The sequence below is a fragment of the Camellia sinensis genome, chromosome 2 (assembly GCF_055761805.1).
Source record: "Camellia sinensis isolate YWXY chromosome 2, ASM5576180v1, whole genome shotgun sequence".
In the NCBI taxonomy this organism is placed as follows: Eukaryota; Viridiplantae; Streptophyta; class Magnoliopsida; order Ericales; family Theaceae; genus Camellia; species Camellia sinensis.
This window is the reverse complement of record NC_138962.1, coordinates 182198478-182270566: the sequence shown is the minus strand read 5'-3', so window position 1 is coordinate 182270566 and position 72089 is coordinate 182198478. Positions and strand designations below refer to the sequence as shown.

Below are 72089 nucleotides of genomic sequence, written 5' to 3'. Positions count from 1 at the left end.
ACAAAATTAGCTTACAAAACTAATTAACCATTTTATTATTTATATCCCCAACAGAAAATATGAAAACAACAAAATTATGAAATGAAAAAAGGAAAAACCAACCATGGACTTAATAAATTTGAGACTAACTTTATTGTTTATAATTTGCAAAAGATGAAGATAGTCTAACTGGACATGTATGCAACTACCTGAATTGAGATTTAGATGGTTATATTTAGGTATTAACTATGTGTATCCAACTCAAAATTGATTGGGCATGAAGGGAGAGACCTTTACATTATTAACTAAATTTATATGGCATAGATTCTTAATTTGAGATTATGTCTAACACTCCACTCGGTAGCACACGGAAGTGACTGAGAGGTTTGGTTAAGAGATGGACTATTGTATACAAGAGGTGAGAGATCATTCAAGACCCAGCTTTTATACCATGCTAAAGGTATCTGATTCAAAATTAATTGATAATAAATGAAGAGACACTTATATTATATTAATCAAATTTGAGTAACTTTTAACAATATAAGATTAAGACTAGGGGTGGGCGTCGTGTCATGTTAGTTCGTGCTCGTGTCATGTCGGTCTCGGGTTCGTGTCATAATTACTTCAACACTAATCCGGTACATTTATTATTTCTTATTATCTTGTCATGTCATTTTCGGTCTGTATCCGGTTCATGTCGTGTTAATGTTTCATGTCAACAAAAATTACTATTAATTAAAAATAACATTGTATAACAAAATTTAAAAATTTCTTCACAAGTTAAATTTAATGAAACTAATCTCTATTAAATGAAATTATTTATAAAAATATTTGATTTCAACTTTAATTTTCTTTTCTTAATTTATAAAAATTATATTTTATTATTATTACATTTTTTACTATATTAACTCAAATAATAGACAAAAATAATAATTAAAAGCAAAAACAAAACCTATATTAAATTTAGAATCGTATTTTACTTTTTAATAAATTAGATGTAATTACATAAGAGATTAAAAAAATATCATGATACTCTTTAGTGAAAATAATATTAAAATGTGTGACTAATTCTTCATTATGCGGGTTCTCCATGTCAGTTTCGTATTATACAAATTTGACACTAACCTAACTTATTTAATATTCGTGTTATCGGATTGTGTTCCATACGTGTTCGTGTTAGACAATGATCAACCATAACCCACTGACTTCGTGTAGGGTTCAAGTGTAGTATCGTGTTGTGTTGCAAATTCTCACTCTTAATAAAGACTACGAACATCTCCAATGAGCCCTTCGTGTAGGGTTCAAGTGTAGTATCGTGTTGTGTTGCAAATTCTCACTCTTAATAAAGACTACGAACATCTCCAATGAGCTCTTTAAAAGGGCCTATTGGCTATTATAGCTGATGAGCTCTTTAAAAGGGCCTATTGGCTATTATAGCTAATCTTGTCCTATTTTACTTCCTCCAAGGGAATATCAACTACACTAGCTATTTTAACAATTTTTTTTTCCAAACTAGTTACATTTGGAGAATATTGGGAGGCTCTTTAAACAATTTGTATGGATAGATAGATAAAATAAAGAGTAGTATTGGAGCACATAGATATAAAAAAAAAAGAAGTTATCTAAAATAAAAAGTTTTCCTTTTTATAATTTAGCTAGCAAAAAATAAAGAGTTGTCTTGGAGTTGCTCTAACACTTGGAATAGGATATTGCCAATGTTCGTTGTTACTCACTTTGAGTCCTTCAACACAATTTGAGTCGTTCAACTTATATAACATATTAAATAGATTCTTCATAAAGTTAGATTGATAGGAGACTAATAACCATAAAATCGAATTACATATGACTTGGATAAATCGAATGACAATATAATTATGAAGATAGACTTTTAAATTAAAATGATTTGATTATGTAACTAACAATATCATATCACCTTTATTTTTGTAAATGAATGAACTACTCAATAGATCTTAAAAGATTAACCTTTTTAAATCATCTCAGTGGATCCGATGCAGGCCTACCTAAACTCACAGCTATATATTGGTCTGGGAAGCGTTATTCGGACTAAAATAATTAATAAAGATAAAATATAATAAAATAGTTAATAAAATAAAATACTATATTCAACTCATAATTATTATTATTTTTTTCTTATTACTATCAAATTAATTACGAAAAAAATCAACAATCTATCAGAAATAACTTTTTTAACTAGACTAAAATAAACAAATAAATAAATAAATAAACTAAAATAACTAACTTCCTAGACGAAACCATTGTTGTCCATTGGGCACATTAGGCACCCCAAACTCATATTTCTTAGGATAGCATATGACAAGTAATTGTATCAGCGAGATTTATAGTTAATACAGCTAGTTTAGTTATTATTTTTTATAATGGATGATTTTTTAAAAATCACCGTCTCTACACTTGATTTTTCGATACACATCATTTAATATTATCAATACTGGTACACGACTAATACCGACTCATTTATTTAAAATATTGTTATAATTAATCAAGGGTGGTGGTGATTTTGCAAGATGGAAATTTTATATATAATATACTATCCATTTTATATCAACAAATCTTTTACTTTTGTCAACTCACTACTGTTGATTACTAATTGTATAGTTATTAAACTCTAAAATATTATTTCATTTTTAAAATTTATTTATTGTGCCAAACTATCATGATCAAACCTTGACGTGAATTCTCAACGAGATAGAGAGAGAGAGAGTCATGGAGGCAGCTCAACCGACTAAGGAAGTTAATGTCAAATGAGAACATGTATAGCCTCGCAGTCACCGCCGGTTTTGTGTAAGCTATGTTTGAATATTGTGATGTATTGTATAATAAACTGTTGAAAAAACAATTACTTAGAAATGGTTTATTTCTTTCAACTTTAAATTTAAAATTGTTAAGGGCCTTGCTGTGAGGTTGATTATACGTGGTATTTTGATCATTTGAATTGTTCATTTTGTAAAATATTTTGTGTATATTATTGATAAAAAATGTATATTAAATTGATCTGATAATTGTAACATTTTTATTTTGTCGTATTTGTGTCTGAAAAAATGAACGACAAGTGTACTTTTCAAAAAATATCATCCATTTTTTTTAAGATATATTTTCTCCAATCCATAAAGTAAATTGGACTGTGTTGTCTGGGTTCGCAGGGCCTATCATAGGTTCCATCTTAATGATTCAAATCGTTTATTTTTTAGACGACAATATATAAATTAACTATGTAAGAAATCAAGTTGATGTGATAATCAGAATCATGGGCTAGGCTTTTCTCCAATTTGTAATCGGACTGGATCGTGTTGTTAGGCTCGTGTGGGCCCACAGTGGGTTCCATTTCGATAATTCAAACCATTGAATATATAAAAATTGTCGATTACTTTATCCTTATAAAAAATCATGTTGATCAGATACAGCTAACTACTTGATCCGATCAAATTTCTGTCAATGGTAAATATAATTTTCAAAATAAATTTTTGACAAAAATCTGATCCGATCAAGTAGCTATCGATATTTAATCAACATAATTTTTTATAAAGGTAAAGTACTCGACGAGTTCTACACATTGAACGGTTCAGATTATCGAAACAAGATCTGTGATAGACTCCATGGGTCCAACAATGCTGTCTAATCCACTTTGTGAACTGGAGACGAGCTGCCCCATAATCATATAGTTTAAGACATTTATTTGTAAAAAAATAAATGATAAATATTATTTGAAATTTAGACCATTTATTTTTGTGAAAAGCAAATGCAATAAACTAACATGACTATAGTTATCGATCAACTAATTTTTTTCATAAATAATTTACGTATTGTAGTCTAAAAATGAATTATTCAAGTCATCAGGCGGGACCGTGGTGGGCCATATAATCCTAAACAGCATGATCCAGTAAGAATTGAATAGAACCTGATTTCCTTTTTTAAAGACAATAAAATAGAAAGTTAAAATTTTTCGATTAACTTAAAAAAAAATTATTAAATAATATGTGAAATTTTTTATAAATTAAATAATTGAGATCGTGAAAAAGAAGATATATAATAGACTTCAAATTCAAATTTAAATTTTTGACAAACCCAGCCCTTAAAAAACGTATAACATCAAAGCTCTATGTTTGAATAGTATGCATAAAAACTGTTGAAATCAATACTTTAATTATAAGTTTAAATACGAATTTGAAGTCTTATCTATCAGATATCTAAAAGTCAACCCCTCAAACGGTACGCCACATTTTAAGGTTATATAAAGTTTTCCCAAGGTTTGGGTTATTTATACAATGTCCCTAACTAAATACATATTTTTGATGTTTCAACCCTAAATTGCTTCAAGAGTGGGCTTGGATATTTGTTAAAGGCATTGATTTGTATAGGTAATTGTGTAAATAATGTGAGAATAGTGTCATTCTGATGAGAAGTTTTTGGTTGCATGTCGTGACGTGTGCTCACCTTAAATGTAACTAATTTATACAGTAGAATCTATTATTTTTGTATTTACATTTTACTTATATCACATTGAAATAACAATTCAGGGGATGATTATGGTTCCATAATAAAACTTTGGTCTTAATTTATAAGTTATGGGTTTAAATTTTGGGACAATTATTTTGTGCACGTCAAATGTTAAATGTATATATATATAAATATTATTCTTCCAAACACATATTAACGTGTATTATTTATAATTTTTTTTTTTTCATTTTTCATGAATGAAAAACGATTCCCATTACACTATTTGGGGGAATTATTTTGTAGTTTTAGAATATTATGTTATATTATTTATGTTGCACTCCAAAGGAATGACCCAGTGAAAATTGAGTAAAGGGTTGTTTGTGATGATCTAAATAAGTGTATTTTTTGATTTTTTATGAAATATGGGTTGGGTATAAGTTGAGTTTGAAGTGATGTGGTAGAGAAATGATGCAACTTAAATAAAATGATGTGACCTAAATAAGATAGTGACTTTTTGAATTTTTTAGTTTATGCCAAACTAGGCCTAAATTATACTTTTGCCTCTAAAGTATGACCCATTTTATTACTTTGGTCTTTAAATTTTTTTTTCTCATTTTAGTCCCTATACTATTATATTGTTTACACTTTTATCCAAATTCTAATGACCACTATATTTTTATAACAAAAATATAATAAATTACACTTTGTCCCTAACACTATGTTTGGGAACTGTCACGACCCAAACCCGCCCATATAGGTTTAGTATCGTAACCAGCCAGTAATCCTTGAATTACCGAAGGCCTTCCTGTATAATCAAAATAAGTGGGGCTTGCGGAAGTAATAAACAAAACACCAATAATCCAACGAGCTATGCATCTATATGAACAAATAATCACATGTAAAATCATTAATTTACCCACTTACATTACATAACATATAGCACAATATCTTATACAAAAAAATAGATGTACGGGTCAAAAATGTACAACATAACCGAAAGCTTGCTAACGGCCTTTCAGGCCTAGCCCCAACTCGGAGGCACCCAAAACATTTGGTAGTGTGGGGATATATTTTCTGAATACCAACACGTGGCATGGTGACGCCGACGTGTCAGCCGAGGTGCCATGTGTCGTGGTAGTTAAGCCGAGATGATCTCGGAGTTGCCGAGGTTATCCCCAAAGATAACGGAATCCGAGATAAGCAGATAAGGGACAAGAGTCCTAGGACAAAGAGGGGACTTAACCTAGATAAAATTCGTAAGGGAGTTTATCTTTATCTCTTAAAGAGTCCAGAGTAAGCAGTAAATTGGAGTTCACAGAAGTCATACTTCTAGTAGGACTTGGATTGAGTATATTATAAAAGAGAGGCACCGCCGTGGGTCTAAGGTATGAAATTTATGTTTTAAGTGTTAAGTTTTGCACTTGATTATCTTGGAGAAATATACTTACTTGATCGTCGGAGTGCCCCCGGGTGGAAGAACCACCGCCGGAGCCTTTTCTTTCTATTTCAGGTTGCTAAAGCCATCTATTCTGCCTATGCTCTCCAGTTGATCACTAAGCAAGCAGTGTGGTCAGATTTTTACTCACACAATTTGGCGCCGTCTGTGGGAACGAAGGAAGAATAGATGGCCAGTAACGGACAGCAGGAAAATATTGGGGATGACACTCCCGTTGGGAGTGGCAGACCAATTGACCATGACATTGAAGGAGACAACCACAATACAGAAGCCCGCGACCAGGGTCACAGAGAGAACGACGTCATCCCGGAAGGCGACACGTCAAAAAGGACAAACCAAGGAAAGTACTACAATGAAGATAACCTCCAGGTATGGAGGGACAGGTGCCTACGGAGGGATGAGGAAGTGAAAGAATTGGCGAACAAGTTGACAGACCTTCAGTCAGTCGTCAACTTCATGATGCAGAATAACATTATGCAGCCACCATACCCGCTGCAAGATACACCAGTGCCAGCAACCAACACCCAGAAGAGTGGAAGAAAACCAATCCCCGAGATCCCTCAGCATACCAAGAGCGGAAGGCATTTTCACCGGCCTTCCAGGGAAGTCGGACGAGAAAAACCGAGGCAAGAAGAGTCCCGAAGGACGCACCACATGAAGAATCCAGAGCCCAAAGAACATCGACATGTTCAGGGGCAAGTACTCTACTTTGACACAACCCATGAAGAAAGATCCAAACGGACCCACCATGAGGCCGAAAGCAGTGTACCAAAAAGACTAAAATCCAAAGACAGTTGAGCTCCAGGGAGGAGCAAAGAAGACCTGAGGGACTACCTCAAAAGGAGGCAGCAGAATGCTGAAGCCGAGGTAAACTCCCCAGTAAAATCGAAGACAGCTTTCTCGGTGGAACTGGACAAATTCGAACCACCAAAGAGATTCAGCATGCCGAGGTTCCAAATTTATGATGGCAAGTCAGATCCAAACTTTCATGTTGGACTATACTTGAATTCAATGGCGTTATATAGCGGGAACGAGCCGTTGCTCTGCAAAGTATTCCCCTCATCCTTTGGGGAAATTGCATCTGATTGGTTCCATAAATTACCAAAGGGAAGCATAAAGACATGGGAAGGCCTGGCCGAGATGTTTGTGGCCAGGTTCGTGACCAACAAGCTGCAACCCCTGAGGGTTGATGCTTTGATGGCTCTAAGAATCACCAAAGAAGAAGGCCTTAGGGCCTATGCGAAGAGGTACTACGAGGTGTTCAACCGAATACCCGAATGCAACCAAGAGGTAGCTGTCGTGTCTTTCAAGAACGGCCTGAAAGATGACTGCCCGCTACAGAAGTCTTTGGCAAAACCATTGCCAAAAAGCATGGAAGAACTCATGGCAAGAATCGAGAAGTATGCCAGAGCCGAAGAAGATACATCGGGAAACAAAGAGATAAAACAAGAAAAGGGAAACGGCTCGCCGAAGCGAAGCCGAGGCAACAATGGACCGACCAAACAAGAAACAGAGTTGAGAAATAAACAGGCGGTAACAACAATATTCCGGATCCCAATCCATAAAGTCTTAGATCAGATTCGAAATCAACCCTATTTCAGGGCTCCGGCAAGAGCACCAGGGGAATTCATAGGAAGGAACGTTGGTAGACGTTGTGCCTACCACAATGAAGAAGGGCACCCAACTCAAGGTTGCAGAGCCTTGAAAGCACACTTGGAGGACCTGGTAAGACAAGGCCTTCTGAGGGACCTGGTCGATGAGGCCAGGACCAGGGAAGAACAGGCAAGGTTGCCTCAAGCACCAGCAGCACCGCCTCCCCCAGCACAATTACCACCAGCAGGAGGACCGAGAGTAGTTAATGTGATCCACTCTAGGGTCAACGAAAACGAGGTCAGAGGAGAGACCCAGAGGGTAAGACATTTACAGCATATCTACCAAGTCGGGGAGAAGAGACATCGGTCAGAAGAATGCCAAGGGCCGATGATAGCCTTTACTGAAGCCGACCTGGAATTGGTCCAACATCCACATAATGATGCCTTGGTAGTATCCCTCCAGGTTGGGGAGTGCCAAGTAAAACGCATCCTAATAGATCAAGGCAGCTCCTGTGACATCATGTATGTCAGATGTTACAAGGAGCTAGGCCTTCACCCTGATGACTTAGAACAATCCAGCGGCCCGATGGTCGGCTTTAAAGGAACGCCGACATGGCCACTGGGTGCAACAAGCTTGGAGGTACAAGCCGGCACTAAGAAGATCCTAACGGAATTCCTGGTAATTGACACGCCCTCACCATACAACATCATCTTGGGAAGGCCGTGGTTGCATGCAATGGGGGCAGTTCCCTCAACGTTGCATCAACTACTACGGTTCCCAACAGAGCATGGGATTGAAGAAGTCAGAGGGGATCAACTACAAGCAAAAAATTGCTCCATAACAGCAATGAAATCCACCTGTAGTATACGGGAGCCAACGAACGCAGAAGTTGAAGATGAGGACATGGAGGTCCTAGAAGACGTCGGGAAGGAACCAGCCGAAAAGAGCGAAGAGGCGCTGAAAAAAGTTTTCGTCCTCAGGCTTAGCCAGAGAAGAAGAGAAAGAACTGGAAGATTTCTTAAGGGCAAACATAGAGGTGTTCGCCTGGACACCTTATGAAATGCCACGCATTGACCCCGAGGTCACTTGCCACAAACTGAATGTCGACAGATTGGCAAAACCTGTGATTCAACGAGCCAGAAGACCGACGTTGATGCACGTCGAAGCAGTAGAAGAAGAGGTAGACAGACTCCTGGAGGCCAGGGCCATCCGAGAAGTTCAATACCCAACATGGCTGTCCAACACAGTAGTAGTAAAAAAGAAGAATGGCAAATGGAGGGTTTGTGTAGACTTTACCAGCCTCAACAAAGCTTGCCCCAAAGACAGCTTTTCTCTGCCCAAAATCAACCAACTGGTAGACGCCACTTCAGGATATGAAAGGATGAGTTTTTTGGATGCATACAGAGGGTACCACCAGATTGCCATGTACCCTCCAGACGAGGAGAAAACTGCGTTCATCACCCCTAAAGGCCTGTATTGTTACAAGGTAATGCCTTTTGGGTTGAAAAACGCAGGAGCAATCTATCAGAGGTTAGTAACAAAGATGTTTAAGCACCTGATTGGCAAAACAGTAGAAGTCTACATCGACGATATGGTCGTAAAGACAAAGGAATCAAAGGGTCATCTTGCCGACCTAAAAGAGGTCTTTCACATACTCAAAAGATATCGGCTCCGACTCAACGCCTCAAAATGCGCCTTTGGAGTTGGATCAGGTAAATTTTTAGGATATCTGGTAACAAGAAAGGGCATTGAGGCCAGCCCAGACCAAATCAAGGCCATCCTAGACTTACAGAGCCCGACATCGGCAAAGCAAGTTCAAGTGCTTACTAGAAGGGCCGCAGCCCTAAACAGATTCATCAGCAGAAGCTCAGATAAGTGCAGACCCTTTTTCAACCTGGTGAAAAAAGCCACGGACTTCCTATGGACAGAGGAATGTGAAGCCGCTTTAACCGACCTAAAAAAGTACTTGACCACAACTCCGGTTCTTTCCAACCCAGTACCAGGGGAGGAACTGTTTTTGTACTTAGCAGTCTCAGAACACGCAGTCAGTGCAGTACTAATCCGAGAGGAAAAAGGAGAACAAAATGCTGTTTATTATGTAAGTAAAACTTTGGCCGACGCAGAAACAAGATACCTACCACTGGAAAAATTAATGCTAGCCTTAGTAATGGCTTCAAAGAAATTGAGTCATTACTTTCAGGCACACAAAATTGTGGTCCTAACAGAGCACCCACTGAAATCCTTGTTGCAACAAGGAGATTTAACAGGAAGGATAGCAAAATGGGCAGTAACACTGGGCCAGTTTGACCTGGAGTTTAGGCTGAGAACAGCAATAAAGGGCCAAGTTTTGGCCGACTTCATCGCAGAACTCACACCTGAGGCCATCACACATCGGGCTCCGTCGAGCCAAGATGAGCATTGTCCCAACAAGCAAAAAGAATCCCAGCCAAAGACAAAAAAGCAAGAGAAAGAGAAGCTCAGACCCTGCAGCATCTACATCGGCGATTCATTCAGACTATTCATCGATGGAAGTTCAAACCGCCAGGGAGCAGGGGCAGGAGTACTGCTGATATCTCCAGATGGAGAAATAGTAGAACAGTCCATCCGTCTGGGGTTCAAAGCCTCCAACAATGAAGCAGAATATGAAGCATTAATTGCAGGGCTAAAGCTAGCAGCAGCAGCAGAGGCTGACGAGGTAATTGTTTTTTGTGATTCACAACTCATTGTTAACCAGTCAACGGGAGAATTTACAGCCAGAGATGAAAGAATGTCGGCATATGCGAAGGAAGTCATTCGACTGGCAGCCCTATTTCAGAATTGCAGATTACTCCAAGTTAGCCGAGATGACAACACCCACGCCGACGCGTTGGCTAACCTGGCCAGTTCAATTCAAACTGGAAGAACAATGACAATTATGATCGATTGCATGTCGGCCCCGAGCATAGATAAGTAGAGCACCGAACAAGAAGCAATGTGCGTAGACTTAGGACCAAGCTGGATGGATGCAATCATTGCATTCCTAAAAGAGGGAAAACTGCCAGAAAACCATAAGGAAGCACATAAAATCAGACTGAAGTCGGCCAGATTCAGCCTAACAGCAGAAGGCCATCTCTACAGAAGGTCCTTCACTTGACCGCTTTTAAGGTGCGTACACCCTTTGCAGGTTGAAGATTTTCTCTACGAAATCCATGAAGGAATTTGTGGAAGCCATGCTGGGGGCAGATCATTAGCCCATAGGGCCATTACCCAGGGATATTGGTGGCCCTACATGCAAAAGGATGCCGAAGCCTATGTGAAGAAGTGCGAACAATGCCAAAGGTTTGCACCTTTGATACATCAGCCAGCTGCTGACCTAAACCCAGTATCCAGCCCTTGGCCGTTTGCCCAATGGGGCATGGATCTGGTTGGACAATTGCCCCAGGCAACTGGACAGAGAAAATACTTGCTGGTAGCAACAGACTACTTTACAAAATGGATAGAGGCAGAACCTCTTGCCAAAATCCGAGATGTGGACGTCAAGAATTTTATATGGAAAAACATTATCACCAGATTTGGGATTCCAAGAGCAATAGTTGCCGACAACGGAACACAGTTTGACAGCAAACTCATCAAGAACTTTTGTGCAAAATTCAAGATCAAGAATTATTTCTCAACACCAAGTTTTCCCCAAAGCAATGGGCAAGCAGAGGCATCCAACAAAGTAATTCTGGATGGAATAAAGAAAAGGCTGCAGGCAGCAAAAGGAAAATGGGTAGACGAATTGCCCAATGTACTTTGGGCATATCGGACTACGCCGAGAAGATCAACAGGAGAATCCCCCTTTGCCATGGCTTATGGCACAGAAGCAGTCATCCCATTGGAGATCGGCATCCCAGGGATCAGAACCCAGGGAGTAGAGAATGGCACCAATGACGTACTCTTAGCCCGAGATCTGGATTTATTGGAAAAACGAAGAGAGAAAGCTGCCATTCAGCTTGCAGTATACCAGCAACAGATTGCTAGAGCCTACAACAAGAAGGTCAATCCAAGAGATTTTCAAGTCAGCGACCTAGTCCTGAGAAAAGTCGTCGGAAACAAGAAGGACCCCAGGGAAGGCAAGCTTGGCCCAAACTGGGAAGGACCCTACAGAATTACTTCAATATTAGGCAATGGAGCATATCGGCTTGAGGACAATGAGGGCAAAGCACTGCCCAGACCTTGGAATACTTGTAATTTGAAATTTTTCTATCATTAGATGTACATCATATTTTGGCCGATATCATCAATAAAGTCCTTTCAGAATTCTTTCAACACACAAGATTAAGAAAGTTATGCATTGATATTTATTGAAGACATAATTAATGTGAACCCAAGTCAAACTCAGGTTCACATTGGGGGCAAAGAAAAAGCCGAGATTATTCCTTAATTCACTTGTTGAAATTTGTAGCAATTTACAAGTTGGAATTAAGCTGATTCCTTATCTTCGCTTGTTGAAATTTGTAGCAATTCACAAGTTGAAGTTAAGCCGAGATTATTCCTTAATTCACTTGTTGAAATTTGTAGCAATTTACAAGTTGGAATTAAGCTGATTCCTTATCTTCGCTTGTTGAAATTTGTAGCAATTTACAAGTTGAAGTTAAGCCGAGGTTATTCCTTAATTCACTTGTTGAAATTTGTAGCAATTTACAAGTTGGAATTAAGCTGATTCCTTATCTTCACTTGTTGAAATTTGTAGCAATTTACAAGTTGAAGTTAAGCCGAGATTATTCCTTAATTCACTTGTTGAAATTTGTAGCAATTTACAAGTTGGAATTAAGTTGATTCCTTATCTTCACTTGTTGAAATTTGTAACAATTTACAAGTTGAAGTTAAGCCGAGGTTATTCCTTAATTCACTTGTTGAAATTTGTAGCAATTTACAAGTTGGAATTAAGCTGATTCCTTATCTTCACTTGTTGAAATTTGTAGCAATTTACAAGTTGAAGTTAAGCCAAGGTTATTCCTTAATTCACTTGTTGAAATTTGTAGCAATTTACAAGTTAGAATTAAGCTAATTCCTTATCTTCACTTGTTGAAATTTGTAGCAATTTACAAGTTGAAGTTAAGCCGAGGTTATTGCTTAAGTTCTCATAGCAATATGTGGGTTGTTTAAACCCTAAGGAAGATGCTTAACACTTGTTGAAATTTTAGCAATTTACAAGTTTATGTTAAGCCGACATATGGTCACCAGCCGAGGTATACAGAAACTTACAAGCTGAAGTAAAGGCTAAGTATATCGTTTAAACACTTGTTGAAATTTATTTAAACACTTAGAAAAGTCTACAGTATATGTTAACACTTGTTGAAATTTGTAGCAATTTACAAGATTGCAGGTCAGTATTTTTCCGAAGTAAAAGTTTTGTAGTTATACCCGAGGTATGTAACCCCGACAAGATTGCATAAAGGATGCAACATGAAGAAGCATACAAAAATTTCTAAGTATAGAACTATGCAGAAGCAATCAACAGAACATCACAAGATTAAAAAAAAAAAAAAAAAAAAAACATCTATAGAAAGAGCAGTTGCAGTTACATATTGAAAAGGCTACGTCGGCCATAAGAAGGAGTTTTTCATTGTCTAGAAATTAAAAGAAAGTACAAAGTACAAAGTGCAGAAAAAGAAGAAAAAAGTACAAAAGACGTTATCAAGACTCTTCAGTACTAGCAGCTGCAGGGGTTGAGACCTCGGACGACTCTGGAAGAACCTCCTCGGCCACTTTTTCCGCTTGTATCTCGGCATCAATCTCTACGATTGTTGTCTCAACACTTCTTTCTATCAAGAGAAGATCGGACGATAGCTGCCCAGTGACAATTTCCTTAGTGACAATTTCCTTGGTTGCCCCCTCAACCTCATCACCCTCCTCATCCAAGGTTAAGTCCATAACCTGCTCAGCAGGAGGAGGGGACTTGGCTTCGACGGCATCCTTGGGTTTTCTCACCAAGGCTTCTTCATTGGTTTCCTTATCTTCATCCTCGGCATCAGCCTCAGACTCTGATTCGCCTTCAGGTGGAGGTGGAGGAAATGGTAAAGGAATAGCGTCGGCTTGGCGCAATGGCGAGTCAGCAGGAAAATCAAGCTTCTTTATCAGGGACATCCAACCAAGGGAAAATCCCCTGTTGCATGCATGCCTGACTTGAAGTTTGTAGTCCTCTGCGACGTCGGCCATGCCCTGGGCATAGGCCTTTTCGTCGGCCTCTTTGACTTCGGCCTCTTTGGTGGCCAGAGCTTGCTGAAGTTCTTTCTCTGCCTGGGCCTTCTTAGCCTCAGCATCTCTTTTCTCGGCCTCAGCAACTTTTTTCACGGCCTCAGCGGATTCGGCCTTCTCAAGAGCTAAAGTTTGGGCCTTAGTAGCCGCCTCGGCCTGATCTTCCAATTTTTTTCATCCTTGATTCAAGAGATCTGATCTCCTTCTTCATGGAAGATGCTTCCTTCTTCATATCAACCAATCTTTGTCGGTTTTCAAAAGATTGCATTGAAAATGAATGGGCGTGCTGAATGGCCTAAGGAAAAACAGAAGTGTTAGAAAATATTCTCAGTAGGAAACAGAAGGAAAAATCGCAAGTGCAAACAGGAACACTTACTTGAACGGAGTGTTGGAGCATAAGAGCGTAATTCTCATACTCGCTAAGCTTAGCATTTCGCTCCAAATCATTTGGAAGGAGAAGAGCAGTGCTGAGGGCGACACCAACGTTAATATCGTCGGCACTTTCACTGGCCATGATAGGCCTATCCTCCAGAGTTAGTTCAGGAGCCCATGGAACGTCGGGCTTCTTTGACGCCGAGGTCGTTGCGGACGATGACCTTGGCCTCTTAGATTGTGTAGACCTTGAGGGTTGGCCCTCAGCAGACCTCTTGGTGGCAGCAGAGGTTGATTTTTTGCTTTCTGCCAGTTTAGAAATAGGCAAAGCATCCTCAGCCTCGGCATCTGTAGCCTTGGCCTTGGGCTGAGCCTTTTTAACTCTCTTTGGCTTTGGTGGGAGCATTGATTGCGTTGGTACAGCTTCGGCGTCAGTTGGAAGGTCGGCAAGAAGATCTTGAACGACGGGCCTTGGACGAACCATCTCGGCAGTCTTTACAAGTCTTCGTCGACGTTTACGTTCTGGAATTGGTATTAAGTAGGGGGCCGAAGTTGATGGAAGATCGGCTGGGTCAGAGGTGGATCCTTGATCTGTTCAGGATGAAGAAGCGGTTACAGTTGTAGCGGTAGGTGGAGAGAGACTCTTTTTCTTCCTTTTTGGGATATCGGGCAAAGTGGATTTATATGTGGGGATGAAGTTTAGTAACAGTGGGGCTTTTCGTTTGTGGACTGGAAGGTCAAGGAGTTTTTTCAGATCTGTTCCTGGGATGAAGGATTGGCGGAAGTTTTTCGGTGGCTGATGAAGATCTGCAGGACAAAGAAACAGATGTCAGAAACAGAAAGTATTAAAGACTTAAATAAAAACAACTAAGTGTTGGCTCAGGGCTCTTACCCTTGCCCTCTGAAATTGTTCGAGGAAGAGGGTAGAGGTGGACATCTTCATCTGGGCCAAATTCCCAATTTCCCGACGCAATAACAAAGTCATCTCCAGCCCCCTTGTTGGAGTCTGGAAGGTCGGCTACAATTTTAAACTGGGTGGATCTCGGCTTAAGGTAATAAACGAAGCCCCTATCCTTCAGGTTGAAGGGACACATGGTATAGCAGTACTGAAGGTCGGCCAGGGTGATTCTAAGATTCTCCTGCCTAGCTAAAGCTATAATGCCGTTAATCACTCTATATGAGTTGATAGTAAGTTGCATGGGGTTCAGCCTGTAGAAATAAAGAACTTTACGAAAAAGGGGATGAAGTGGAAGCCGAAGTCCACATTCGGTAAAAGCTACTATAGGAAAAGGCATTGTATGATCTGTGGGCATGATGGTATCATTATCCCCAGCTAGCTTAAGGTGAACATCGGCTGGGATAGAGAATTCCTGCCTAAAGTATTCAAGTTTTGTTGGGGTATTTACCCTATGCCTCCACATACCCATTATGTCAGCTTAAAATATGTTTCAAAAGATGGGCGCTTTTTAAGAAGGGTTACAAGAACCTCGGCAAAGACCTAGGAAAGGGCTGATAAGGCTTGTTTCAGTTTTTCCTAAATTTGAAGGTTCTACGCACAAATCCCAAACCTAAGAACTATAAAGATCAAGATCGAAGGCACAGATCTGGGACAGATACAAAAAAGAGAAAACAAAGACGAAGTTTCAGATTCAAAAACAAAGATGGACTATCAGAAACACGAAGAATACAAAGGGATAAAGATCAAGAATTATGGCAAGAAAAATATTGAAACAGTACAAATGTTCAAAATATGGGAGAAATCGAGCAACAAAGCAGTAATGATAAAAGCGCATAAAGAGAATTAAGAATAAAAGGAAAGGATCTTACCAGAACAAATGAAGCCGGGGCAATGTTCGCCGAGCTCAGAAATCGGTTGCAACAGCAAAGAAAGCTTCACAAGAATGGGAGATTAAGGACAGTTCCAGAAGAGAGATAGAAGCAATGGCAGATTCGAAGAAGAAAGAGCTTTCGGAGAGAGAAAGAGCAAGGAATCAGAATGAAAAAGTGAAGGAAAAATAGAGGCAAAAAAAGAGTTTTGTCAAAAATTTGAAACGGCGGCAAAATTAGGGCAATTATTACGCCTGGAGCAACGCAGGCATCAGGCGGCGCAGACAAATGATAGACAGCTTTCAGGCGCGTCACAGACACGCTCCAATAAAGGCAAAACACGTGGAAAGGAACTGTTAGATATGCATGACAGCTCATGCGCGTGGGAAAGTACGATCGAAACCTTGTTCTCCGAAGAGAACACGTCAGCTGGAAGAGGATTATCTCGGCTAAACAGTTTTTGAGCCATTACTCAGAAAAGAAATGTTGAAATGTCGGTATAGGTTCCATCACCTCAGAATGCCGAGGTAATAGAACCTAGGGGGCAGTTGTGGGGATATATTTTCTGAATACCAACACGTGGCATGGTGACGCCGACGTGTCAGCCGAGGTGCCATGTGTCGTGGTAGTTAAGCCGAGATGATCTCGGAGTTGCCGAGGTTATCCCCAAAGATAACGGAATCCGAGATAAGCAGATAAGGGACAAGAGTCCTAGGACAAAGAGGGACTTAACCTAGATAAAATTCTTAAGGGAGTTTATTTTTATCTCTTAAAGAGTCCAGAGTAAGCAGTAAATTGGAGTTCACAGAAGTCATACTTCTAGTAGGACTTGGATTGAGTATATTATAAAAGAGAGGCACCCCCGTGGGTCTAAGGTATGAAATTTATGTTTTAAGTGTTAAGTTTTGCACTTGATTATCTTGGAGAAATATACTTACTTGATCGTCGGAGTGCCCCCGGGTGGAAGAACCACCGCCGGAGCCTTTTCTTTCTATTTCAGGTTGCTAAAGCCATCTATTCTGCCTGTGCTCTCCAGTTGATCACTAAGCAAGCAGTGTGGTCAGATTTTTACTCACACAGGTAGGCTTCAAAACAGTGGCTCGGTAAAAACCCTCCTACACTTGCCCTCCAGAACGCTTACCTATAAATATATATATATATATATATAAAAACAGTGAGTTAGAGCCCAGTGAATAACATTAAAGTAAAAGGGTTAGTGAACGAATACTAAATATATCATATCCGTAAAACAAATCATGACACAATCATTCATATCAGTCTCATATCAGAACATAACATAATGGTACATCTCATAGAACATATTACATATCGTCTTCCGACTAAAGTAATCGGTTCCGGATACCGATTAAACACATATCACCACAATGAAGTGGCTAACAAGATCTCATATTCACATTTATGTCATGGACCCGCATATACATGTTGTCCCCCATGACTTGGGACTATCTATGGATGTCATAATAGATTTCAAACATGGGATATTCGTTCACGTAAACAATATCATTTCAGAAATCATAACATATCATAACTCGTTTGGAACATAATTCATATCAACATATCTTTACAAAAATGTTACTCACAGTGGACTTCCAAAAACGGTTGGTCAGTCTTTGAGTCTTGACCTACAAACATAAATGTACATAGCACAAAACATGTCTCATTATTACTCATTTATGTGGCCATACATGGCTTAGCTTTCTCACTTTAATTTCACATTCATTCCATGCAACATAACTTGTTCATATTGCCCATATACTCAGATTCAACACATATTTTCTAATTCACTTACTTATGTTGTTTCTTAGCTTTTTAATCTTTAACGGCTCATAAATCATGCCTAAGAATGCCCATAAAGAGATGGGAGTGAAGATATGTACTTAAAACATCTTTTGAAAACATGTTGAAAATAAGTTGGTGGCTAGAGCCAGCTTTTCTTGGCTAGAGCCAGCAGAAAGCAAAAACATACATACAAGCCACTTTCTTGCTCAAAACCCATCTTCATTTCAAATTCCATTAGATGATTCAATAATTTTCTGAATACATAATGCATGGAGGAATAGCTACAGAAATTAGACATAGAATCCTTACCCGAAGCTTTAATTTCATAAATGTGAGTTGAATCTCCCTAGTTTTCTTCTTCTTCTTCAAACTTTGAGCACTCTCTCTCTTTCTCTCTACACAAAGGGCCACATGAGCAAAGGAATGATACAACACTCCCTCACTCAGCTAAATAAACACAACACACACCTCACTTTGAGCACAATACACGTGCACACACATGCAAAATTCCAACACACACACAAGGGTTTTAATCCCCTACACTCAACACCACAAAATGTCTTAGCACATCATACACTTAATCACATCTTGGATCATTAATAGGATTAGATTAGGTACCAATCATGCATCATTTAAATCAAACACAAGCAACCTTAATTAGTCAAGGTTAGCACAAAATTCAATTATTCAAAAATAGTTCCAATTAAGGCTTAATTCAATCACATGCGATTTTACTAAACTGAATCAGTTTTTTTACAAAACTTCTTAAATGGTTTTAAAAATTCTAATTAGTCAATCCATGTGCTCAATTTCAGTTTCTGAAACCATTTAGGCTATCAAATTCATATCAAAGCATAAATCATTTCATATCAAAGCATAAATCATGATAGATATTACTACAAGTAGCAGGTTGAAGGCCCAAACAACATACAAAATACATAATAAACACATAACTTTTTTAACCACTTAATTAACATCATTAATTACGGATTAGTAGTTAATTACGGACCGGGGTTGTTACAGGAACTTAGGAAATAAAAGAAAAAAAATGATTACTTAAGTTATGAGAGAAAAGAAAAGAAAAAAAATTGATTGTGATTTCTCTCATTTTTATATAGATAAGTAAAAAATAAAAGAAAGAAATGATTGTAATTTCTCTCCTTTTTGTTTGGTTAGATTTCATAAGAGAAAATAAAATAAATATTTTTATGTTATATTACCAAAATAACCTTTTGCTGGATATGAAAAGTCCTTGAGGACATGGGTATCAATCATTTTATTTATTTTATTTTTACAGGAACAAAATTGATATTATGAAAACATAAGAATCTGTTGTTTTCTTTTTTCTCCCAATCTCTCCACTTTTGGAAAGATTAAAAATGAGGGTTATAAGATACATGGGTTCTCTTAGTTTTTCTCCATTTCTCACTATTTCTCTTCATTTAAGTTATCCAAACAAAAAAGAAAAATACATATCTCTCCATTTCTTTTCTTTTCTCTCCAAATCACTCAATCCAAACATAGTGTTAAAGTATGGGCCTTTTTCCAATTTGGTTCTTAAAGAAGAAGATATTCCCACTTAACTCCCCAAAAAAATTAGCTAAATATATATATTTCTCCCAATCATGTCATATTATTTAGAATAAATTACACCAGTGGTCTCTACTTCTCATGTCATTTTGATCCCTACACTTTCAATTGATTCAAATTTGACCATTAATTTAAGATTTTTTTGTCAATTTGATCCAATTAATAATGTCGATAGTGTTTTTTATGAAAAATTATTACTGAATTGGTTAAGATTAACTCACTGAGTTGAGTAAGTTTTAATTTTGCTGCTAAAAATATGACACATGCCACTTATTTATATGCGTATTTTTCATACAAAATTGTTAAGAGTTGTAATCAATTGGATCGAATTGAGACAAAATCATAAATTCAATATTAAAATTGAACCAATTGAAATTATAAAGACTAGCATGACACAAAAACCAAAATACAAAAACTACCATCATAATTTACCCTATTATTTACTAAAATGTTGTCTGACAACATTTGAACTTTCAGTCCCTCTTTATTTTCCCTCTCTCTCCCATTATCTTCTCTCTTTTAAGTACCCTTTTTACTGCTTTTTCACAAATGATCACCTCATTTTCCTCACAACTAACCACTTTCTTTCTCCCAACCCACTATGTGATCTGCTTCAGTAGCATTTAGACTTTGATTAGCGAACTATTTCTTTTTCAAATGACGTATATAATTTTTAATTTTTTTGAATAAGTGGAGATGATTTTGAGTTTAGGTTGGGTTTGGACTCATGGCAAAAGTGGACAAAACTTAAGTTATTTAAGAACTAAAGTGAGAAAATAAATATTTTTTATGGATAAAATTGATAAACTTAATTATTAAAGTTTTTAAATTGCTGCTAAACAGTCGCATAAATTGATAATTAGATTAAATTACGCAATGAGTAAGAGTTTAGGGACCAACGTGAGATAACCCTTTATTAACCAAAGTGAGAAATGACACAAACTTTATGAGATAAAACTATAATTTACCTAGATAAATTTCACAAAAGTGATATTTGTTAGGTAATTGTGAGATAAATCATTACTTATTTAATATGTACTGTAATTTTTAATTTGCCGAGAATAATATCAAAATAATGCCACATGAACACTTGGACATTATCTAACATGGTAAATGGTGTATATGAAAACTTACATAAAACCATGGGTTAAAAAAAGATATAGTACATAACATGGGGGCAACAAAAGTATTTTGAATATAAAACCGTTAAAATCAAAGACATTCAAGAGTTCCAATGATCATCCAAGTTGCTTTCATGTTTACACACACAGCTTGCAAAAGCATCTAATCAGTTTTGACTTTGAATTTTTCCATCTTTAGACTTTCACACATTTCTTTATACATTACATACACAATATAAATTTGTTTACCCAACTCCCCACCATCTTCATCTACAATGGAGAAGAAGGAAAAGAACAACCCACATCAAACCATGGATTTCCCTCAAGATTTCAGGTGCCCCATTTCAATGGAGATCATGAAAGAACCTGTGACAATCTCAACAGGCTTCACATATGAGAGAAAGAACATTGAAAAATGGTTCTTTACCTACAAGAAGACGACATGCCCAACCACAATGCAAGTCATTCATAATTTTGATACCACACCAAACCATACTCTCAAGAGGCTCATCCTAGCATGGCAAAATAGCCTCTCTCAATCTTCTTCTTCACCACTACCATCGCCCAAGCACGACGAGCTAGTATCTCTCCTCAACACTATCGAAGCGACACCATTCAAGGTGAGTTCTCTCAAGAAACTCCGATCCATCGTTGAAACTGACGATGAAATGCATGATCATGTTAAGAAATCAGGTGGGGTTGAATTGCTTGTTAGGATTGTAATTCAAATTCTATCAGAAACCTCGGATTTTATCGCTTTTAGAGCTTCTGAGGAAGCTCTAGGTGTTTTGCATCATTTCTTATTATCAGAAGAAGATGAAACAAAGACAATTCAGATGTTGTCAAAGCCGGAATCAGTGAAATCAATGGCCCTCATGCTTCAGAGAGGAAGTGCAGAGGCTAGGTTTTACGCCATTTCGATATTCCAAAATATGGCAAAAACCGATTATAATTGGAGCTTTGTTTTGAAAGATCAAGGCATGGATTTGTTTAAATCCATGTTAGAGCTTGCTTCAGATGAGATATGCACAAAAGCAAGTTCATGTTCTTTACAAGTTCTTATAGAGATTCTGAGTTCATCCAAAAAAAGCAGACTAAAAGCAATCGAAGCCGGTGCCATATGTGTTCTCATTGATCTTCTTCCTGATTCCAACCGATCCAAATGTGAGAAAATTATGCAGTTAATCAAATTACTTTGTGAATGTGCTGAAGGGAGATTGGCTTTTATTGAGCACGGTCTAGGCATCGCTGCGGTGTCAAAAAAAATGTTACACGTGTCAGATGTCGCGACAAAGATTGGAGTGAAGATCTTGTGGTTGATCTGTAGTTTTCATCACACAGAGAGGGTTGTGGAGGAAATGTTGATGTTTGGTGCTGTGAAAAAGCTGGTGGCATTGTTGCATATCGGTGGGCGGTCGTCGACAAAGAACAAGGTGGTGAAGATCTTGAAGTTAAATGTGAATTCATGGAGGCGTTACCCTTGTTTTCCTAGTGAGTTGAAGAAGTATTTGGGTTTAATGAATGATTCTTGCTAAACAAAAGAAAAGAAAGGAAAAAAGTATAAAGGTGTGTGCATATAGTTTCTTAAGAAAATATGAAACTAGTAAAATGGTTATTCGTGTTATTCATTTTCTTTGCTTTCTTAATTGGGTATTCGGCTTTTGAACTTGATATACATTGTTGAATCTATTTCTTAGCGATTTAAGTTTTTGAGGATTCAACATGGTATTGGTTCAATACTTTGTTTTGTTTGTCTTTTGTATATTTCATTCTCTCAGTCTGTTTGCCTCACACATGTAAGATGAACTCGCACGTGAGAGGTTATTAGCTTAACCTACATTGTTGAGCTAATTTTTTTAACAGTTTAAGCTCTTTGATTTGCCACAATTGTTGATTCAATAGTTTGATTTACTATCACCATCATCATCAGTATTTTATTTTTCCTTTTATTTCCTGCATTTTCTAGGAGTTTTTATTTACATTTTTTATTTTAATGCATTTGTATGAGTAATATGAGTAATTACATCAATATCTTTTTTTTCCCTCATGTTAAACATGTTTTTAATTTGTTATTAAATGAGAGTGATTCGCTTAATAATCAGATGCTAATTCTAAGAAATGAGAGTCAATTGTGGCTACCTTTTGATAGGTTGATGATCATGTGATGCAATTTCTGACCAATCTCATCAACCACTGAAATAATTAGAAAATATGATACTGGTGTTTCTTACTCTTATTAGGATTGACTATATTTTTTTATATTATATTTTATGTATTATGTGATGTGTTGTATTGATAAGAAACATGATTTATGAAATCTATTAAACTAATGACAAATTAGAATGTATACAAATTATAATAAGATAATATGATAGTTCATATTTTTTTGGTGAGTTGAAATGTGAGCTCTGTTCAAAATAAATACAATGTTGTAAACACAACATTCTAGATATTTTTAAAAAAAAAAAAAAAACTCCTGGTTTTGTATTTTTTTTTTTTTTTTTCTTTTCAATTTTGTAAATCAGAAATTGAAACAAATGAGGAGAATGAAAGAGATAATATAAAAATAATGATGAGTTCCTTTTTGTATCCAATGAGAAATTGTTTTACTCGATTTCTGATTTGATAGAGATTTTAAGATAATTGAGAGTTCCTTTGTAGTTTGCATTGTTCCTGTTATTATATAAAAGTTAAAAAAAAAAAAAACAAACAAACAAACAAACTATAGTAAAAAAAGCTATGAATTAATTTTTTTTGTTTCCTTTGTTTTAGCCAATAAGCTAGTTTTTTTAAACAAAACCCAATGCCTACCCCTTCAATGACAATTGACACACTTAGCATTCGTTTGTATTTATCAATTTAAATGCATGAATTTGATATTATTTAACGGAAATGATGAAGAAGAACCTAGTTCAGATTTGATAATTTACTTAAGTATTTGAAGATTATATTAAAGAGTTTTTATTAGGATGCATTTAAAATACTTATATAAAAGTGGACAATTGAAATCCACCTAAAAAAAGTAAATCTCTCCTAATTTTTCTATGCACCTACAATAGGGGCTCAATATTTTTATAAAATTCAACCTCAAATTTCTTGATCTGAAATTTGCATTCATCCAACCAAAGCCTTAGTATATTTTGTAATTCTTTATTTATTGGGTAAATTATGTAAATAGTCTCTGTACTTTACACAATGTGTCAATTTGGTTCCTGTAGTTTCAATTTGCTCGATTTTGCTCCTTAATATAACGGATTGTGTCATTTTAGTCTAATAAATAACGGTTGTTAAATTAATTTAATAGAAGGTCAAATAATGTGTCAATTTGGTCCCTGTACTTTACACGACATGTGAATTTGGTCCATGTAGTTTTAATTTTCTCGATTTTGATAGGGATTAAATTGACACATTGTGAAAAATACAAAGACCAAATTGACACATTATTTGACTTTCCGTTAAATTAAGGGACAAAATCGAGCAAATTTAAACTATAGAGACCAAATTGACACATCGTGTAAAATACATGGACTATTTACATAATTTTCCCTTATTTATTCATAGCATGCATAAGTTATATTACATATTTGGCCAAAAAAAAAAAAAAAAAGTTATAGGCTTTCGGTTCAGTTGCAAATTTAGATAGGAGGGTATTATTCAAGCCCATGAAACTCAGCACGAGTCCCATTTCGATAATATGAATAGTTTATTTTGTAAGATTTTATATATATATCATTCACATACAAAAATTAGATCGTTCTGATAATTGTAACATGTTCAATTTATAGCATGTCACAAAATTATATATAAATATAGTATTTTCAAAAATACACCTACCGTCTATTTTTTTTTTTTATAACAAACGTAATAAATTAAATATGTTACGATTATTGAGTAAAACTAATTTTCTATGTATGAATAATATACAAGAAACTTCCTCCAAACAAAATAGTTCGGATTATCAAACAAGAAAAACAAGCCTCCAATCCAAATTTGGAACTAAAAAAAAAAAAATCTATTTATAAAAAAAATAGTAGAAATTTTTTTCGGGGGTTGAAAAACGAGAATTCCTGGACTTGTATGGAGAATGGTTTAATTAAGGCAATCGTTTATACAATGGAGTTGGAGTCATTGCTATGCCGCTTGCATAGCAATGACTATTATATGACTCGTAACAATTATTTTAGACTTTATTTTTATTATTTAAATTGTTCAATTTTTAAAAAATATTGAGTAGAACATATTTATAAAAAATCAAGTTGATCAGATATTGATAGATCCCTCATCAACTCACATTTGTATTTAGTTTAAAATATATTTATTTTTTTATATATACAAATTTGAGTTGATGAAAGTTCTATTGATATCCGATTAATTTGATTTTTTACAAATATGTTCTACTCAATGTTCTTTAAAAATTGAATGGTTCGAATAATAAAAATAAAATTCAAAATAATTCTCATTAACTACACAACAATCAGTACTGTACAAACCGCACAATAGTGACTCCAACTCCTTATACAAGAGTGGTTTGTTGTTGGCAAGTAGAAGAACAAAGCAAAGGAAGCACTCTTTATTTCCTCTATAGAAAATTGAACACAACATAATTGTACATTTTCTGAGGTAGGATAGAATTTTAAGAATTTTTATGTTTTTATTTTAATATTTTTGATATATTATTTATTTATTTTATTATTTTGGAATTAAATTTTGATTAGGATTTTAAATAGTTTAGAATTTTAATTTCCTATTCTCTTAGATTTCCTTATGTTGATTTAAGTTTCCTAATTTATTTAGAATTACTTTTCCTACAAGTATTAGGTTTAGTTTATTATAAATTAGCTTACAAGCATATGTAATGGATGTATTCAATCAATAATATTTGTAGATTCAATATTCTATTTTTCTCATAAACTTAAAAGTCTCATTCATCTACTAGAACGATATCTAATCCCCGTATATTGCGCTACGTCATTTTTTCATAAAAATAAGTAGTTGAGGAATTCATAATTATTTAAGACTTTGCCAACCAATGATCTAAGCACCCTAGTTGACAAAATCCATTTTTAAAATGGGTAATTTTTAAAGCATCTTGAATGCGTAAACCTCAGACCAAATAAATAAATAGGAGGAAAAAAAAAATCCAAAGTTTCAACTTTATAACAAAATGAACCTGAATTTTTATTTTTATTAATTTAAATCCTAATTTTTAGATTTGTTTTTATTTTAAATAATTTGTCTATTTTTGTTAAGCAAAATGTATGAAAAAAGAGTATTTTAGTCATTAAATTCAATACAAAAAAGGGTAAACTGCCAATAGGTCCTAATAGTTGGACTTAATTCCCATAAAGAAGCCCTATAAAAAGTAAGTCCTAGTAAAATCTACCTCAAAACTCCCTCTCTAAAAAAAAAAAAACTCCATATCGGGCCTCACCGTTGGCCAGTCGGCCGCCGCCTTTGGCCATGGCGGTTGGCTAGCCTAGTTTCCTCTCTTTGTGTTGTTGTTTTCTCTCTTAATAATCTTGAGCCCCCATTTGTATTCCGCTTTCCTCCTTTTTCGGATCTAATCTCTAGATTTGTTAAGGGTTTATCACTTCATTTTTGTCTTGGTTGCTTGTGTTCGCAGGTTTTCTTTGGGGCTTTTAGCTGATTATTCCTTGGGTTTTGGTGTTTTGGAAGCTTTGTTGGTTGGTTTTGGTGGGTTCTTTTCTCGATTGAAGCGGTTCGGTGGTAGTGCTTCGGCCATGGGTTTCAGTTTCGGCCATGGGTGGGTTGGTTCAGGATCTTCATTCGGGCACTTCGCTGCGAAGAGGGAGTTTGAGGGGTGGAGGTTCCAGAGTAGTTTAGGATCTTCATTCGAGCGCTCCGTGCGAGTGAGAGTTTGAGGGGTGATTTCCGTTCAATCCTATGGTGGTCGATGTTTGTGTTCGGTCAAGCTTGAAGAGGAGAGTGAAGCAAGAAGAGGCTGTCGATGTTCAGAGGCAAAGCAAAGTAGTTTTGGTCTCGGGTGGTTCTCGATGGTGAAGCAAGAAGAGGCTGCCGATGGTGCTCGGTGCCTGCAGTGGAGCGTGTTGTTCGGGTCACGGAGAAGAGGTGAAGGAAGCAAGAAGAGGTGAGTGATTGGTGCAAGAAGAGGCTGTCAAGTATGGAGGTGAAGCAAAGGAGGTTCGGCCACGGGTGGTCCTCGACGGGAATGGCGTCTGAGTGTCCGGCAAGTATGGAGGTTGGGTGTATCAAGCGTGTATCAGTGTATCAAGTGTGTATCAGGCGTGGGGCTCAAGAGGCGTGGGGTGTTCCAAGAGTCAGGTGCAGAGAGGAGCGTGCAGCAAGTTGGTGATAAGTTTTAGCAGCAGTAGCAGGTGGCCGTTGGGCGGTGGGTATTGTCAGGCGTAGGGGAGTGTTTCAGGTGGGTTAGCAGCTTAGGTGTAAAGATTCAGTTTCAAAGTTAGCAGCAGGGGAGCTGCAGTGGGTGTGTGTAAGAAGAAGAGCTTGGGTTTTAGCAGATGGGTAGCGTGGGCTAGCAGTGTAGGTGGTGTGGGCTGTAGCAGATGGGTAGCGTGGGCTGGCAGTGTGGGTGTTTAGGTGGGGGCTCAAGTGTGGTTTTTATTTTTTAGTTGTATTTTAAAATATAAATTCGTGAGGCTTAGGGGTTTGTTGTAAAAACGCGAGTAGCAGTAATAGGAGAGTGAGTTTTTACTCTTCGAATCTCTCTCAATACGTTTTATTTTCTTGTACCTATAATGTCTTATTTTTAATGAAATTTTTCTTTGCCGATCAAAAAAAAAAAAAAAAAAAAAAAGTCCCAGTAAAATCGTCGCTCAAAATAATTTTTTGCTACAATTTTTTGTATATGTCGCTAAAAATTGACAATTAGTGACTTTTTGTTACCATTATTATAAATTGTTGTTAAAATTTACAATTAGTGACTTTTTTATGTGACAAATTTTCTAAATTATTGTTGAAAGTTGAAAAATAGTAAGTAGCTTTTTTTATGACGATTTTTTTAAATTATCGCTAACAAGTATAATTAATGACTTTTTTTGTGACAAAATTTTCAAACTATCATTGAAAATTAACAATTAGTGACTTTTTTAATAGTGTTTAATGAAAAATGTCGTTCATTATCACAGGATATATTGAATAATAAGTCCATCTACTAAGACCTACACTTAAGTCCCCCTAAAAAAATGATATTTTAGACATTTTTCACATACTTGTATTGAGTATGACAAACTATTTTTTCGCCAATTTTAATCAATAGAAATAGACAAATGATTTAAATTAAAATCAAATTAAAAGATTATAGTTTAAATTAATGAAATAAAAGTTTAGGATTTATTTTGTTATAGGACTTAAACACCAAGTTTTTTTTTTTTTCCAAATAAATAAAAGAATATGTTAATTGATCGTGCAAGGGTGTAATAGCAGGATAACACTTTTTCTCATTGTTTATGAAGTTTTTAACATTTATTATGCAATTTCAAACCAATATTTTGACATGTCAGAATCTTCAAAAGCATAATGATATATTTTTGAATTTTGACATGGCATAATCCTCAATGTTTTGAATTTTTCGAGGACTAGTTCCAAGTTCTAATCTTTTCAAGTTTTAAGAACAAAAAATAATTAAAAATATCATATAACCCCTATCTATTTGTCAATCTGTTCGCATGTTATATATCTGTTCATTTAATATTATTACCACCACCACCACCCCCATCTTCAGCAACTTTTATACTTCAATAGGACAAAAGTTAACTACTCCTCTATTTCCTTAAATGCCAAATGAGTTCCATCCGTCATGAAATAGGTAGAGAAAAACTAGTACTAAATTTGACATTACTAAATTATAGCAACCCCTTTTGTCATGCCGTTGGAGAGTTTTTTTTCCTTCATATTTTTTCATCTTGAAATCACATCAAATTTTGAAAACAGCCTCTTTATATGTGGTTGGAGAAGTCCTAAGAAAGCAAGTTCACTTATAATGTTGTGTTTGGTTAGAAAATTTGAAGATGGATTTAGAAAGAGAAATGAAAATAATAAGTAAAATGTAAATAAAATATATCAACATTTCATCTAGTTTCACACACATTTTTTCCTTTTCATTTCTAAATCTCTTCCCAAATCTTCCAACCAAACACAGTATAAAGAGGTAACCACTTTATAAGATCATCAATCATGCTCATAAGATATGCACCCGCATGATAATACCCACCCATCATTTGTTTAATTTGAAGCAAGCTAGCTAGCTACCTTTGACCATCTACTTAGAGGGTGCACATTAAATTCTCTACCAAACCACCTTTGATTTTCAAAGACGAGTTGTTATGCTTTCATTGACAATATCAACAACAGCCATTTTGTCTTGTGTAGAGCTTAGGAACCGCCTGCAGTTTTGGCATTCCTTAATGTCCTCAAATGAATCAGCTTTTGCCATCTTCATTCAAAATTTATCTAAAAGATTGTGTACTTTTATTAGTCAATTGACCCAACGCGTTGTTGGAGATTTATTCCACATTCCACCAACGCAAACGGAAGGCAACACACACACCGAAGAGAAAAATCAATAATAACACAGAGATTTATATGGTTCGGCGCAAACCTGCCTACATCACGGGAGAGAGATTTTTCACTAAACAAATAAAATAGACTATGTGGCCACCATATTTTTTCTACTCACTCATTGCATCTCTATTTTTTCTTAGTGCTTACTCACCAAAACTTATAGCCTCCTGTTTGTACCCTTTTTAGCAAAATTGTCACGGGACAATTCCCTCAATTATTGATGCCACGTGGCAATGGAAGATGGAGAATCAATGATTTTATGGGACCCACAACCAAGATCAAGAAAATAGAAGCTGGAATTAGTTTATTTTAACTGATTAAATTAGGTTAAATAGTTAGTTAATTTAGATTTGTTCGGATTTGATAGGATATGTCTTAACTGTTCCAAAGATTGAGGGGGATGTCGAGGCCTTATCTTCTATTTTAGTGCCTTATCGTTTAGTTGGTTTGTTAAAGAGATTACAAATTGAGGGGGATGTCGAGGCCTTATCTTCTATTTTAGTGCCTTATCGTTTAGTTGGTTTGTTAAAGAGATTACAAATGATGACGCTTACACAAGATTTGAAGATCTTACATGCCAACAAGAAGGTTACAATAGTGGAATCATTTTTTCCAAATTCAAGGCAAGCGAGTTTTTGATAGACATGTGACAATTAGCGAAGATACAAAGGATCAACAAACTGTTACAACCAAACAATTATTTTCCCAAATAAAGCAAGATTGGGTTTTTGAATTTCTTAAGGATAAGCACGCACAACAAAAGAAGATGCTTGGAGGATCAACATAAGTGAGCCTCAATTACATAAATCATACGGAATAAATTCAAACTTGATTCTTGCGGCACGTGACAACTTTCTAGAGCTTGGTGGACCAAGTCAAAGCTACAAGGATTGGCCTTAGCCGTTGGAGGTCAAAACCGTTTCCTAGTCTTGGGAGATTAAGTTAAGGATCAAGAACAGATGTCACCAGGAAGGACTGCCACGTTTCTAGCAGTTGAGCAAAATTAAGGGTTTTCTCAACACTATATAAAGGGCTCCAATAGCAACATTTGAAAAGGTCCAACACCAATCAACTCGACCACGAGTCTTTCAATTTATCTTAGCTTCATAGCTTAATTATCTTAGCTTAACTTCATAGCTTCTTTATCATAGCTTCATAGCTTAGTTCCTCTAGTTTCATAACTTAATTATCTTAGATTATCACTTGTACTTCATTCTCAATCAATGCAAGTCAGAATTTTAGTCTAATTTATCTTTGGCATCTATAAATTTGTTAAAAGTCCCTTTTATTGGGATAAGATTCGAACCAATGACAATTTCTTTTAGCAACACAAAGTCATATCTCTATATTAGAAGTCATAAATTTTCAACAAATCCTACACAACTAGGTTCACAAGTTCTAGCACGCCCGCATTTAATCAACCAACTTTTGTGTTCACACTCGCAGGACTTCTTGAGTGACAATAGAAATTTTTGAGGAGTGCAAACACCCTCATGGCTATTTATAATAGTATATCCATAAAAATCTAATTTTACAATTAAGTAACCAAATCTTACATATATTAAGCTTTCAATAGATTCTAGACTTTACCATCTTAATCCAAATACAAGCGGTGTTTGGGAAGGAAATTTTTTGATTTTTTTTTCACTAAAAGACAAATTGGTTACAAAATCAAAAAAAATAAATCCAAACAAAATATCACATCAAACCCCATAATCATTTCACTTTTCCTCTCACAAACATCACATCCAACCACAAAAAAACCTAACTATTTTTCCAAACATAAAAAAAAAAAAAAATCTCTAATAATATCCTACAACTAAAAAAACCTACAAAAAAATCAACTTTCCAAACACCCACACATATATAAACTAACCTAATAACTATATGAAACCACATATATCACATGTATGAACTGATGCTAACTAGCCTTTAGGCATTTGCCACCATCTCTCTCTCTCTCTCTCTCTCTCTCTCTCTCTCTCTCTCTCTCTCTCTCTCTCTCTCCATATATATGTATATATATAGGGATGTAAAATTGGCCTGCGGGCCTGTGGACCGACGGAAGCTCGCTCACGGTCCCAGCCCAGCTCGGGACCCTAGACTTGGGCCTAAGCCATCTATTTTACAATACGGCCAGCCCAAGTCCCAATGTCATTTTTGGCCCAAAAAAATAAAATTTTGGTGAAAAAAATTTTAAAAAATGGTCAAGCCCGAGCCCATGGCCAGGCCCGGCCCGCTAGCCCGCCCACTTGAGGCCCAAATACCCTCTGGGGTTGGGCTAGGTTTTCTAGCACATGGGCCAACCTAACCTAGCCTAAAATTTAACGAGAGCTTGCACAGCCCGACATGGGTCCGCCAGAGCCCGAGCCCAGGTCGGTCAAGTCAGGCCGAGTTTACACCCCTATATAGGAGAAACTGACTGAAAGAAGGGTCCTGGCCAATCCATATCAGTAAAACTAATATTTAAGATCCCATCTTTTCACTTTCTTGAGGAAGTAGGTTCCAACAAAGTAGGAATGCGGCATGACTTTCAGCCTGTTTGATGTAACTTGTTGTAAGTTAAAAGCTGATAATCAGAAAGTAAAAGGTAAAAGCACTCTTCTCGTAACTTCTAGATAATTAGTTAATTTAAGCTATTTTTGCCTAATAATCTATAAGCTACCAAATATGCATAAACTCCCAAAATATAATATATATATATATATAGTGGGTGTTTAGGAAGTTGCTATTTTAGTTTTTGACTATTTTAGTAGGATAAAATTTTTGTGTTTAGAAAGATAGTTGAATTTTTTCATAGTTAAATGTGATGTTTGTGAGAGAAAAAATGAAATGATTATAGGTTTAACGTGACATTTTCTCTTATTAGCTATTTTAGTCTATTTTGTTTTTTTGTGAATTTTGGCCCAAAAAGTCAAAAAAGCCTTTGCCAAACACCCCCATAAATAACTCATATAAACTACACCAAACGCCCTATGTTGATCGGGAAACAAAACTTATACAGTAATCTAGAAGCACAAAATAATTATTCAATCATTAGCACCATGGATCTACATTACTAGCACCTACTCTATGAAGCACGGATACTCTGACCTCGTTTGGCAAATGACTTTTTTAGTCAAAAAGTCATTAAAAAAACTAAAAAGCCAACAATCTATACAAAAAAGTCAAAGATTCCATTTTCTCTCTACTTTTTGCATATCTTTTCGTAAAAAATCAAAAAATCATTCCAAACATACTAGTTTTTTTACATCACATTTTAGCCTAAAAGCCAAAAAGTTACTAAAAAAACCTGTTCCCAAACGAGGCCCAAAATGGCCCCCCTACGCATATCGAATACATATCGGATACAGATACGCGTCCAATACACCGAGATACGTATCAGATACGGTAAAGAAGTATTCTAATTTTTCTTTAAAAATTTGAATTTCAAATACGTTTGGGATACGCGGAGATACTTTAAAGATACACTTGGGATACTTTCGGAATACGGCAAGGCAAAAAAATAATTTTAAAAACTTGTAATGAGAGAACAAAAGAGAAATTAATAGATTTGAACTCAAGACATTAACAGGAAGGTTTCGTATCGAAGATCGGAAGCGAATCGCAAGCGTTTAGAACCACATATCTGAACCCAAGAAAGGGTGAATTTTGAACCACATATCTCTGAATTGAAAATTGAAAGCAAATTGCTCAACAACGATCTAACTTGATCTCTCGTCTTCGCCTTCTTTTTCCTCTCTCTTGTCTCCCTTGTTTTCTCTCTCCCTCTCTCTCCCTCTCTCTCTTGCTTTGTTTTCTTTTCTTTACCCAGCAGATGAGTAAGGATCCTCTAAAGTTTTTTTTTCCCTAAAGTTTTCTAGAGTGGTATGTTATATGGTTGAAATTTAATGACAAGTCACATCAATTTTTTAGCATTAAATCTCATCCATACAACACACCACTTTAGGAAACTTTAGAAAAAAAAAAACTCTAGAGGATCCTTGGTGTTAATAATACATTCACCTTCTGTTTCTTTCTAGGGCATTGATTTAGACCCCCTTAAAACACCCACCCCCACAACCCCTCACACACATGGAGGTTGGGGATTGGGTGAGAAGAAAAAAAAAAAAAGTTGACCAATCAAAACTAAAGGGGGTCAAGGGGGTCTCAACCTTTATTCTTCTTTCTATCATAATATCATATACATAATATTATAATATTAAAATACTCTACACGAATAAAAAAATTATATTGTATTTATTAATTTTATTATTATTATAATTTTATAAAATTTGATATTTGATTATTCAATGTTAATTTTATCATTTTTAATATTTTTAAAAGTTAAATCAAACCAAACTATTCATATTTTATATTTTTAAAAGTAAAGTCAAATGGAACCAAATTAATTACATTTTTTATTTTTAAAAATCAAACCAAATTAATTTTATTTTTTATTTTTAAAAATCAAAAAAATATTTGAAAAGTTATTTATAAATTATAAAAATAATATTTTTTACGAATGTATCCTCGCCGTACCCATATCCTAATTTTTCAAATTTTGTCATATCGCCGTATCCGTATCATATCGTACCTGTATCTCGTATCTGTGTTCGTGCTTCCTAGCACCTATTAGTTCCAGCAGCATTGTGCATACACATGAACAAAGAGACAATAAAATTTCCACTGTAATGCATTGGGCATGATGCTACTTTATTTGGTATCAATTTATTCTACAAATTTAGTACATCTAAATACTCATCCCCATACCATATGGGAATATGAACATCTTGCAGATCAACTATCCCCGTAAATGATATCATGATATGAGGTATCCCAAAAGAAAAGATTTAACATTCTAAAGTTGTGATTTTGCAAATTCCAACTCAGTTTAGAATGTTGCTTACAGCTTTGCGATGGCATGTCCAGGCAAGTTTGATCTCACAGGGAGCTTTAGATCCTCCCAATCTTTGTCATCCACCTTAGAGAAGTAACGATCAACCATTTCATCACTCACTAGCACCAATTTAGAAGGTTCCCACTGAAAGAAAAAAAAAGAAGCATGAAAATACAAGTGAATTTTCGGTTGCAGAAGAAACTACACAATGATTCCGTACTCATGGAGGAATAATATATAATGTGTTGAGATATAAAGAAACAGAATTTCAATCAACCTTTGGGTTCTTATCTTTATCCAACAGTATAGCCCTGCAACCCTGCATTTGAATTTGGCATTTAGAAAAGAAAAAAAAAATCTAGGTAACATGAAAATTTACCAAGAATTTTATCATCAAAATGAAGTGTAGGGTGTTGTGGCTGCCATATGCAAAATGAATCTTGTCCACATTTTCCAAATCTGGTTTAAATTGAGGGTATGCTGCACAACTGCATTTAGAGAATCACTTAGAATATAGATAGGGGCAAAGTATGAGTTTAACTATTACCTCAAAGAAATCCTTGCTGACTTGTCCATCCATGATGTTACAAACTATTCTGTACTCACGAACAAGGCATTGACCCACACCTTGGACCCTCCCTTCTCGTATCTGAATTGCATTTACAGAAGAAAGTTTTTGTCTATAAACCTTTGAACAAGCCTTTCATCATACAATTTCTACATTTTTGTCTATATTGAAAGAGGGAACAGAATTTCTAGTTTCAGCCTTTTGTAGATGTCCACAAGCAGTAGAAAATCTCCTTTCTTGTAATGTTTGTTCCCCTTCCTCTTTCCAAACACAATTAGTGTTAAAGTGCATTTAATAGATTTTTAAGCTTCTGATTCTTCATTTTCTTAAAGTTAAATTATTGTTTATTAACATGCATAATTATGGAATAAAGCATCATAGAATCTGAGTGGCAAAATAATGCATATCTTGTGTGCTACTAATAGCAATACTGGAGAGTTTTTGGTTTTTATTTATTATTATTTTTTTCGGTGGTTAGGAGGGCTACACATTGTGATTAGCACAATGTCTATGTGAAACACTGTTTTGAATAAAGAGTTGAGGAGTTGAAGTCACACTCAACCATTAGTTAGACTTAATTCAAAATACAAAAAATAATTATTACACCATGCAACAGTCTAGGTAAATATAGAAAGCATCCACATTGATTCAAAACCCTACCTTTGGGAAACATGTGTAATTGATATGGCAATGCATTCCACAGGCACGTAAATTCAGTAATCATATTTTATTAAATAGCAGAAATGGACAAAAAAGTGAGCAGGGTTCAAAATATCGGCCGTTAGTTATTATATCGGCTGGTATGTAACAAAATTTTGGTCTATCGATTCAGAGGCAATGGTTGTATCAGAAAGAAATAAAATCACAAGTACTGGCTGATACTGCCGATACGATTTCATATGTCATATCAGTCGATTTGGCTAATATTTTCTTCGTTAAACCATACATCTCCTTCAAAACGCGATGAGTTCCCATTTTCCTCTCATTTTCTTTATAATCTTAGATCTAAGCTCGGTTTTGGCTTACACAGTTGTTATTCTTCATGGCGTATGGGTGCCGGTTGGTTAAATCTTAAGATCTAGCTGTGACAATCACAATAAGAGATTATTTTCTCAGTTTTTATGATTTTGTTTTGTTTGCATTGATTGTGGCTGTGGTTGTTCTTCTTAATATGTGGAGGTGTGGTGTTTACAGATAGTGAGCTATGTAGTGTAGTGTATAAGGGCACTCTGTAGTGACTGGTGAGTTGTGTGAGCCATCTCTCTCTCTCTCTCTCCATATATATATATATATATATATATTGTGAATTTGTGGACAGCGGGAATGCTTCCCTTAGAAGGAGTCAGGACAGTCAATGTAATACAACATATGATATGTGGAGAACAACTTACTCCCCTTCAACCCCTCAATAAGTGGATTAATTTCAGAGTACCATGTTACCAATTCTTCTGAAAGTATTCAGTCAATAGTTTCATGATTAACTTCAGAAAAAAATATATGTGTCAAGGCAAGGGTTAACAAAGGCATGATGATCCATACTGATCTGAGAGAGATTTTAAGACTTGTTGGGGATGCTGTCTTCAGTGACTTAATTGTTGAAGAGATCCAATTGTCTGTGCTGTTTACAGCTTCCCTCTCCTGCAATACCAAACACAAGATTTGGCTCTTATAATTACATCTGCGTAAAAAGAAATGGTAAATAAAGCAATTACTAATAGAAATGGAAAGCCTATGTCGTAACCAAGTCACAAACTTTTGTTACATCAATCGCAAAATTTTGAACATTTTGTCACACTAATTTGTGGCGAGGTTACATATTTTGTGATTGATGTTACGAAATTTTGTAGTAAAGTTACGCCAATTTGTGGTAGGGTGCATATGGTATGAACCCTAGGGGGTACACACCATAGGGTCTTCCTAAAAATGGTTATCAAATCATGTTTCCACATGGAACTGATCCCATCTCATCAACTTACAAGTGCAAATATAATTTCTTCAACCGTTCTTCGAGAGAAGCACCTGTTAATGATATCCAATCTGTAGCCACATAAGTACTGAAAATGAGGAGCGCAGACAAAGCCAGGTTTGGTGGTTTACATCCCAAGAGTCATAATGAAGTTCTTTAAACTATAGAGCATATTAAACTTTTGGGCATGCAATGGATGTTTAACACAGGTTTAATCATAATAGTATTTAGGAAATCAATGAAGGTAATGGATAATTAAACAGCAAGGATTACTATAGACGTTTGTGATGTGAAACATTAAGAAAAAAGACTAATGCGACCATCACTTGTGATTGCGACTAATATATCAAATAAAGAACAGACCAAACTAATAACAATAATGTAGCACTTAAAATCTTTTATACCACATTTGGTATAATATCATGTGTCACAATCACAACCATTAATGCAATGGATCCCAAATGAGTTGCATTAGTACTCAATGGTTGTAATTGTGACACATGATATGGTTTTCAACAGAAGATCATAATTCATGAAGTTTTCTCTCTTCCACTTGACAAGGCTGTCTATTCAATATCTGAAAACAATGATTTTGAGATATTTTCAAGGATTCAGTTTTATTTTAGGTTTCGCAACTGGAAAAACAATCCTCACAAAATTCTTAATAGTAAGTATATCAGTGAGAAGGACAAGCAGATGCAAAAACATGAACAAATAAATTGCACTTTTGCAATGTTAACCATATCGATGGGTGGATTGACAACCACCAACTACCACCATGGCCACAACCAGCTATGCATCCCATAGACAACTGTAAAATACATGTCGTTTTACCAAGAAAACTGAATCATTTATTTCAAAAACCACTTTAAATCTCATAAATTTCCAAGAACCATGGTGAATGTATACTATAGTTGACAAAACCTTGCAGGATAGATGAAAGGTCACACACAACAATCCCCACCAATAATCTAAGTAAAACAAACCCCACAAACACATAGGTAAACGAAAAATAAAGAACTAAATGTACAAAAATCTTACCGGTTGTAGGAACTCTTCTCTTTCAAACTAGGTTGCTGAGAGAATTCATGAATAGTTGCAGAAATGATGTCTGGATCGCTTGAATTTACCTTGCATAGGGCTTCTTCTAACAAAGACAATCTCTGTTCATTGGTGAAGGCACGTAAGAGAGGAATTAGAATCCTCCTATTAGTACACTATAAAATAAAAATGAGAGACAATATTCTACACCTATAGCAAAGAGGTGTTGCCAGATTAGAAAAGTAGCACCAACAAGAAGAGTGCCTTGCCTCTTCATATGTCATGCAGCTAAGAAGCATGGACACAACACTAACATCCGTCACGTAAAATTTCAAAAAGTGTAGGACACGACAAATGGACACATGCAAACTATATAATTTATATATTTATTAATATTATATTTATGGATAAATAATTATTACATCATATATATGAATATTTAAGTCAAATATAATAATTTTTAAAGAATAGGTATAAATTTACATTATTTTTGTTTTATCATTGGATTCCATGATGTTATTCAAACTTGTAATGTGTCCAAGTGTCCAAGTGTTAGGAAGTGTCCAACGAGTGTCATGTTCACGCGTTACCTTCTTAGAACTGTCTATGCTTCTTAGCCATGCAATGATAAAAAATATATATATATAGGTACAAAAACAATATACTTTTTCTGTTTGTTTTTTATGGATAAAACTAATGGATTATTACTATGAGAGGTAAATATAATGAAGAAGAACATTGTTAGAACAACAGGCATATCAAATTTCTAAGTACAGTTGGATGAGTATTAGCATGGTTTGACTTCAATGAACTACATAAATTGTTTAATTGAGCACACTCAGTATTAGCTAAAGTTGTAGAAAGAACCTTGAATGTTCCATAAGCTATAGAATCAATTAAAATTAAATAAATGACCCTTGCTACTATCTCAAAAAACTGTGCATCCCTTTGAATGGAAGCTGACATTTAGACCTTCATACTATATTGTCCCCATAAAGAACATATAACAAAAAGGCCTGAAGTTATTTATTTAATTCAAAGAACATTTGAAAACAAGTCAGAAAATTGAAAGTAAGGTGGTCAAGTTGGCAATTCATCTTTTTCTATTTTTGTTTCCAAAATCTGTTTTGGGGAAAGTTTTCTGGAAAACCCCACTTTGTTTCCCAAAACAAGAAAACAAAAACAAAAACAAATTTTTTATAATTTCCAGAAAAAAATGAAAAAAAAAAAAGACAAAATGAAAACCCAACCAAACAACACAAGCAATTTTCAAAAAATTAGGATACGGACATGACGGAGATAAAAATATATATATATTTTTATTTGTTTTTTCTGTGAATATAAATTTAGGGTACAGAGATATGAGAGGCATCGATGTATATGTGGGTGGGATTATTTATTTATTTATTTTCCAATTTTTCCCGCTTTGTTTTCATATATTTTACTTTGATCCCAAATCAGCTTTCTAAAATTATAAAAGAACCCACAAAGGTGCCCAAAGGCATGTCCAAACACAGGAAATGCATGTCCATGAAGTGTCTCCAACATGCACTGCAAAAAAATTAACACACCACATGGCGTGTCCACGAAAGCACGTCCACAAAGTGTCAATATCCAACATGTGTTGGACACGAACACAACACCTATTTTGGATGTCTGCCCTCGCTAGCCGTACATGCACTATAATTTGTTCTATGTATACTGTTTGTTAGAATTTACAAACTGCAAAGGAAGTATACCACTGAAGAAACAAAATGAGTAGCAAGACCGCATGCAAGCATTTCAGCACCATCCAACCTAGAACCTGTGAGACCGACATATTCTCCTGGGAGCAGATGGCAAAAAAAAAAAAGTTAATGTTACAGCATAAATGACATCTAATATCTACAGGTACTAAAGGTAATGCAATCCATAAGAGGCTCAAGAGAGAGTATATTTAAAAAAGAGAAATGTTAAAAATTGAAACCAAACCTTCTTCAAACCTTGCTTAGTTAATTTTTCACTTTAGTTTGGTCTTATTTTTTGTTTCCCTTGCATAATTATGCTGCTGTTTTGTTGAGTTTTCTTTGAGTAAAAAAGTAAAGGACATTTTTGTAACTACCAGGTTTTCAGCACATGGGATGTAGGGATTACTTAGCATTTAATTTGACAGCTAAATCCACAAAATAGAAACTGCTAGTCCTTCTAACAAACATTACAATTTTAGCCTCTTTCTATTATAAATAGAATGACTTCCACTGATCCTCCACCCATTCCCAAAATTTCACTTTTTAGAACACAGCTCTACAGCTTGTGCACGCTACAACACAGCCACATACATGACAGAGAGACAGAGAGAGGAACCAAAACAAAGTAAAAAGCAACTTTCATTTGGAACATGGGTAACATGCAGATATTGGCAGATACATTGGTTCAAAACATTCAACATATATCAAAGACCACGTATCCCTTTCCCCAAGGTTACACGCATGAAAAGAGATGGTTATGAAATAGATACCTAAACACCTCATTCCTAGATAACATTCAAACCTCTTGAAACAACCACCAGAACAAATACATGCAAATCCATATCGCTAATCTAATACACCCTGGTCATGATTCACACTAGATATCCCAAATATTTTTGGACTTCACTGATATTAAAATCACACATGCAACTTCTCATAGATTTTTTTTTTTTTTTTTTTTTTTTGATAAATGCAACTTTTCAAGTTAGAAACTTTTCAGAAGATCCCCACAGAGGCACAGAAACAAGACCACCATTTCAAGGACCAAACTTTAATATGTACTACTTCTATATATTGGTCTATCATTAACAAATATTTTTTTAAGAAAGGAAGAACACTCGATGTATTCTTTTATGACATCAATGAAAATTCAAATTAACTTTGATTCTTCTTATAGAATTTGATATCAGAATGAAGCTTTTGGAACCATAACACAGCTTGAATGGATAGGTGAAGAATTTGTGCCACCAAAGAATCAAATATTATTGCCAATTTGCCAGAGCCAAAAATTCACAAGTGATGGAGGCATCAGCTTAAAGGGCCTGTTTGATGCAACTTTTTTTAAACTAATAAATAAAATAAAAAGCCAGAAGCAAAAAGCATCAATTAATCAAAGGGTTCAGAGGCCAAGCCATTTGTGCAACAGTTTCCTGCTTTTCTAATTTTTTTTACCAATGCATCATGCTGTTAAAGTGCGCTACACAGAGAGAGAGAGAGAGAGAGAGAGAGAGAGAGAGAGAGAGAGAGAGAGAGAGAGTCTATATTCCAAGAATTATTATCAAATTTTTGGAAAAGAAGAAAAGTAGAATTAATTCAAAATAATCCCAAACAGAGAGACCCTAAGAGCTTAAAACAGGAAACGTGTGGATTTAAGCGTCAAACTCATAATACTTCGAATTACAATAAAGCTCGCCTTTGATAAAATAAATTATATGTCCAAATTCCCAATTCATGACCTCCATCTTGCCACAATAGTAAAGAAAGGAAATGTGACAGAATTACATACATATTGAAAAACTATTTTAGGATGATATACGAGGACATTCCTACATAAACAAGGTAAGTAACATATCAGGCATTACCAAAGAATCCAGGAAGTCTTGATAAAAAATACGAGGCACCTACATCTGGGAAGAGTCCCAAAGCTGTTTCTGGCATCGCAAACACCTGGGGGGGAAAAAAAATACAAGGATATGCTTACCTAACAAAGAACCGCAACTAACTTGTAACTTCAAGAATGGACAAGAAAAACTGATTGCACGATATTGAGTTTGTTATTTACAAGCAGCAAGCACAAAGTACAATAGATTATCATTAAGAAATTCTCATAGTTCTTTTTGGTAAATAAAAGCAATATTCAATAAACGCCAGAAGAGGCAGAACTAATAGTAAATTCTAAGTCCCACTAGGCGAAGCTCATGCCTAAAGCATGATAAAGTATAGTTGAATATAGATGACATTGTAAAGTAAAGAAAACATTGCAATGAACTTCACAATCAGATAGATAAATTCAGTTTTAGTGTCAAGAAGATAAATACAAAGTCTCAGGATCTCAGCCTTTAAAACACCTTAAACATTCACATACCACAGCAGAAACAAAAATAAAGGAAAGAAAATAAAAGATTGGAGGAACAAAAAAAAAAACATTCCAAAGACTAAAAAATAAATAAATAAATCGAACAGCTCTCAGAAGCTTATTTTATGGCACCCCTCTATGATAAAAATGCATTTTATTTATTGGATTGGTTATCAATGAAGCAATACATAAAACTGGAACATTGTTTGTGCACAAGAGTAATGTGCAGTATATAAGCATGAGACCACCCACACCTCAATAGCTAGCTTTCGGGATTGAGTTCTACCCAAGACAATGTAACACCCAGCACCCCATTTTTAAAGTTAAATCAACAACGTTTTTCTTCTCTTTAGGAAAATCAATAGAGACACAGAATGAATGGTCATTTATATTCAAGCTTTCCTTCAGTAACATGTGCTGTAATCTTATACAGAAAACTAAACAAAAATACTGCTACATTGTGATCCATTCTCCATGCTTTATTGACGGTAATCATAAAGCCGATGATTTTTGTGCCCCAACAGGATAGAGAAAAGCATATTGCAATAGTGCACAAAGAATTTATTGGATGATTCTGGTTAGAATAATTCAAAGAACCTGTGAGCTTTGAGAAATATTCAACATAAAAGGAGGGACAAGAAGCGTAGACCATTGGATAACATGACTACATATTTTCTAAATATCAAGAATAGGGTAAAATCAGAAACCAAACGGGTGTGTAATGATCTCAAGGTCAGAGGAAGTTGCAATTTGAACTATGAAGATCTAAATAAAATGACATGACATTTCAGAACTGAGATAATGAGAAAGATGGATACCGAATTCTCTGTTGCAACTCGAAATCTACCATGTATTGAAGCTCCTGCTCCACCTCCCATGACAATTCCATTAAGAATTGAAACCTTCAATTATTTCAAGCCAACAATAAGTTTGTGTGAACACCTCATAAAAATTGCTGAAAATAACTTGTCAAAGAAGGCCTTCAATGAAAGTAAATAAATAAACAAAATTGATCATCAAAGATACACCCAATTTCCCAAATGAACCACCTGGGGTTTACTGTATGTAGCCATCACATAGTTCAAGATGAATTCTTTCTGGAAAAATTTTGCACCTAATTTCCAATTACCTGATGCACAAAAACAAGCAACAGGGTGGCATCAATAATGCTATAATGTGAGTGTTTGGGAAGTTGCTATTTTAGTAGGCTATTTTAGTAGGCTAAAATTTGTATTTGGGAAGATAGTTGGATTTTTTTTTAGTTGGATGTGATGCTTGTGAGAGAAAAAGTGAAATGATTATAAATTTGATGTGGCATTTTGTCTTATTAACTATTTTAGCCTATTTTGTTTGTTTGTGGATTTTAGCCAAAAGAAGGCTAAAATCCAACGTGCCAAACACCCCCTATATACTTTAAGATGAAGGTAGTCCATGTTTTCCATTCCAGCATCCACCTAAAAGGAAATGGCTGAAAAGTCTATTAAAACTCAGAGAGAAAAATGAAATGGTTAAAAGGGAAAGGTAAAAGACTACACATCCATTATGACTAAAGATGCTCGCTATTTTAGACGCATGTATCTACATGTCTATTGACAAAATAAAATAGAAAAAAAAAAATGAACCTCTACCTTTAATATCCCGGACTACGGCAGCAACATCACCACCAGCAGAAAATGCTCTTCCTTTCCCCTAAAACCATATAACCAAAAATTACGTGGGAACCATGAATGACATCACTAGGAGGGTAACAATATTTACAATTATCAGAAAACTGAATAAATTTTTTTTTAATTAAAATTACTGATTCTGAAATAAAACAATCAATCAAAAAAGGGATATCGCAACATTGGGTTAAGATGCATAAACAACCACTATAGCTTGTGTACGTAACATAATATCTGTTAATGTATATGGTATATATTCTTACATATATTAGGTATTGATTTCCTAGATATATTAGGTATTGCCATAGTTAGGTCTCTTATAGGATATTCTTTCTCATAATTAGATTTCTAGTATGATACTCTTTCTCAACCTATATATACAGGTCTTCTATTGTATTTAACACAATTCATTCAATACAATATATATTATTTTCTCTCTCTCTCTACTATTCTAACATGGTATCAGAGCTATAGGTTAAGCTCTTGGTGTTTTTCGCTTTACCGGCGGGCGGCAGCCTTTCTTTGGCCGCCCGTCGGATCTCAACCTATTCGGCTGTCATATTTTTCTTGTCAATATTGTTTCGTGGTGATCTCTTCCTTTGTTCGTTGGTTTATTTCTACTCCAAATATCTCTATCATATATATATATATATATTTAGTTTTTTACTTGCAATACATTTTTTTGTTTCTCCACTTTAACTTTCTCTCTGCTTCAACCTCAAATTGGTTTCTATCTTTAAACCTAATTGAGTTTGAGGGGGGTATTATACCTATATCATGGTGAACATGGTTATACACCATGCAAACCACCTAAGCCATCTCCTATGGCACACAACTTAAGCCGCCCTTTGTGGCCCACCACCCAAACCGCCTCCTTTGGCGCACAATCCAAGCCGCACTCTCTGGCACACAACCCAAGCCGCTCCACTCTGGTGCACAATCTAAGCTGCTTTCTCTGACGCACAATCCAAGCTACCCTCTCTTGGCGCACCACCAAACTCGCCTCCTGGCACACCATCTAAGCCGCCTTCTGGCGCACACAGTCATCTGTTGCCATCATCGTTTAGCACCACGTCATAACTTATGTGTGTGTCATGCTTGCTGGTTCAACATCCAGTCTCTACAACCGTCTGGCATGACCCCATAAACTGTCCCGACAATGATTCTGGTTAGCTCCTACATCGGTCCGACATGACCTAACCCCCGTCCTATTAGCAATGGGAACATCAAGATCTGATAAATCAAGGATAGGAGCACTAGAATCAGAATTACCTGGACTCTCAGGAGAAAGGGTTGACTCTGGACACTCATCCAGAAAAGAAGTTAGCAGTAGAGAAAGGAAAGTAGTCTCTTGCATCCAAGTTACTCGCTGTCTGTCCTTATCCCAGATATAAACTTTGCCTGCTTCCTTTTCCTCAACAACTGCTGGCTCATCATCCTCTATCTGGTCAACCACAGGCAGAAATGGAACAGGAATCTCTTCACACCAAGGCTCCCCCTGAAGGGATGACTGTGAGACCGGGGGAGGTCGGAAAGTAAGGCTGAGACTCAAAGAAAGTGACATCCATAGAAACAAACTATTTGCGAATAAGAGGATGATAATAATTATAACCTTTTTTGGTGGCAAAATAACCCAGAAAAACACACTTAAAGGACCTAGTATCTAATTTACCACAAGTAGGTGAATGATTATGGACAAAGCAAACACAGCCAAAAGTCTTAGGAGAAATGGAGAACCCGGAAGACGTAAACCCGAACAAAACGTGAAGAGGTGTTTGTGTTTGCAGGACTTGGGTAGGAAGATGATTAATCAAATAAGTGACAGTGAGAACCGCTTTCCCCCAATAGGATTGAGGAATCCGCATCTCAAAGAATAGACAATGGGCGACATCAAGGAGATAGCGATTTTTGCGTTCAGCAACACCATTTTGCTGAGGGGTATTAGTGCAGGAAGTCTAGTGAATAATGTCATGAGTGGCGAAGTAAATGGCAAGACCAGAGTCAATATATTCCCCCTCCCCCCAAATTATCAAAACGTAGAATTTGTACTACCGCCCCAAACTAAGTATAAATCATTTTATGGAAGTTTTGAAATAGTGAAAACACTTCACTTTTATCATTCATCAAATAGACCTAAGTAGCCCTAGAACAACCATCTATGAAGGTAACAAACCATTTGTGACCAGTTAAAAACACAAAATGGGGAGCACTAGGTCATGTACTCAGCATCCTGTTAGTAATCATGTCTCTTATTCTAATTTGCCTTCGTCACATAAAGTTTTTCTGTCTAAAGTGTCTTCTGTGAGTCTACCTACCAATTTTCAGAATGCTCTCTCTATTCCTGAATGGAAGCATGCCATGATGGAAGAGATGAGCCTGTAAGTGGATGTACACGGTAAAACACAAAGTAGATGGGTCCATAGAACTGTACAAAGAAAAAGTGGTTGTTAAGGGCTTTACTCAGACTTATGGGGTGGATTACCAAGAGACATTCGCACCGGTTGCTAAGATGAATTTCGTGAGAATCTTACTCTCTCTTGCTGCAAATTTGGATTGGCCACTTCATCAGTTTGATGTGAAGAATGCCTTCCTTCATGGAGATCTAGCAGAAGAAGTCGATATGGATATTCCTTCTGATTTTGCAGATGCTAAGTCCAACGGTAAAGTATACAAGCTCCGAAAGTCACTTTATGGGCTAAAGCAGTCTCCTAGGGCTTGGTTCGAAAAGTTTGCTCAAGTTATGCTGAAATATGAGTTCAAGCAAAATCAAGCTGATCACACCTTGTTTGTGAAACACTCCTCACATGGTAAGACCATAACTCTTATTGTCTATGTTGATGATATTGTTCTGACAGGAGATGATGTTGAGGAGATTCCCCATTTGAAAGAATACTTAGCCAAAGAGTTTGAAATCAAAGACTTAGGCTATTTGAAGTATTTTTTGGGCATTGAAGGAACTCGGTCCAAGGATGGCATCTTCATATGCTAGAGGAAGTATGTACTTAACTTACTAAAGGAAACTGGAATACTTGGAGGTAGCACGTGTGATACACCTCTAGAACCAGGCCAAAAACTGAGTGAAGATCAAGAGGGAGATTCTGTTGGCAGAGGGAGATACCAAAGACTAGTGGGAAAGCTCATATACTTATCCCACTCACGTCCAAACATTGCCATTGCCGTGAGTGTGGTGAGTCAGTTTATGTATGCTCCAAGAACTTCCCACTTAGAGGCCGTAATGAGAATCCTGTGATACCTGAAATCTTCTCCTGGAAAGGGTCTTTATTTCTCAAAGCATGGCTCTCTCAGTGTGAAGGCATTTACTAATGCAGATTGGGCTGGATCCGTCACTGACAGAAGATCAACTTCCGGATATTGCACATTTGTTGGTGGCAACCTAGTCACATAGCGAAGTAAGAAACAAAATGTGGTTGCTAGATCTAGTGCTGAGGCAAAATTCAGGACTATGGCTCAGGGTGTCAGTGAGTTACTATGGATTAAACTATTATTGGGAGACTTGGGAATCCATCTGAATAACTCCATGCGACGATACTATGACAACAAAGCCGCAATCCACATAGCTCATAAGTTAGTTCCTGCAATGGTCCGACACGACCATAAACTGTCTCTCGACATTAGTTCCAGCCAATTTCTATATCAGTCCGGCACGACCTTAAATTGTCCTGGCATTAGTTCCAGCCAGTTCCTACAATGGTCCGACATGACCATAAACTGTCTCTCGACATTAGTTCCAACCAATTTCTATATTGGTCTGGCACGACCTTAAATTGTCCTGGCATTAGTTTCAACCAGTTCCTACAATGGTCCAACACGACCATAAACTATCTCCCGACTTTAGTTCTGGCCTCTAATCTATTTCAAGCACCCTTGCGCTCCCGTTCGAATTTTGCAATCTATTTGCCTTTTATTTTATTTAGTTTTATTTCATGTTTTAGTTTCTCTCTCCAAACTCAAGATGTTTATCCTCCTTGAGTTTGAGGGGAGGATAATAATGTATATATGGTATATATTCCTACATATATTAGGTATTGATTTCCTAGATATGTTAGGTATTGCCATAGTTAGGTCTCTTATAGGATTTTATTTCGCATAGTTAGATTTCTAGTAGGATATTCTTTCTCAACCTATATATGCAGGCCTTCTATTGTATTTAACACAATTCATTCAATATAATACATATTATTTTCTCTCTCTCTCTCTCTCTACTATTCTAACAATATCTATCTATTATCCAAATATTGTTGAGTCCTAAAACACAAGAAGATGGTATGGAATGGAACTAGTAGCATAAATAAACTTAAAGAAAAGGCTCAAATTGTATACATCTCAAAATCAAACTAAACAAAAATTATAAAAATCTACTTTTTATACTGAAAATAGGCTCACTTTCCATCAAAAGTTCCTCTATTCTGTTCTTCCCACACTAACCACATCAATGCCAAAGGAACCAAATACCATGCCTTCCTCCTGCCTACTTGAGCTCCTCTCTATTAACAAAGAAACACCCCCACCCTCCAAGGGAACACCCAGTCCACACTAAACATAAGAAGCAAAGAGCATAACTCCCCCACCACCTTACAATGAATAAGAAAATGTCTCACTAACTCCCCATCATGCTTACACATGCAACACCAATTGACGTACGCTTGCCTTGCCTAATAATAAAATTTTCAACGGTAAGGATCTTGCCATGAGAGATGTGTGACATATATGGTGATATTAACAATATAGGGGGAGAAACATGAAGGCGGAAGAGATGGAGAGTTCGTAGTTTAGCTCACATTTATGCTTTTATGGGTTTCATTCTTGGTTGAGCACTATTTTATCTCTTACGTTGACTATTATAATATTTTTCTATTTATGGTTTATTTATTTTTATCAATTCACCATATGCATTTCTTAAGGTATTAGTGTTTAAATATTTTGAAATAGATTACTCCAAATTTCTAACACTCTCGTGTCTTCTACAAGGAATACTTCTACAAGTGACACGGAGTACTTTTCCAACAAGTGTTGAAAGTGTTTGTGCTTCTTAGCTCTCCAGAAATATAAAACCTTCTCAACTGCCCTAACTCGTAATTCATCACAAAACCCTAAGCCCATCTTCTCTACCATAAACCCAAAAGAATTGAAGTCCTAGCCCAGCATTTGTTATCGTAAGGCAGCCTAAGGCCCCATCTTACAACACCCAGCCCAAGCTAAGGCCAGAACAATTTAAATCCTTGGCATCAAGTACAATCTTTTGCACACCAAGATGCATTCTATGTTATTAAATGGGTTGATGTGGACAAAGAAACCATGGCATGAGATCCTAAGTATACTGTAGGAAATTAATCATGTAAAAAGTGTGCTCAAAACTCTAGAAAACAAATCAGAAAGCCAAGATCAAGAAATATGTCTGATGATTCCAAAGATATTCCATATTTCAGCCAAGATTTAGCAAGTGCATGTACCCTTCAGTACTGTCTTTCAAACCAAATACATATCTGAATTTCATATTGATGTAAATTATTTACTTATGCTATCCAAAAAATGTTAGCCATGTGATCTTGCCAATATTCAAAACAACACAATGGCCTGGCTCATAAAAGTTATTGACATATGAATGAGGGAACTAAACCTTAGAAAAACATAATGAATTGAACGCTTCAACAGCCTCCAAAAGTACCCAAGCAAAAGTATGCTTGCCAAAATCAAGTGTGGGTAGACAAACAAGGGTGATATCATTTTAGAAATAAATGTAGATGCTCAAACTAAAATGTGTTGGAATTAAGAAATAGTGATATTATAATTATGGTAGTGTTAGAATTAGGAAAGAGTGATATCGTAATTATGGGAGTGTGTATAAAATCTGTGATTGTGTCAATCACAGATTTAATACCTTTTTTATCTTCGTTTCCTATTTTGTAATATTGTTTCATTATAAATACAAGGCTCTATCTCATTCATAGATAAGCCAAATAATTCTTTTCATTCTTTTTGGTATCAAAGCCAAAACACACAAACCCTAGACCACGCCCTCCTCCTTATTGGCCCCTGTTCTTCACTGCCCAGCAATTTCTTCATCTTCTTTCTTCTTCCTCCAGCAGCCAACAGACCTCCTCTCCCCTCTAGACCACCGGACAACCTAACCCACCACTCCTAGACCACCCGAAACCACTTACCCACCCTCCTATACCCCTCAGCAGGACTGTATTACACCTGTTGAGGGCCTTGCTGCTGTCAACCAGGTCCTGGCCTAGAGCACTTCGACTAGGTCTTCCCCTGGCCTAAATCGGTTTGATACCCTCTTTAGGGTGATTTAAACCCTTTTTCTCCCTTTTACAGGGTGTAGTGCTGATGCTTTAAGCACTTTAGCCGTTGAGTTTTTTCCAGCTTTTTTGGTTGTTTACTCGAACTATGTTGCTGTATTACTGTCTATTTCAACCCTCATCATCTCCCAATGGATAACTTATCTTCTACCATTCCTACTAAGGTATCTACTGTGGTCTCCACCAAACCCGTGCCTGTTCCAAGTATTGATTTTTCTCTTTCCCATCACACTCATATTCATCGTAATACGAGTGTGGTGTTGAATAGGAAAAATTTTACTGGTTGGAGCCATTCCCTTAAACTTTACCTTGGGGAAAAGGGAAAGGCCCATTGGCTTTTATCTACTATTACCCTGCCAGCTACGACAGACCCTACACGTGCTCAATGGGATATTGATAACTGCACTACATTGGGATGGATGTTCAATTCCATGGAAGATCGAATTTATCATATGTTCCTTTATTGCGATACAGTTTCAAGTTTGTGACAAGCATTGTCATAGATGTACGCTCATGCACACAATGATGCCCGTATCTTTGCGCTTTACCAAGATATACCCCGGCCTCTCAGTCTCCTCTTGGCCTTTCTGTAATTGAATTCTTTGGCTATCTTCAGGCTCATTGGGAGGAACTTGCTCAATATGAGCCTTTAACTGACCTTCCACCAGAAGCCGCCTCCCTTATGTCCAAGAGGCTTGCCCGACAGCACACTTATCAGTTTCTCATGGGTTTAAATTTTGAATTTGAATCTCTTCGAATTCAGATTCTCGACACATCACCCATGCCATCTCTTTATGAGGCTTTTGCCACTATTGACAGTGATAAGCGTCACCGGCGATTGATTCAGCCTAGTGTTCCTTCAGTACCTCCAGTCTTAGCAAATCAGATGGCTCTTGCTGCGAGTTCTGGTTCTCGAAGTTCCACCAGTTCTGTTACTTGTCAACATTGTGGTGCGCCTGGACAAGTCAAAGCTCATTGCTTCAAACTTCATCCTGAGTTCAGGCAATGCCCTTCACCGACCTTGTGGTCCTGCTACACGTAGTTCTGGCTCTGCTCGCAATGCTGCTTTGGTGGAAGTTACTCCTGCTTCTGAGCCTCCTAATGTCCCTAATCTACAGCAATTACAGACTCAAATTGGTCAGCTTCAGGCCCAACTTGGATCTCTCACCACTGGTATTCTTGGTCCGTCATCCTTTACTGTCACCCTTGCTATAGGTACTTCTACTGCTTTCCATATTCAGTCTGCTAATCCTTTATAGATTCTGGATTCTAAGGCTAATGATCATATGACTGGTGAGTTTTCTTTTCTTTTCTTTCCTCTCTTGCACCCATCATTGTTGCCCAATCTGTTTGTCTAACTGACAATTCTTGCTCTTCTATCCAACATAAGAGTGTTGTGTCTTTATCCCCTGATATCTCATTATCTTCTGTGTTGCATGTTCCCAAGTTTGCTTATAATCTCTTATATGTTAGTCGTCTTGCCAAAACCTTTAATTTTGCCATCATCTTCTTACCTTCTTCGTGTCTTTTACAGGACCTGAGTTCGAAGAGGATTTTTAGTAGGACATATGAGCGCAATGGGCTATACTACTTTGGGGATCCACCGGACCAACCTTCTTTGCCTTTAGCCAGTTTTCAAGCGTCTGTTTTGCCTGTTTCTATATCTTGTGTTTTTTTCTGTTAAAACTTTAGAGTTATGGCACGCCCGTATGGATCATGTTAACTTTCAATATTTATGACAACTTTTTTCGTTATTAAATAAAGCTTGCAAGGATTCTAAATTTCATTGTTACTTGTGAGTTGTCTATACATATCCGTACTAATTATATACCACATATGACACGTGCCCCTAGTGCTTTTGACCTTATTCATTCTGATGTTTGGGGTCTCTCTCCTGTTCCTGCTTTTCGAGTCATCGTTATTATGTGACTTTTATTGATGATCACACTAGGTGCACTTGGGACTATTTACTTTGCCGCAAGTCTGATGTGTTTCCATTTTTGTTCAGTTTTTGCAAATGGTTAAGACAATTTCATACCAATGTTAGGAACATCCACTCTGATAATGGTGAGGAATACATCTCCAATGAGTTTCGTTCTCACCTTAATCGAACGGGTATTGCTCAACAACTTACATGTCCTCGAACCCCTGAACAAAATGGTGTGGTTGAACGTAAAAACCGTCATATTATGTCTATCATGCGTTGTCTTCTTCGTGAGTGTACCCAAGTCTTATTGGCGCATGTTCTTCTTACTGCTGTCTATCTCATTAATAGGACTCCTAGTCATGTGTTACATGGCCTTACTCCATTCCATATTCTTATGCCTAATACTACCATTTTTCCTCTTTTGCCTCGTGTTTTTGGGTGTACATGTTTTGTTCAAGGCCGGCGTCCCACTCACACTAAGTTAGATGACAAGTCTATTCGTTGTGTTTTTTTAGGGTATTCTTCCATATCAAAAGGGTATAGATGTTTTGATCATGTGTCTCATCATTTTCACCATACTCTGGATATTACTTTTTGTGAGGGTCTTTCTTTTTTTAGTCCTAACCCCCCGTTGCAGGTTTCCCCCTTCAGCTACTCAAAGTGTTCGCCTGATCCCCATTTTGGATGCGGTTGCGGATAAGGTTGCCCCCCCCTCTCATCCTCCACCTTCGCCTCCTTTCCCCCTCCCTTACAGGTATACTCTCGCCGCCCTCATGTTCAGCCCCCTCCTGCTTCCTCTCCAGATCTTTGGTCAGGTACTTCTTCCCCTTTACATTCCTCTCATTCCCTTCCTCGCCGTAATCCTTTTTGGGATCGCCATCCCCTCCAATTGTTGAGGTTATCTATATAGTACTAATCATCCCGTTTCCCAGTATCTCTCATATGACAGGGTTTTCGACTCATATCATTATTTCCTTGGCAAGCTTGAGTCTAAGTCTATTCCTCGGTCTGTGTCAAAGGCCCTTCAGAATCCAACATGGGTGGCGGCAATGTAGACTGAAATGGCAGCTTTAAAACAGAATCATACTTAGGATTTGGTTCCTTTACCTTCTGGCGAGAGTACTGTGGGATGCAAATGGGTCTTTACTATTAAGTACCTACCTAATGGCTCCGTTAACCGTTATAAGGCCCGCTTAGTGGCCAAAGGCTTCACTCAAATTCCTGACAAGGATTTTGGTGATACCTTTGCACCAGTTGCCAAGCTTACATCTGTTCGTCTCCTCATCTCTCTTGCAGCATCCTATTCTTGGCCCCTTTATCAGCTTGATGTCAAGAATGCCTTTCTACATGGGGATCTTCTTGAGACGATTTATATGGTCCCTCCTCCTGGTTTTCGAGCTGCGGGGGAGTATTCGGGGCAAGTATGTCGACTACGCAAGTCTTTGTATGGCTTAAAACAGTCTCCACAAGCTTGGTTTGGTTGTTTCAACTCAGCTAATCTCCATGGGCTTTGTTTAGTGCCATTCAGACCATACTTGCTTCATCCGTCGTAATTCTACAGGTCAATGTATAGTCTTGTTTGTGTATATGGATGATATCATTCTCACTGGTGATGACTCTATTGGCATTGATCAAGTCAAACAGGATTTGGAACACACCTTTGATATTAAGGATTTGGGGAATCTCAAGTATGTTCTAGGATTGAGGTGGCTCGCTCACAATAGAGGATTTCCTTAGCTCAAAGGAAGTACATTCTTGACTTACTTAAGGATACTAGTATGTTGGGGTGTAAACCTGCTTGTACTCACATCAAAGTCCGGCAAATTACTAGAGGATCTAGGTATGTATCAGCATTTTGTTGGACGTCTCATCTATCTGACCAATACTAGACCTGACTTGAAATTTGCGGTTAGTGTGGTTAGCCAATTCATGCATGCACCTCGTACAGAATATCTTGATGCGGTTCGTCACATCTTGAGATATTTAAAGACCTCTCCTGGCTTGGGATTGTTCTTCATAGCTAATCCTCAATCTGAACTCTTCTGTTTTACTGATGCTGACTATGCAGGATTTAGAATGGATACGCATTCTACTTTTGGCTTCTGTACTTTCTATGATGATCATCTTATGTTATGGAAAAATAAGAAACAAGCAGTTGTTTCTAGGTCTTCTGTAGAAGTTGAGTATAGGGCTATGGCACAAGGCACTTGTGAGATTATATGGTCGCGCTCTATTTTGGCAGAGTTAGGATTTGAGGAGATTGCTCCTGCTTCTTTATTTTGTGACAAGAAGTCTGCTATTATGTTGTCTTCTGATTCTGTCCTACATGAGTGTACTAAGCATATAGAGGTTGATATACATTTTATTCGAGAGAAAGTTCGGATTGGTATTGTGAGACCATCCTTTGTCTCTTCTTCTTAGCAGTTAGCAGATATATTCACTAAGTCTGTCAGCCCAACGTTACTCCAGTCGTTTATCGACAAGCTGCGTTTATTGAATATCTTCACACTAACTTGAGGGGCAGTGTTGGAATTAAGAAATAGTGATAATATAATTATAGTAGTGTTGGAATTAGGAAAGAGTGATATTGTAATTATGGTTGTGTATATAAAATCTGTGATTGTGTCAATCACAGATTAAATACCTTTTTTATCTTTGTTTCCTATTTTGTAATATTGTTTCATTATAAATACAAGGCTCTACGACCTCATTCATAAATAAGCCAAATAATTTTTTCATTCTTTTAAATGCACAGGACTTGCAAGCTACAAAAAGTTACCAAACTTTCAAATATTTAGAAAGTAAAGATGTCTACTTCATTGATTCATAAACTTTTCGTGCAATTTGAACACAAACTTGAATGTTGTGATTTGGTAGGAAAGTACCTTCAAAATTATTAGCTTGACATTACAATCCTCCTCAGAAGCAAGGAATAGCTCCAATAGCCGAGATACCTAGACAAAAAAATGAAGAGAAATATCAAACTCTTGCCCCATTGAGGTCATGTCCTAGCAAGACAAATATTTTATTAAAATATGAAAATTATACATTTATCAACATATGGTTGCAGAATTCAAGATAACATGAAAAAAAGGACACAATGACAAACAACCTAAACTTACATTGGATTGTAGTTGAAACAAGAATGCAAGCAAGTAAATGGTGCACATATTAATGAAGAACCATCATATCAATGAAGAGAAAAGAAAATCATTGAAAATTTACTAAACAAATATATAAACAAGTGATGGACTTCACCAACTCTTAAAACAATGCTATGAGACAACGGCATCACAAGTAGAATATTGAGATTTGCTTCCCAATTTCTTAATCCACCATGATAGTTAGGCCAAAACAACAATCAAAATCAACATCAGAAGAATTAGCATGTCCCACTCCAACAATGTTCACAAAAGTGTCTTAATAATAAGTTTTAATTATGTGTACATCCACTAGATCAAAAACAACAACTCTCAAGAACCATCCTTGGCATCACCAAATATGCAACAAAAACAAAGAACAAAAGAAACCATAGGTCTGTAAGAATTTGAGAATAGACCAAAACAAAAAGTATCCGCAAACAAATGTAGATACCAATCTGATAATAGCAGTACCAAAACAAAAATAGCATTAAGCAGTGTTAACAGCCTATTAAGGTAGTAACCATTAGTGCTAAATACAAATGTGTTAGATAGTTCAACCATGTAATGATGTAACAATAGAAAAAAGAAACTTAAAAAAAAACAAATAAAAAAGAAGAAGGGCTACTAATCCAATAATATCATTATTATACCATTTGAAAGGAAAGTGCATTCAATTGCTTAGGCCTGTTTAACAAAACTTTTATCCCATAAGAGTAGTCTTCCAGCAGAACCTGCCAAACAAAAATTAATAAATAAAATGTGCAAGCTATAGTTACGAAAAACATCTAATAATAATACCAAGATTAAAAGAAACATTCAAATCAACATCATCATCCGAAGAAAAAGTTCACAATTGCAAAAATTATTATATACATAAAGAGTAATTCATGATGGCATAACTTCGTCCATTTTCCCAACTACATGTTATTCTAACAACTAAAATAAATAAGGCTAGTACATCTCCAATTAAGGGTGGCAAGGGATAGCACACAAGCTAATTACTTATAGTAAATATGTGAAAGTTTCATTTGTTAGCGCTCACCAAGAGATTAAATATATATATATATATTACGCATATCAACGAATATCAACCACACTCAAAATAGTGTTTTGGAACTAGAAATGGAAAAACCAGTGTTCGAAGTTCACTAACCATGATTCCCCACCAAACAATCCCTAAGCATGCATTTCTAGTTTTAATTGCTATCAATCAATAATCTCATGTCAAATTATTGATTTCCTGTGAAAACCTTAATGGCATACATATCTGGAATTGGATCTACCAATTTCCATATTTCGGTATGTACACAAACAAATAGAGACATTAATGAAACCAAAAGATATTTTCTTTGAGGCTGTGTCAAGTCTTAAGATGAATGTGGTAAGAGTGCATTGATTCTAGTCAATGAGGAGGAGGAGCTTCATGGCTTGGCTAACAATTTAGGGTTCAAGGCAGGATCTCTAACCTATCTCATGCCTTTGCTTCTTACTTGGATCTCCTTTCATGGCTAATTGTAAGACACCGTTGTTTAATGCTTTGAGAGAAGATTAGCTTCATAAAAGAAATAGTATTTATTGAAAGGTCCTTATCAAGTTTCAAGAGCACCCTTTCTAGCCTCCCAAGTACCAATCTATTTAATGTTATGATTTGTGATGTGGGGATATTCCATTATATGTGGTATTCCCAGATTTGTTTTAGTGTTGTGATTTATAAGAATGCTTGATTATGTGACGTTTAATATACAGCAGGATTCATGTTGAATGCTCAAATCAATAGAGTTAGGAATGTGAGGTGGAGTCATCGAGGCAAGGCAATGGATGAGTCCTACCAAGGGGTGGAGACTTGTAAGGACAAAGAGGACGAGATAATAAACCAAACCAAGCCTTTAAATCCCATCAAATGGGGTCGGCTAAGAGGACAGATAATAGAAATCCTGCCATTTTTTATTTGGGAAAGGGGCTGCCAATGCTTTTCTGTGGGAAAGCATTTGAAAGTTGCTGTAGTTTAGAGTTTAGTTTTATTCTATTGATTTCATTTATTTTGAGATTGATTTGGGTTTTTATATTTCCAAGCCCATGAAGTGGGGGTTGTTCGCATCCACTAAATGGTCACTTGCTAGTCACATGACCATAAAAGTGACATGATAAGTGGACCTATCGTGTCTTGGCAAATGAGCAAGGGGATGTTTAAGTTGGACCATTCATAAGAGCCCTATATAAATAATCAAGTTTGAAACATGGTTGAATATTCAATTCTATGATTTCTATCTTGTGGGAAACAATCCATTTTGGGGAAAAAAATTAAACAAGAAAAGTACATCAAACCTCAAATCAAAAGAAGATGTGAAATAACAATAATGGTGAAAAGGTAGAACGCTTCTCAACGGACACCTAAAATAGGGATTACACAAGAAAATGCATTGAACTTTAAGGCTTCAATCATTTGATTTGGAAGATTAGCACATGAAGTACATCAAAATCTAGATTACATTATTGGGTTGTAGAATAAAAACAGTTAACTGAATATTGAACAGAAGCCCAAGATATCCAACTCTACATTATTCATTCTTCAAGGACTATTTCCGATTTAATAAATCAATGAAATCAAACTTTGATTGCTGATAAAATTGAGAAAATTTCAAGAAAATAGAATCTTGAATGACATTTGTATGTTGTGTTTGGTTATTAGAGATAACAAAACCCTCACCTCAACAAGCCCAGAGATCAGCATCAAGCAGCTTAACAAGTGGCCAATTAGTAATCTATCTATCTATCTAGTAGAAAAAAGACACTAAAATAATAACAATCCCTTAAAATTCAAACTTTCTTGGCAACCAAACGGAGCATATGAGTGAACCCAAAAGCTATAAACATCAGATATGCTCAATTAAACAAAAAGTTGATTCATTTCATAACTAGAACATGAAATTGTTACAAAACAGAGCTGAATTGGTGGAGAAACGAACCTGATCAGCATCACCGTTGCTGTAATTGATTGGTTCCATGATTTGTTTTCCGGGTTGGGAGCTCTGGAGCTCAGGTCTATCTCCCTATACGGTGATAATATAAGTTATAATATTATTATTTTAAAACTATAATTCACTAATTATATATAATTCACTAATTATATAAATTATAAATATTAAAAAAATTATATATAATTCACTAATTATATAAATTATAAATATTAAAAAAATTAAAATTATATTATATTATCTGTTTTTATATTAATTTATATTATCTGTTTTTATATTAATTGATCTATATAGTATTTTTTTGTTAACCTAACTAAAAAAATTATGTTAAAATGATAATTAATTTTTTATTTTTTATTTTTTATAATTGATTTGATAATTATAAGAGAAAAAATAAAATAATCATAATTTAAATATGATATTTTATTTTATTAATTATTTTAATTTATTTTATTTTTATTAATTATTTTAAGTCTAAACTCATCTTCTCAAACCGTCCTAAAATCGATAATGATTTTCAGGTTCAATCGGTTCTCACGTGTATCACGCGTAAGTGTAGTTTTTTTTTTTTTTTTTTTTAAGTTTTGATTTTAAACTTTAAAAATAATTTTTAAATTTATTGTTTTTCATGTTTTTGTTATTTATAGTAAATTTTCTTGGTATGTTAGTTTTCTTTTTTAAATACACTTAATTTAATTGTACTTAAAAAGTAAAATAGTTGTGAATTTTTTTTAAACAATTCAATAAATACAAATATATATATATATGAAAAACATATAATTTTTTGTATTTTCCAAAATTTTTAAAGATTTTGTCAAAATTTTTGGTTTTCAGTTTTCAAAAACTGTTTATGAGTTTTCAATTTATATATTTTTTATTTTTATTGAAATTTTTTTAATATTTTGGTCGTTTTTTTATTTTTTTGTATGTATCTAATCTAAATATATTTAAAAGGTAAAATATTTATGAATTCTTTAAAATGAAATTAATAAATCAAAAAATGTAATAATTTTTATTTTATTTTTTTTGCATTTTTTAGTAATTAGTAAATTTTTTAAATATTTTTTCATGAATTTTATGCTTTATATGTGTTTTTAAATTAAATTGAATCTTAACAGTAAAAAATATTGATTAAAATATTTTAAAAGTTTACTAAAATAAAATAAAAAAACTATTGAAAACATTAAAACTATTTTGAAAATTTCAAAACCAAGCACAATGATAATGTTTTGATGGCTAAGGTCCCTCAACCTTATTTTAGGTTATAAAATACATAATTTATCTTTTTTTATAACATAAGTTTGTTTGGATTTTGACAAATTGAATATTCTATTGCTGACTTCACGGTAGAGATTTTGGAAACTGACTTCGTAAGGGATATTTCGTCGGAGATTTCGTAGGGATTTTGCAAGTGTTGCAGTGAACTTGACGATAGATATTGTTATGATCGTGTAGGTGTTACAGTGTGTTGATCATATAAGTTTGTCAGTGGAGTTGAATCAGGTATGTTTTCAATGGAGATTCCACATGGATTTTGATTTTTGTTTTGAATTTTATGTAAGGATTCCGATTTCATATTAGTTTTTCGAGTGTATTTTTGCATTAGGCTTTTATTTTCAGTTTCGATCAATTTAAAAGAGAGGCTAGCTCAGTGAAGTTGTTTATGATTTTTGGAGTTGATTTTTCATTCTCTGTTATTGATCAATTTTAGAAAGAGGCCAGCTTGATAGAGTTGATTTTGATTTTTGGAGTTCATTTTTCATTCTCTATTTTTTGATCAATTTCAAAGAGAGTTGACAATGTAGTTGATTTTGATGTTTAGAGTTCATTTTTCGTGCTCTATTTTTTATCAATATACTGATCAATGATAAGTTTTGTTCTTTATTTTTTTAAACCAGAGAATTTTTTTTAAACCAGATAAATTTCATTCTCTGCACTTTGTTGGTATAATTCAAAGAAAATTGTAAGTTTGTTATTATAATCCAATGAAAATCACAAAGAACATTATAAGCTCATATGGACATTTATTAGAAGTTTCTAATGCAGATAGAATCTCAGAAAGTGAATGTAAGTTCTTAAGGTTGCGTTTGGTAAAGCTTTTTAACTACGATTTGAGAGTAGGAGTTGTATTTTGAGTTTGTGAGTTTTGGAATTATGATTTGAGTGTATAAAATTTGTTTGGTGAAAGAGTTTTGAGTTGAGTATGGAATTTTTGATGTAACATATAATATTTAATACAAAAACTTACAACTCATAACCAAATACACAATTCAAAATTCTATTAAAGCTCATAAAAAATTTAAAAAATATTTTCTCCGAATATATAAAAATTAACATGTGTCAGTTGCAAAAAAAAAGTGTACTATTCCAATCAATCAGCCAGACGTCCGATGGGACGACTGGTTAGCTCAAATTTTTCCGCCTAAGACAGAGTTTTCAAAATTGAATGCGGAATTATCTTTGAAAAACCGTAAACAAACATGAAACTCAAATAAAGGGGTGGAAATAGCTTTGGAAAAGCGTTCCAAACAGAGCCTAAATTTCTCTGGACTTTTATTTGTAGTTCAGAGAAAATTATAAGTTTGTTATTCACTTTCAGTTTGTAATTTAGAGAAAATTATAAGTTTGTAGAAAGTGAATATAAGTTTTTGTTTCTTTGAGAAAAGTTATTTTTTGTGTTTTTTCTTTCAGTTTAGATGGACAGTGCAGTGTTTTTTGTTATCTTGCAAGTGTATATAAGTTTATAAATTTCTCTAGATTTTGATATGAGTGCAATATTGCAGAATAACGTAGAGAAAATTGTAAGCTTGTAGTTCAGTGAAAATCACAGAGAAGCTTATAATTTCATAACAGATTTTCTATGTGATTTTTGTCTATGATTGTATTTAATAGTTGGCAGTAAATTTCTCTGTGATTCTCTCTGGATTCATTAAGTTTTCTGTGATTTTGTTTTTGTTATCTTAAAGGTGAATATAAGCTTGTAAATGTCTTTGAACTTTTATTTGAGTTCGGAGAAAATTATAAGCTTGTTATTATAATCCAGAGAAAATTATAATTATTAGAAATTTCTCTAGACCTTTATGTTGCTCTTGTAAAGTGTTTTTATGTCGAACAAATTATTTTTCTTGTTTTTTCTTTCAGTTTCGATGGACAGTGCAACGTTGTTGCTGTGCAAATATAGGAATGATACTATTGTCATTGATGTTTCATACGAATTGAATTTTGAGGAATTTGTTGGCAATTTGTGTAAAACATGAGAGAATTTAAAACCTGAGATGATGTGTATTTCATATTCTATTGTGGGCCATCTGAATTATATGGTTCGAAATAGTATTGATTTTTTGAATATGTTGAGGGTTGTTTGTACACGTGGTGTTGATATAGTTGATGTTTCAGTTACTAGGTGTAGAACTTCTGATCAAAAGGATGAAGTGAGGTCTAATTGGGTAGATGTTATGCATGGTGAATGTGATAGGTTGGTGGATATTGAAAGGAATTCACTCTCTAAGTTTTGTTCTCACCAAAAAAAGGTGTTATTGTCAGCTGGTTGGCGAAATAATATTACGAGTGTTGTACAAAAGTTTGAGGTGGTGTGGTTGAGTTATGTATGTAGCGTGTACATGTTTCAGTTGAAAAAACAAATGGGTTCTTTTACATAAGAACTTTAAACAATGAACATACGTGTGGTGTGGTGGTTCATACTTATAAACATGTTATGATGACTTCCAACTTAGTTTCTAGACTGATACTTGAAAAGGTAAATGCAAAACCTTTAACTCGTCTAGTGGATGTTGTCAAAGAAATAAAAGACAAGTATGGGGTCTCAATCAGTTATAACTGTGGTTGGTTGGGTGTTGAAAAAACAAAATGTAGTGCATATGGGGATTCTTGTTTGTCATTCGATCAATTACGGTGGTATTTTGATGAGGCATTGAAGAACAATCCAGGTAGTCGTTTTGAGTTAGATTTTGAAAATAACAAACGTTTCAAAAGAATGTTTGTGGCTTTTCATGCATGCATTGCTAGTTTCAAATATTGTCTGTCATTGTTGTTTCTTGATGGAACATTTTTGAAAAGACGATACAAAGAAGTTATGCTTGTTGCGACGAGGAAAGATGAGAATGAAGGTAATTATAAATATATCTAATTTTTATCTAAGTATGTGAATTTTCTATACATGTAGGAATTGAGTAAATGTGATTTTTCTCTGACACTTTGAATTTTCTCTGGTTTTGGCCATGTGTGAATTTTCTTTGGTTGTGGCCATTCTATGAATTTTCTCTGGATTTTGGTCAGTGTATGAATTTCCTCTGAATGTTGTCATTGTGTGAATTTTATCTGTAGTTGGTCACTAAGTGAATTTTCTCTGGATATTGTCATGGTGTGAATTTGTAACGCCTGTATTTTATTACTGGGATAACCTTACTAATATTCATTAATTAAGTCCATTTACAAATAACATTTCATCCTTAGATGAAATGATGAATAATTAAATATACATATTCCCTCTCGTTATACAACAATGACATTTACATACAAATAAAAAAAATGCCCTGGGGCTTACAATAAAAGAGAGGACACTGCTCTTTACAAAAAAAAATAGCACTCAGCCAAACAACAAATGAAATAGTACAATCCATCACTACATTACACTTATGAAATGGTAAAAACCTTTGTTTGATCTTCAAATCCGAAAAGCATTCCCTGTACACATGTACAGGCAGGGGGTGAGCAACCACTAACTGACCAAGCAATCTCATATTAAAACATTAGAAGATATGTGGATACTCAAATATTCATACATATACGTGAAATCATATCATGTCAAAATCATATGATTTTATTACATAATCTCTTAAATCCAATTTATTTAATTAACCAAAACAGGTTAACTTAAATAAATAAACATGTTTCAATAGCGACTGGACATCCTTTTCAATTCATTCAATTATCCCATTATCAATTGAATCAAATAATTAAACAATTCATCAAATCCATTTTATATGGTTTTATGAGATGAATGCATATGCCATGTCATGCTCAAAATATTTTTCTTATCTTTTGAAAATCTTATGTACAATGCTATTTTGAAAACACATTAATCCAACAATTTCAATGAAATTCCAAGATGGTAAATACGACTCAGGTAATCCCTAGGTTGGTGTTTGCAAGTAGATTATACAAGTACTACCAATTTCTTATTTTTACCAGTATTAATTAGAAGGCTCGACATTTGTAATCTGTCATTTTTACCGGTATTAACCGAAAGGCTCGATACCTATCCGCGCGGGTTTCTGGTCTTTCACCATGGACACTCAGGCCAACTTAACCAATATCAAACTATACTCCCGTCCGAACTTACCAACGTATTTATCCAAAACAAATCCAAATGATCTTGTTTCTCAAAAACAATTCATTTCTCATAACAATAGTTTTCAATTGCAATTCAAAATCTATGATAACAATGAAATGGAATGGCAATGCAATGTGTAACAATGCATTAAGATAGTTCCAATTTCAATTCCATCACACAATGTTCCATTGTGATCAAATTCCATATCTCTATCAATGTAATATCATGATACAATTCCAAGAGATAATTTAATAATGTCAATGTTCATGTATATACCACAAGTAAATCAGCAACTTCTAACTTAGTCTTTTCAAGACAATTCAACAATATCCTTTTCAAGGCAAACTTCCAAAATCAAACATTTTCTTACCTTTTTAAGAATCTCTTCATTTAAATACCAACATGGCAATCCTCTACCGGTTACCAAAAACTAAAACTTTTAAACAATAGTTTCATCAATAGCAATAACATATAACACCAAATGCGGGTTCAAGGTTTCATAAATTTCTAACTCACATACTTTATCAATAAAATGAAATTATAATCTTTCCAAAACTCATCTCTTTCCCAAACATTAAATAGAATCAAATTTCAATTTTTTTCATACAAGTAAAATCTCGGGATTTTCAAGTTCAATCATAATTCTTAATAGACATAAGTGAGTATTCCAACACTTAATCAATTATATCAAAATCTTCTCTTAACTATAATTATAAAATATAACACGAGTATTCGATTTCCAATTTTCAACATCCACCCCATTGAATTAAACCAAGGAAATATAATAAATAAATAAATATATAAAATTTTTGATAACTCATCTTTTTGTTTTAATCAATTAATCATTTTCTCCAAACGAGCTAAAATCACATTCTACTATTTTCTTGTCAAAAACCGCCAAACAATTCAAATATCTCATAAAAATTTTGAAGTATGAAATTATTATTATAACATTACTCAACTAGTAAAATTAGGAAACCTATCTCGCTTATTTCTCCAAATCTCATACTTGGTTAACTTCGTCACTTTTAATCTCATAATATTTAAAGTTATGAATTTAAAACCCAATAACACCCTCTTTAATAACAAAGGATTTAAAATATTAACTAAACTAATTTAATTCATCAAATTAGTAAGTTTACTATGTTCACCATCTTCCAGATTAATAACACCAACTTAACATTCTACACAATATTCCTCAATATCAATTTATTTTTCTCAAAAATAAATTCCAAATCAAAGATAAATATATATATATATATATATATTTCAAATTTATATTTCTCAAAATAAATCATCTAATCATAATATGATATAAATACAATCCATACATCTTTTCAATTTTTATTTTCAGATTTTTTTTTTACAAAATTATCAACATAACATAATTTTCCCAAATCAATCTCAAAATACCAACATTCTTAACATTTCATTATAATTTTTCTCCCAAAAATTACAAAACAAAATCTGAATATATATATATATATATATATATATGCAATACCTCTTAAAATGACTTATTTTTTCAAATAACCCTAACATAGCTTTAATATAATGATATGAAGAATGTCCCTACCTCAAATAATGAAGAAGAGTAGATTTAGAAGACACATCTTGCCTAATCATGAATCCGAGACTACCATTGCGAAGATTACGACGAGCTCTCTGACTTTCATTTACAAAACTTTTACAAAATCTCAATCTAAAGACTCTCACTCGAAGCTTAAAGGTTGACCAACAATGGAGGAATATGGAAAAAGAGAGAGACCGACAAAGAGGGGAAAGAGAGCTAAGTTCTCTGCTCAATGAAAAAGAAAACCAAAGCAAAAGAATTGAAAGGAAGAAGAAATGATGGCAATGAGACAAAGGGGAGGCCACCCACATGGGTTTGTTTTTCCAAAGCTTGATTTTTTTCAATAAATATAATTTTTGTAATAATACCTCAAAATTTTATAATATAAATTATAAAATGATATACTTTTTCTCACAACAAAATACAATATTTTGATTACTACGAAATATACACAATTTCATTCTTTATAAAATATAAAATTTTTCACCATATGATACACACCATAAAATCAACTATCAAATATTTATTATAATCCTATATAATAAATAATAACAACTCGTAAGGTAGTTACTACCAATCACCTAATTAAAAAGGACCAAACAGTTAAACATGAGCCATTAAACAAACTCAAATTAAATTAAATCTAAATCATGGGTCTCACCCATAAGTCAAACATGGTCCAATTATATACCAAAATAGTCCCAACAAATTTATTTCAAATTTTGGTCCGAACACCCAAAACTCAATTTCAAATTTTGCTATAAATTAAACTGAACACCAATCAGTCTGTGAATTTTAATAAAATAAATACTCATCATTTAATTCTGAAATTTTTATCCAACGTGCTAGACTCATATGGGAACAACATATAAAAATTTCATAATTTTCTGAGATCGGAAACTATTTTTAAAAAATACAAAACCAAACTGTTTTCGCACAGAATTTACACAGCAATCAAATTCGAAAATTTGCTCAATAAAATTATGCACTGGCTATTAAAAAAAAGAATTATGGGTCATTACAGTCGAGGTGCAAGAGAGTGGACTGGTGTCATCTGCAGCTGTTTGGTCAAGCTTTGCAGGTTCCACTTGGCTCATCTTGAGAAGTCAATTGTGTTACTGTCTTCCTAGTCAATGATATTTGCATGTTCACATAGCCAATACTGTGATGGAAATTAAAGTAATTAAATTTTGCTAAACGCACAAATTTGTAAGTATGATAACTGTAAATTTGAATGGAAATTATATTTACTAGCAATGCAATGACACACCTTGTAACTTTTTATGGGGCTTTGTGCAATGCTGTGATAGAATCAATCAATATTGATGTGATTGCTTCTGGCCGATCATATTGTTTCATTGATTCAAGAGGTTCCACATACTTTATAAAAACCCACCCTATTGAATTCCCACTTGTTGTAAAAAATAAAGTGAGACACAAGTACAAGACAACAATGATTGCTACATCTTTGAAGTCAGTTGGTTGCTTGCCTTTCATTGCTTTGACCAAGGCATTTTTAAGAACAAGACCAGTGAGCCTTGTGTCCTTTAGGAATCTTCTCCTTAGGAATGCAGATTTTGGCTTTTTAGAGTATCTTAATGACATGGCTTCTTTACCTCCTTGTAAACCAAAAATCAAGGTCATGTCATTAGTTGTAAAGATCAAGTTTTTTTTACCAACTGTGAATGTTTTTGTTTTTTCATTCTAACGTTGGATTATTGCAACTACATCATCATCAGATTTCCTTGGACCCATCCTTCCAGTGGTTAGAGCTTCGATCAAATACCAGAATGGGGTCTTTTGAAGCTCTACAAGTTGGTTTGAATTGAATTTAAGTGTTTGAAAAAAGGAGACAACAGATGAAAGGTTGGATCGGTATTGAATGTTGTAATGAGCTCTCTTTTTTTAGAGTTTAACAGATTTTTTCCCCTTTGAACGTGAGTCTTTTGAAGTTGGGGTATTCATCTTGATACTAGTTGCTTCATTACCTTGGACTTGTATCTTTTGGCAAGGAATTTGTGGTGTTTTGCTGCTTTTTGATCTTAAATCATAAAAAGACAGAGAGAGTTTCTGTTTCTTGCTCGATGTTTCCAGTGTTTTGTTACTTTTACGTTTTGCCATTTCCTAGACAATGATGAAAACATAAAGATGTCAACATTAAATCCCAGAGAAAATTGAATATGCTAGAGAAAATTGGACATGTCAGAGAAAATTATACATAAGGGAGAAAACTAAGGTGGCCAGAAAAAATTATAAATGTCAGAGAAAATTAGATACTGAAAATTAAATGTCAGAGTACTAATTGTTTTCTTGTGGAATACATCTAGCCATAGAAAATTTCCATTCCTAGAAAAAAAATCAACAAAGTAACATAAACATGCCAGAGAAATTTTCAATAATTGTTAAAATTACATATAGAAGTAAAATATACTCAGAGAAAATTCAAAAAAGAAACATATATCTAGCAAGCACAGAAAATGAATGACAGAGAAAAGTAATCATGGCAAGCTAGAGAAAATTTTCATTCCACAATTAGTAAGATAAAATAAACAAAGTAATGTAAACATGCCACATAAAATTACGTAACATTAAAACTAAGAATTGAACAAAATAAACATACCAGAGAAAATTACACATACCAAAGAAAATTACACATTCTAGAGAAAATTTCCATTCCAGAGAAAATTTTCAGTCCATAATATTAAAATGCTAGAGAAATTTACATACACAACTAGAGAAAATTAAACATGATAGAGACACACAATGGAGAAAAGTGATGTGGCCAGAGAAAATTATAAATGCCAGAGAAACTTAGACACAGACAAGAGAGTAATAGACATTCCAGAGAAAAATAGACATTTTAGAGAAAAATACACATTCTAAAGAAATTTGCAGAGCAAAGAAATTTATCGATAAAATCACAGAAACATGTTCAAGAATAAGATCAAAACACAGATAAATAACTTTTTTCAAAATAAACATGCTAGAGAAAATTCAAAGAAGAAACATACATCAAGCAAAAATCAAAGAAATTCAAATGCTAGAGAAATTTATAGATAAAATCACACAAACATGTTTAAAAATAAGTTCAAAACACAGAGAAATAACTTTTTTCAAATTCATGTAGCTTTTTATTACTAAATTGAAATCCTAATTAGTGGAAAGTTAATATAAAATACAATTAACTGTGTTTCTAGAGAAAAACTAGTTGGATTATAGAAAAACTTACCAGAGTTAAGATGAAACGCTAATTACGAACTGATATGCCTTGAGATGAATATGCGATGTGACGAAGATGAACTGAGATGACAATGAACAGTGAAAACGGGGTCAAAGAAATTTGTGAGGAATGAATGGGAATGATTTTTGCAGAAGATAATGAAACTTTAATGTCGATGGTGAAGATGATATTGAAACCCTAATTCTGCTGTTCTCTTACTCGTGAAGATGGTTGGATGCTGTAGACGTCCCCGAACGCCTTGGGAGGGTGAGTCCCGTTCTGTTTATTTGGGCTTCACTACAGTTCGGACTCTCAAATTGTCACGGTTCTAAATCTGAACCAAAGAGTCCAAATCCGGCAAATCATTTTGAGAAAACAGATTTTTTTGAAAGAAGTGCCAATCATGGACTGCTTTGCCAGATACAGAGTCGCCACCTAAATGTTTTATTTTGGGAAAATTTAGGAAACCCTGACTCGTTTGCCTAAGGCCACGTGTCCGTCATCACCAAAGTTGCCTCGGCTCGGGAACTTGGGTACGATTGGGGAAGGTCACTTCGTGAGCACCCCCGCTCGCCCGATCAAAGATCGGCCTCTACTAACCATGATATCTATTTTCGAAAACATTATGTGTTCTTATTCCGGTTATTAGCCTAGATTACTATGTGATGCGCACAGCATACAAGTATAGACTAGATCGCCTGAATTGGAACAAAACATTTCGTGTTTGTTTGTTTGAAAATGGTTTGATGGCGCTACCCGCAAGTAGGCTAAGACGTGGATTTGCCACCCTCGGGTGGGCTTAGAAAACATGATTTTGCCACTATCTAGTGGGCTGAAAACTCGCATTTAATGAATTGTTCCAATCTAAATAACCCAACCTTCACCCACAGGCACTCAGGCAGTTATATCACATAAGCAATTAGCCTCATGGTAAGCATGCTATCATGGCAGTCACTCACACACATGCAAGGATGCTAAAGCATAAAACTTACCGAGTACTCCAAGCCAAAACAGAAGCTAGGTTAGAAATCCATACATGATCCTAATTATACAGAAATGCCTAATGCAACACATGCAAAAATGCAACTAAGATAGGCTCGGCTATTCTAAACATGGCATATGAAATGCTACAACTAACATGTATTCAACTTTGGAATTGAAATACAATGCAGTTAGTATGATGCGCCGAGCCCGGTGCATGCAAGACAGATGAAATGAATGCAAACATGCTATCATACTTTATGCTAATTGAAACATGCCCTAATCTAACCATCATAAGCAGGTAAATAAAAGGGAGAAAGACGTGGGGTTGGAAGACATACATCACACACACGCATACTTATTACAGTTGTGCCCTCGCGTAGAGGGTCCGAATAAATAATATACAGTCCCAAATGAGAATAACTACAGTCCAAATATGTACAAAACCCTAATTAATTAACAAATTAAATTAGGAAAGCAATAAATTGGCATGCAAGCCAGGGACTGCCTCAAATCTGCTCCGGATGATGAATGATGCATGCTCGGGTTGCCTTTGTCGAAAAATCCCTTGTGATGCCCCGGTTTGCCTCTGTTTGCAATTGTTCTTGGAATACGTGCCAAGCTCCGGAAGGCTGTCGATTTCTGATTTGCTGCAACAGAGAGCAACAAAGGGGCATGGCAAAGTATTTTCATATATGTATGCACGACTACTCTTCGGGGAGTGTAGTCCTCAATCCTCGTGCCACCAATCTCGCATATCGATGCATGATGGCCGAAGAGTCGAATTGCACGACTCAATATGAAATGAATGCATATATAAACACCACAAGACCTAAACTCCATCATGGATAATCCAGAGTGTCGGTGACTGGGAATTGAGACGCGTTCCGTCACTCGAAGTACGAAACGTCCCTCGTTTCCCGTGCTCGGGCTAACTCCTATCCCAAACATAATGCAATATGTATGACATGCATGAATGCAACTAATATACAACCTAGCATGCACAATGCTATGAAATGGCATACACGATGCACAAGGTAACATGTCATACACAATGCGCTAACATACAACCTAGCATACACAATGCTATGAAATGAAATGGCATACACAATGCACAATGGACTTACACCAACATGAGTGGACCTCAGCCACACTCACATCAGTAGCCAAGAGATGGAAATGAGACACTCGAAATGCGCACACACATGTACGCAAATCGAGGACCGATCCTAAGGCACAAATGCCACTCTAACAAGGCATGGCAAGGCACGAAATATGGCATACAAACATGCAAGTTTCAGCACTGAAATGTGATGCAAAATGATCCCGAAACATGGAAACATGGCACCCGATGCATGGAATGGCCCCGAAACACAAAACTAGGCATACGCATTGGCCTATAGCTATACAAAGCATGCATTATTTGATCATGAAGCATGAAGACAGATGCAAGACAGTCCCAAAACATGCATATTTTCAGTTTATAACAAGTCCCCAAAATGAATGCAAATAGGGCTAATCTATCATGCAAAAATGGCCCTAAAATAGAGATTAAACACAAAGAGACAGCAACTGGCCCCAAATGGCAAAGAGCCCTTCAACAAAGTTGAAGAGAGACTCAAAAAATGGCACTTTACAGTTTACATCAAGCCACAAAAATAATCAAAAATAAGGCCAAACTATCATGCAAGAAAAGGCTTAAAATAGGGATAAAGAGACAAGTGGCAGTTTCTGTTCTCAAACAAAGGAGAGCCCTCAACAATGTTGAAGAGGGGCTCAAAACAAGAGGTTTTACAGTTTATGGAAAGATTCAAAACAGCTCACAAATAGGCCTAAAGTACTATGCAAAAATTGGCCTAAAAAAGAGATAGAGAAGCAAGTGATAGCAGGAGGCCTCAAATAGAGGAGAGCCCTTCAAAAATGTTGAAGAGGGGCTCAAAAAAAGCTATTTTACAGTTTATGGAAAAGTCTGAAACAACTCACAAACAGGCCAAAAATACTATGCAAAAATAAGGCATAAAAGAGAGTTAAAGAAGCAAGTGATAGCTGCTGGCCTCAAACAGAGAAGATCCCTTCAACAATGTTGAAGAGGGGCTAAAAAAAAGCTATTTTACAGTTTATGGAAAAGTCCAAAACAGCTCACAAATAGGCCAAAAATACTATGCAAAAATAAGGCCTAAAAGAGAGTTAAAGAAGCAAGTGATAGCAGGAGGCCTCAAACAGAGAAAGACCCTTAATCAAACATGAAAAGGGGCTTAAAATATGACTATTTACAGTTAGGGTCAGAGCCCAAAAATGCAAGCAACTAAGGCTTATATACAAAGCAAAAAAGACTAGAAAAGGGAAGAAGGTGACTCACCATTGTAGACCAATGCTCCAACAACTTTTGAGCCAAGTTTGGGAGTTCTTCACCTCTGGAAAGTAGCCTCAAGTTGCTGGAATGGAGGATGGAGGTGTGGTGCTATGAGGTGGTGTAGAAATGGTATAGGAGCAAGGTGGTTTTGAAGGTTGGAATAGAGGGAGAGAGAGATTGAGTGCAAGGGCTCAAGACCAAAAATTTGTAACCCCCAAAGATGCAGCTGAGGGGCTGATTATATAGGCAAAGAATGGAGGAAAAAGAGGGGGAAAATGAATTCAAATTTCCCCCCAAAAGGGTCTCCCTCGGATATAGGATCTGGGGGGAAAAAGAGGTCACAGCTGGAAGGAACAGGGAGTGGGGGTCATGGCCGGCCAATTTTTGGGGGTTCAAGTGGTCGGCCGACCACCTCCCATGGCCGGCCAACCAAGGGTCAAAGGGGTCAAGCAAAATTACTGGTCGGCTACCTCATATTGGTGGTCTCCCATGTGTGCACAACACAACTATGTGATTGAAACCCAAAAAAAGGTGAACTAGGAGAGAGAAAAGATCATTTTTTAGAGGGGGTCAAAAGGTTCAGGAACAATTATTGGTCGGCCACCAAATATTGGTGGCCTCCCAGGTGTGTACATCACAAATATGGGGTCTAGGGTTCAAGAAAGTGGCTCCAGGGTGGTTAATATTGGCTTTCAAGTGAGAAAAACGGGCGTCGGAGAGCGATGAAGAAATAAAACTGGTTTTTTGGAACAATTGCTGGCCTCCCACCCTCCTACAAGCTTCCTAACTATGAAAATAAGGTCTCCACCAAAAATGAACCAAAACGAATGCAAAACGGAGGTTCGGGGGACCGAAACGCGTGGCCCGGGGCCCCAAGAATGGGCTGTTAAGCACCGGAGGTGGCGTTTAACCACGAAGTTGGTCTCTCAGGCCACAATGTCCCCCAAAAGGGAGTAAATAAGGTGTATACCAAAAATCGGAGCAAACGGAGGTGGTTAGGTGGTCCCGAACCGAAGCACACGGCCGTCGGCTCCGAAAA

The 72089-nt window shown here is 35.5% G+C and overlaps 2 protein-coding genes across 3 annotated transcripts; one reads left to right on the top strand and one right to left on the bottom strand.

Annotated features, from left to right (window-relative positions):
• The first annotated feature begins 20632 nt into the window (after nucleotides 1-20632).
• On the top strand, nucleotides 20633-22320 carry LOC114308759 (E3 ubiquitin-protein ligase PUB23-like). The gene has a single exon (XM_028254420.2). It carries the CDS (start codon nucleotides 20709-20711, stop codon nucleotides 21966-21968), a length of 1260 nt encoding a protein of 419 aa, XP_028110221.2. The 5' UTR covers nucleotides 20633-20708; the 3' UTR covers nucleotides 21969-22320.
• An 11337-nt stretch (nucleotides 22321-33657) lies between these two features.
• On the bottom strand, nucleotides 33658-57707 carry LOC114308771 (3-hydroxyisobutyryl-CoA hydrolase 1). 2 transcript variants are annotated; one of them, XR_014362176.1, is made up of 14 exons: nucleotides 57562-57707; nucleotides 55246-55326; nucleotides 54338-54406; nucleotides 43161-43221; nucleotides 42582-42661; nucleotides 42351-42434; nucleotides 41039-41123; nucleotides 39189-39274; nucleotides 37450-37571; nucleotides 36419-36479; nucleotides 35982-36080; nucleotides 34422-34523; nucleotides 34152-34362; nucleotides 33658-34018 (listed from the first exon to the last, which is right to left on the bottom strand). XR_014362176.1 is itself a non-coding variant. In XM_028254430.2 (14 exons), the coding sequence occupies exons 1-14, from the start codon at nucleotides 57598-57600 to the stop codon at nucleotides 33881-33883; spliced, it is 1149 nt and encodes a 382-aa protein (XP_028110231.2). In that variant the 5' UTR covers nucleotides 57601-57707; the 3' UTR covers nucleotides 33658-33880. The 2 variants fall into 2 exon arrangements, 1 of the variants encoding a protein (XP_028110231.2); XM_028254430.2 differs by having other exon boundaries at nucleotides 34152-34193.
• Between the last annotated feature and the right edge of the window lie 14382 nt (nucleotides 57708-72089).

Coding starts and splice junctions, on each gene's coding strand:
- LOC114308759 (XM_028254420.2), top strand. CDS start 20,709: ATGGAGAAGAAGGAAAAGAACAACCCACATCAAACCATGGATTTCCCT.
- LOC114308771 (XM_028254430.2), bottom strand. CDS start 57,600: ATGGAACCAATCAATTACAGCAACGGTGATGCTGATCAG. Junction 43,222..54,337: donor TCAAGCTAATAATTTTGAAG/GTACTTTCCTAC, acceptor ATATGGTTTTAG/GGGAAAGGAAGAGCATTTTC. Junction 42,435..42,581: donor CTACATACAGTAAACCCCAG/GTGGTTCATTTG, acceptor AAATAATTGAAG/GTTTCAATTCTTAATGGAAT.